The 72,089-nt window shown below is 37.8% G+C and overlaps 3 protein-coding genes and 1 long non-coding RNA gene across 12 annotated transcripts in view; 1 reads left to right on the top strand and 3 right to left on the bottom strand.

Moving 5' to 3' along the window:
* The window catches only part of rbms2a (RNA binding motif, single stranded interacting protein 2a), a 57,863-nt gene extending 40,397 nt beyond the window's left edge, over positions 1-17,466 (bottom strand). The window contains exon 1 of the mRNA XM_084100467.1: positions 16,746-17,466. Within this exon, the coding sequence (XP_083956593.1) occupies positions 16,746-16,817 (72 nt within the window). The 5' untranslated portion in view covers positions 16,818-17,466. The remainder of the gene's footprint in view (positions 1-16,745) is intronic.
* Positions 17,467-20,922: 3,456 nt separating this feature from the next.
* On the top strand, positions 20,923-23,800 carry LOC311074393. The gene is made up of 5 exons (XR_014604291.1): positions 20,923-20,997; positions 21,704-21,850; positions 22,674-22,836; positions 22,927-23,131; positions 23,496-23,800. It is a non-coding gene; the product is annotated as an uncharacterized lncRNA (long non-coding RNA).
* Positions 23,801-28,111: 4,311 nt separating this feature from the next.
* Positions 28,112-55,071, bottom strand: LOC311074314 (uncharacterized protein). 2 transcript variants are annotated; one of them, XM_084100813.1, is made up of 7 exons: positions 54,683-55,071; positions 54,158-54,331; positions 53,970-54,008; positions 42,712-42,780; positions 34,011-36,003; positions 32,005-32,073; positions 28,112-30,243 (listed from the first exon to the last, which is right to left on the bottom strand). In XM_084100813.1, exons 2-7 carry the CDS (start codon positions 54,188-54,190, stop codon positions 30,020-30,022), a joined length of 2,427 nt encoding a protein of 808 aa, XP_083956939.1. In that variant the 5' UTR covers positions 54,191-54,331; positions 54,683-55,071; the 3' UTR covers positions 28,112-30,019. The 2 variants fall into 2 exon arrangements, with proteins under 2 accessions (XP_083956939.1, XP_083956940.1); XM_084100814.1 differs by having other exon boundaries at positions 54,962-55,071.
* A 7,880-nt stretch (positions 55,072-62,951) lies between these two features.
* lrp1aa (low density lipoprotein receptor-related protein 1Aa) overlaps positions 62,952-72,089 on the bottom strand; it is a 192,347-nt gene continuing 183,209 nt past the window's right edge. For 4 of the 8 annotated variants that reach the window (XM_084101218.1, XM_084101219.1, XM_084101220.1 and 1 more), the window contains exons 83-90: positions 71,784-71,945; positions 70,205-70,388; positions 69,653-69,751; positions 68,280-68,350; positions 68,036-68,129; positions 67,851-67,880; positions 66,221-66,365; positions 62,952-63,857 (exon numbers count right to left, since the gene is read on the bottom strand). In XM_084101218.1, the coding sequence (XP_083957344.1) occupies positions 63,717-63,857; positions 66,221-66,365; positions 67,851-67,880; positions 68,036-68,129; positions 68,280-68,350; positions 69,653-69,751; positions 70,205-70,388; positions 71,784-71,945 (926 nt within the window). In that variant the 3' untranslated portion in view covers positions 62,952-63,716. The remainder of the gene's footprint in view (positions 63,858-66,220; positions 66,366-67,850; positions 67,881-68,035; positions 68,130-68,279; positions 68,351-69,652; positions 69,752-70,204; positions 70,389-71,783; positions 71,946-72,089) is intronic. The other 4 variants (XM_084101222.1, XM_084101223.1, XM_084101224.1 and 1 more) reach the window with 1 other exon arrangement.

Below are 72,089 nucleotides of genomic sequence, written 5' to 3'. Positions count from 1 at the left end.
AGCATTAATCTGTATTTCATCTTTAAAATTAAGACTATCCAGTGATATTTTACATTTGATTACTGTTATTTCTGTAGTGTTTCTTACCGGAATACTAACTTACTGTCAGACCCAGCTGAAAAACATAAAGCCATGTTTATTTCATAGCTCGCTTTATTCAAATGCATTTATTTATGCTGTTGTTTGCAATTATAGTTTATTTGTTCTTATTTTATTAGAGACTTTTTACTTCTGTTTTTTTTAATGAAAATTAAATTTTGCATTGAAGAAAAGTAGATTTTTGTTTGTATTTGCTGTCAATTATAGTTCTCAGAAAATCAAAATCGGTAAAAATGGCAGGTCCTGGCAGGTCCACACGGAAAAAAGTGGAAATTGTCAGGTTAGATATTTCAAAAATAAAAAAATATATAGCCTATTTTTTCAAGTCAAAAAAAGAAAAGAAATATATTCATATTTATTACTAAGATTCAACTACAAGCTTGATGCAAAATCCATAATATTATGGAAGTCGTGATCCACTTATCTCTCTTTTGCGGCTTGGTCTGAGAGTCTCGTGGGAATCATTACGACACACTCGATGAGCCGTTCTGCACTACAAAAGAAATGAATGTGCTTTCCCTCTGAAAACAAAAGACATTTGCAGGAAGATTGCATGAAAATAGTAGAGAAAGAACATCACATTAAGCAAACTGTTCATCTCTCACAGCTTTACCATGTGACGCTCCACACTCCCTGTGTGTTATCACTCTGGGAAACGCTCCGGCTGCCTTATTTGCTCTTGACGGGGTTCAAAGAAGGATAAAGCGTCCAATTACAGACATCTGACTGCGAGAGGGGTTATAGATCACGGCCTGCTAGTTTAAGGATCCAGCAGCACAAATCAAGCGTTCAGGGGCCCGGCGGGGACCCGCTTCAGTCCTGCTAATTATCAGCCGTCCTGCCTTTGTGAGCCCGTCTCGCTTGCGCTTTAAAAGTTTCTAGAGAACCTCAAGCCGATCCATGTCTGTTGATTCATTAAAAATACTTCAAGGGTGATGAATACTTTAAGCAATTTCAGAGCGGTTCAAATCCATTATCTGAATCAAACTCGCACCACGACGTCTCCAACATCCACAATGACTCACAGAGAACACGGATGCCAAAAAACACAGATCAATGAACAAATACTACAATAATTAGACACGGGGAACGGCTTCAAAGTACTTTTAGTGTGGCCTTGCCAACAGTTAGAGCCCAAAGATCAGAGAAAACCATAGTCATATGAGTCAGTTCAATTACAGGGTTTCTGCAGGTTTCATAAAGCTGAATTGAAGACCTTTGTAGGGAGTCGTAAACCGAACGGTAACACTCTCAGAAATGCGTCATCATGCGTATTGTTATCATTAAGCATAAATGGCTAGGAAGCATGGTGACATGTAAAAGCTTATAAACATTTATTGTCCATGTTACAAAAGTAACATAAGAAGTACTGTATACAACCCCTAACCAACAACCAGAATGTGACTCTATATGTCCTGTGTTTGCTATGGCACCTGAGTGCTGTTTCAAAACAACGAATTAGGGCTGGGCGGTATGACGGTATATATCGTTACCACGGTAGAAAATGTCAACCGTAACAGATTTTTTTATTCCGTGATACCGCGACATGTAAATAAGTGGGCGTGGTTACCTCGCATGCATGAGACACTGAGATTTGTCAAAGAAACATGGAGAAAGCAGATCAAGAGGATCCACAAAGGAATTCCGTTTTCTAAAGGGTTGTTGTTAACGTGATATTTTCGGGGGGAAAGGCGCAGCAGTCAACTAGAGCAGTGCGGCACCCGTAGGCTAACGTTACAGTTTAGAGGAGTGCACAATCGCAACGGGGAAAGCATGAAGCTACTTGACAACAACAGTTTATATATCAATATCGTAACGAATAGAAATAACCTTAAACAATGTATAGTTATCTGCATTTCTGTCTCTTTATGTATAGTTACTTTTTAAACACGAAACTCGCATTCAGCATGACACGCGAGCGGTTGCCGTGGTAATGAACAACCTGCTTGAAGCAAATGTATAACATGTTAATCCTGTATCTGAGGCAAAATTACTAAATATGCAGCGCGAGTTATATATTTCTAACTCCAAACAATTGGCCACTGAAACAGCTGATAAAATCTTGCTTCGATTCAATGCGAAGCTATATATATAGCTATAAAAAATAGTTTACCAAAGAAATAATTTACCAAATAAAAGAAAAAGAAAATTCAAACAGTGAAGTAGAACTTTTCATTTCTAAAGTTTTTGGGTTTGTTTATTATACAAAGCCCTTTTTGTCGATTTTTCGAGAATAACTATAAATAACTATAATATCGTGAAATATATCGTTACTGTGAAATAAAATTAGTCATACCGTGAAACAGAATTTTGGTCATACCGCCCACCCCTACAACGAATATAACTAAAGTAGATAGTTGTGTATCCATCAGAATGCTGTTTTAAAGCGATGTGGAGGAGAAACGGTTAGAGATCAGGAAGAAACTGCAGCTTTACCAAGCTCAACGGCTCAAACTAAAACTCTATTGGCTGTTTTAAAAAAGGGGAGGAGCTGATCGATATGCCCCGCCCTGTCTTCCTGTTTCAGTGGGAATTACGTCAACACACTGAATAATTCTGCGCATTTCAAGGCACTTCAGTGGGACTTTAATAAGAGATAATACGATGGGTGATGTTACTGTAAAACTGGTGTCAATACTTCGATAACTTATAGGTAACACAACTAGGGTTACAAAAGGGGAGAAACATTTTCGGAAAACTTTCTATGGGAAGTTAAGCTGCATCATATACAGTATTTATCAATATAAACATTTTGTTTTGTCTTAAGCCAATATGCATGGCAACTAATAATAAATAAAAAAAAATGAAATTTTTGACTTAAAAATGTATGTGTGAGTAGAACTTTAATCGATTCTTTCATCAAAAAAGCATGAATAAAGCTGAATAAAATAAACTTATTCCCTATGATTCCCATTCCAGATGTAAAATGAAAGCAGATTGAGGGGTGTGTCCTCAATAGCCCTGCAGTCAGTAGTGTGTGTGTGTGTGTGTGTGCGTGTGTGTGTGCGTGTGTGCAGGGTAGAAACTCAACTGAATTTGCATTATTCTGCCAAGATTATTCTGCAAGATGAACATTTAAGTTCCCTGTTACAGGTTAACCTGCAATTGTGCAAATTTCCAGTTTATTCCCATTAATTCCAATGGAAAGTTTCCAACTTTTCCCCAAAAATCCTAGAATTTTGCAACTCTATGCACACACACAAACATATGGTGTTCTTCCACTGTACTTTTCCAGAAAGCCTGGTCAACTGGACAACCTAGTCCATGCAAGAATATATATACATACATATATATACATACATATAAAAATCAATGTCTTTGAAATGAATGCCTTTAATTTCTGAAGGAACTCCTGCCGTATTCTGAGAACGTGCATGTGTAATAATGTCCTCTGAAACCCAGTGACGTTAACACGCTCTGACATTCACCTGAAGTAAACTCACTGGAGTCGCTTTGGTGACTGACACACCACAACATTTACCATGGTTTTCAGAATCAAAGGTTTATCTGAGTTAAGTTTGATAAACCTGCATGGTTCCTGTTGTGCACAATTCACCAATGCACAATCTGCATGATATTTCATTAAAATGCATTTTTATGAAACTATTACCTCTGAAAACATGTGGCAGGGCAAAGTATATCAATGAACATCTAAATGCATACAGTATATAAATTAATAAATAAAAAAAGAAGAGAAAAAATAACTCAGCTATTGGACTGAATAAGAACCAGTCCAGTGACTTCTGGTTCTGGATTCACAGAACATTCTTAACTTTTAACTGTTCTTATTTTTATCTTCTACTAAAGTCCCCCTGTGGTGAAAATCAAGTTTTTAATGTTGTTAATGTTTAATATGCTTTAAGACAAACCATGTGTAAATTCATAAGTCGACAGCATTGCTGAGTATTTTCTCCTTAAAACTGCAGTGAACCAAAGACAGTCTCAAAAACACGCTTTGAAATCGCTGGTGTTTCTGACGTCACAAACTACCTTGTAACCAATCAGATCAACGTGTGATCGTCAACCAGTGGATCTCTGAGCTGAGTGAGTGAGTGGAGGCGGGGCTCATTTGCATATTCATAGAGACATGTATACTAAATGAGGCAAGAGTGTCGAGTTACATTCAAGATATTTTAAGGCATTAAGAATTTATTTTCAAGGAAAAAACATTTAAAAATGTCATTTTGAGTTTTAAGGGATACAATTATTGTCTACAGGGGGACTTTAACAGAATGGGATTCTAGAGGTTTGAGATCAGGTCAACGTGTGGGCTTTAGCATATCATTATCACATCATATCATTAACTGAAGTTTCAAGAGAAGCCAGGTTATCCCAGTATACTTTTCTGTTGATATGAAAAATCAGTTACATTTAGCAATATAGCGGGTGAATTATGTATATGATGTAGCCTATATTATGATGTTATGTTGAAGTATATGTTTTTCTCCACTGACCCTCTGAGTTGTTCAAAGCGTTTCTAAGGATATTGATTGTTAAACGGCTGCTGTCTGACTCTGAGATGCGAACGGGAACATGGTTTTGTAACATTAGCAACACATTATTAGCCGTTTGATAGTCAAGCAAAAGACTAATCATATTAATTACAGCTATGTGTCTGACGTTGTAGAGAGTGATACATAAAACGCATTCCCGTTCTGATACATCGGCTTGTACAGCTGGTGTGAGTGAGTGGAGGCGGGACTAATTTGCATATTCATGGTTTTGAGTATATTAAATGAGGCAAGGGTGCAGAGTTGCATTAAAGCTATTTTAAGGCAAGAATAAAATTAAAAAAAATCACAGGAATTTTTTTTTTTTTTTGAATATGTCATTTTGATGATCAAAGATGAGTTTTAAGGGATACAATTATTGACTACAGTCAAGAATACTTTTTCTAATAATAATACTCTTTTAAGAGTTTTTCTTAAGACTGTTTTAAAGATATAACAGGAATTTGAATTCCTGAAAAGAAAGTTCTTTAAAATCATTGTAAATAACCTCTTAAAGTTAGGATAAGCTCCAACTAGTCATAAATACCCAACGGTGAGATGTTCAATTAATTTATTGGCTTGTTTAAAAAATATTACGTAAGTTTTGGCAGCATTCAACAAATTTAAGAGGGCCAATACACATTAATCATAAACCCCACGTTGATGCATGATTATAACGATTATAGTGTTGTTATAGTGACTTTTGAGGTGTTTTTCTCAGGGTTGATGATCAGCGAGTCTTCTGCAAGAATCACTGTAAAATTAGATCAACAAAGCTTGAAAGAAAGAACAGATGTAGAGAAGACTGAACTGCACTTCTGCAAGCTTCCTCTCAAGCAGATTTGAAGCTCCCGTTCTCTTAATTTAGCCTTAATTTTCTTATTTTTAGTTAACTGAACTGTTCGCCTAACTCCATATTAGGTGTGAGAAGAGGAAACACACTTCCGATCGGATGGCTCAGAGAGGAACTCAGATCCCATGTCCCAGTCTAGCCCGACACAATGAGGGCTGACACAGAAACGTGTGTGTTTTATCGGCTCCTCTGGTCTTAATTAAGACTCCGGATATCCTCAAGCCCAGCGTCCCGATTTAAGCCTGTTCCTTAAACATCTCGCAGAATTCACCTCCTTTTCTTTTCCTGCCTGTTTGTTCTCTACGTGTGTGTGTGTGTGTGTGTCCTGTGGGCCCCTGAGCTCAATTACATTCCAAGGATTTTTGGGATGTTCCTAAAAGACGCATGACTTTCCTTCTCTTCCATGAACTATATGCCAGTCAACACACCTGCTCCTCCACCTCATCCGCAACAGAGAAAACATAGCAGATTAGAAGCATATTGCTGTAACATGCTCGTTTGCCTGTTTTCCCGTGTTTGCCTGTGTTTTCCCGTGTTTGCCTGTGTTTTCCTGTGCTCGTTTGCCTGTGTTTTCCCGTGTTTGCCTGTGTTTTCCCGTGTTCGTTTGCCTGTTTTCCTGTGTTTGCCTGTGTTTTCCTGTGCTCGTTTGCCTGTGTTTTCCCGTGTTCGTTTGCCTGTTTTCCTGTGTTTGCCTGTGTTTTCCTGTGCTCGTTTGCCTGTGTTTTCCCGTGTTTTGCCTGTGCTCATTTGCCTGTGTTTTCCCATGTTTTCCTGTGCTCATTTGCCTGTGTTTTCCCATGTTTTCCTGTGCTCATTTGCCTGTGTTTTCCCGCGCTCGTTTGCCTGTGTTTTCCCGTGCTTGTTTGGACTGTTTTCCCATGCTCGTTTGCCTGTGTTTTCCTGCGCTCGTTTGCCTGTGTTTTCCCGTGTTTTGCCTGTGCTCGTTTGCCTGTGTTTTCCCATGGTTTCCTGTGCTCATCTGCCTGTGTTTTCCCGCGCTCGTTTGCCTGTGTTTTCCCGTGCTCGTTTGGACTGTTTTCCCGTGGTCGTTTGGACTGTGTTTTCCTGCGCTCGTTTGCCTGTGTTTTCCTGCGCTCGTTTGCCTGTGTTTTCCTGTGCTCGTTTGCCTGTGTTTGCCTGTGTTTTCCTGCGCTCGTTTGCCTGTTTTCCTGCGCTCGTTTGCCTGTGTTTTCCTGTGCTCGTTTGCCTGTGTTTTCCCGTGTTTTCCTGTGCTCGTTTGCCTGTGTTTTCCCGTGTTTTCCCGTGCTCGTTTGCCTGTGTTTTCCCATGGTTTCCTGTGCTCATTTGCCTGTGTTTTCCCGCGCTCGTTTGCCTGTGTTTTCCCGTGCTCGTTTGGACTGTGTTTTCCTGTGCTCGTTTGGACTGTGTTTTCATGCGCTCGTTTGCCTTTGTTTTCCTGTGTTTTCCTGTGCTCGTTTGCCTGTGTTTTCCTGCGCTCGTTTGCCTGTTTTCCTGCGCTCGTTTGCCTGTGTTTGCCTGTGTTTTCCTGTGCTCGTTTGCCTGTGTTTTCCTGTGCTCGTTTGCCTGTGTTTTCCCGTGCTCGTTTGCCAGTGTTGTGTGTCCCTATAGTTTGGTTGTAAATTAACCCCACACCTGTTCCTGTTCTGTTAATGATCTCTCCCTGTGTATTTAATCCCTGACTTCTGTCTGTTCTTTATTCCCTGTCGTTTTTGTGATTAAAGTGGTTGTGTTGCTCCCTGTGATTCCACTGTGGATTATTGGATTGAAGACTATTCTTTGTTTGAGTTCTTCGTTTTGCGCTTTATTAACACTACCATCCGTGACAATTGTAAGCAGACAAACACCTGACTGAACTTACGGCATGATGAGATTCAACAGTCACACAACAGCGACCAGTAATACTCCAACAAATATTACACAATTAATAATAACATTGGTCATTTCGTTACACTTGAAAAATTACAATCAAAAAAGGAATTCTTTGTTTGAACTTTGATAATTCCTCACATTGGAAATACATTTTCTTAAAATTAAACCAGACTGTAAACTGAACTGAATCGCTGTGTGTAGTGAAAACACGACAGTAACCCTATACATGCTAACATGCCAAACTAAAGCTGCAATCTAGAATTTTATGTGAAATTACACATAATAATTATGTTTTGATTATAATTAACAGCAATACATCTAATATAATAGTATGTTTTTTATAGTACATATACAGGTGACACTCGAAAAATTAGAATATCGTGCAAAAGTTCATGTATTTCAGTCATTCAAATTAAAAGGTGAAACTAATATATTTAGTATATATAACTATATACATATGCATGATTATACTTTTCAGAGGGCTGACAATTCTGCATTTAAAATCCTTTTTTTTATTGATTTCATGTAATATTCTAATTTTCTGAGATTTTGAATTTGGGGTTTTCATAAACTATAAGCCATAATCATCAAAATTATAACTTTTGCACAATATTCAAATTTTTTGAGTTTCACCAGTATTTACTACTATATTATTCCACATAGAAAATATATATTAATTGGGTTGGGTTGCTCATTATTTTGTATTTTGTCTAATTGAAAACAATATTGTTTACTGCACATGGTTATCAATCGTTTTTATTCAGTGTTGATGTTCTACTGCATCTTTGTAAACCACTAAAGAGCAGCAAATTCTCATGAAATCCATGCTTAAAAATACTAATTATATCAGATTGGATTTAACTTATTAACTGCTTAATTTTAAAGTGATTACTGCTCAGCCAGTTTTGTCACCAGAAAAAATAGCATATTTCAGGGGCTTCTCAAACACCAGTTTTAATGTGTATACAGTGGAAATATCAACACACACTTCAACAATTTCTCTCAAGCTTTCTGTCTTTTTGTCACATTTCAAAATAAAAATGTAATAATATGGCTATTGCACATAGACACATATTCTGTATTTAAATAAAGTTAAATTGTGCACTGTAGTTCTGCAATGAACAAAAATGACAATTATCAAACTTAATTGCTTCAGTTTACAGACAATTTGTTTATATGCTTTGCATTGCTATAAAAAAAGAGCCATTTTAACACACACACTCATTCTCATACACATTCCTCCAGCCGGGGAGACATCAGACTCGTCTCACTCTCGCTGTCTGTCTCGCATCTTCATTACCGTGTGTAACGTAAAACAGCGTTCAGCGGAGGAAACCTGACGCCGATCCGTTAACCTGATTCTGCTCGCCATGCGTCTCTTATCTTCTCTTGGTCTACATTTTCAGCTCTTCCAAAAATAATACATTTTCGGTCTCAATCACTTTACAATATTGGTCTCAATTAATAACATTAGCTAATAATATGCAATATATTTGGTAACACGACAGTCCACTTTAGACATTCAATAACTATAATTATACCATGGTCTGGGTGAATACTCGATTCTGATTGGCTGCAGGGTGTCCGTTAAAAAGTGATAATGTACACCTAAATAAACCGTCAGGCGTAACCAAGGAAACCAATTTAACCCGTCCATTAAAACCTGATAATGGACACCTCGTCGGGCATTAACCCTTACGTAACTCCATGTCAACTAGACTAGAGTATGTTAACAGAAACTGTAAATGTAATGGTAAAGTGTTAACATATTTTAAATTATATCACAATTTTTAACGCGTTACAATAATGTTTCGTTAGTTGGTATTAGTTAACTACTGTAGTCAACGTGAACTAAGAATGAACAATACTTTCACAGTATCTATTAGTTAATTTCAACATTTACTAATATGAAATATATTAAAAAGGCTATTTGTTAACATTAGTTAATGCACTGTGAACTAACATAAACTATGAACAGCGGTATTTTTATTACCTAACATTAACAAAGATTAATACTGTAACAAATGTATTGCTCATTGTTATTTTAGTTCATGTTAATTAATACATTAACTAATGTGAACTATAATGAACCTTATTGTAAAGTGTTACTGAATCATTTTTCCTGTAGTCCACTTGCGATGCTTGTCAAAGTCATTTTATTTTTCATGCAGAATTGTTTCATATTTCATCAATTTAAATGTTGTCTCTAAATTAATCGAAACAGACAGGGAAATAAAATAAATAAATGCATACAACAGCCAATACTAAATTCAAATCTACCAAAATCTACCGGTTGACGCATTTCCCCCGTCAGACTGATACTCAGCTAAAGTGAACTCGCTTTAAATCTTTATTCAATTAGATTTTAATGGAATAAAACACACACACACACACACTTCAGTCCTGAAACCCATTAGTCTCAGCTATCCGATTTCTTTGTGACTCTCATCCTGATATCCCATGATAGGCCGGAGGTCGTTCTCGACACTTTGGATTTCCCGCATCCCAACGCACAACAACTTTTTGCTCATTTTAACACACATAAAAACACTTGGTGAGCCGATGGCACAGACCTGAACCAGATTTAACCATGTTCCTGGATCAACATCTTTATTGATCCCGCAACAACATTTCAATCAACCAATCAGATCTGAGGGACACGTTTAGGCTTACGGTCAGGGTTAGGTGCTTCTACATCAGTGTTATTCGCACACATCATTTCCCTCGAGTTTAAGGGATAACTTATTATGTGTAGTTAGGTTTAGTGGTAGGGATAGGGATAGGGTTAGGATTGTTTAAAAGCGGACAAACTTCTTGTGTTGTTGCTGTCCTTTTTAGGTAAACTTTGGACTTTCTTAATTTTTGAGACCTAAAGTTAGTGGGACCTTTATAGTTTTAGCTCTAATGTTTAAAGATTTATTTCATGGAAATGATGCAGATGTAACATTTTACAGTATATCATATTTCAATATCTAATCAAATGATGTCTCAGGTCTAATATCCCCTTACCCTAAAACCAACAGATCCATCCAGAATTAAACTCAATTAAACGACACAACAATATCACATTCATCAATCCTTTTCATTCATCTGTCAGTCCTTTTCAACCACAATACATATTTAGCATGTGTTTACATTTGTTGTTGTGTTCACAATTTAAACGTATAGAGTAGACTGGAGAATCTTCCAGTCCCTCGTGGTGAAAATCCAGCTTTTAATGTTGTTTATGTGTCTATGTGGTGTTTTTAATGTGCTTTAAGACAAACCATGTGTAAATTCATAAGTCGACAGCATTGCTGAGTATTTTCTCCTTAAAACTGCAGTGAACCAAAGACAGTCTCAAAAACACGCTTTGAAATCGCTGGTGTTTCTGACGTCACAAACTACCTTGTAACCAATCAGATCAACGTGTGATCGTCAACCAGTGGATCTCTGAGCTGAGTGAGTGAGTGGAGGCGGGGCTCATTTGCATATTCATAGAACCGCGCATACTAAATGAGGCAAGGGTGTCGAGTTACATTCAAGATATTTTAAGGCATTAAGAATTTTTTTCAAGGAAAAAAAACTTTTAAATATGTAATTTTGGTGATCAAAGATGAGTTTTAAGGGATAAAATGATTGACAACAAGGGGACTTTTTTCCTTCAATGTGCTCACTCTCTCAAGCAATGAATGCTTTACAGGTAAAACAATAGCAAATTGTTGCTTAGAATGATTCAATGTATACAGCAACAGCAACATTTCTTACAATTTACAATCACCTGACATATCTGAGGCCGAAATGCATCAGTGTGCAGTTTTCCTGCAAAAAAACTTGGAAAACAAAACGCTTGGAAAACTGCCGCCATTCAAGAATTCAATAGCACAGCAAGAGCCCCAGCAGAAATAGGATTTCTGGGAAATGTAGTTTTGAGGAGCGTCATTTTAAAGGCAATGTGGTAATTCAAAACCTTCTGCCATCTGGATCTATTATCGCCTCCCACTCACAAAGAGCCTTTTCTCGTCCCTCGGCTCGTGTTTATTTTGTGTTCTCTCTTTTGTTTACTCTTATGGCACAGGTACAGGAACGAGAGATCGGGTCAGAGAGACAGATGAAGAGAGATGGTCGAGATATGTCTGGAATTCTCCACATCTGCACTTAACCTGCACATGAACTCTGGGATACGGCCAAATGTTTTCAGCTAGTCATGGGAGTAGCGTTCTCTTCTCACCACTAACATCACAGTTCACTTCAGCCATAGTGTTGTGAAATGTGTCTCGGGAATATAGCTATGGTGAGAGATCTGTATAAAGCTTACATAGAATTTTACAATTTACATAAGATATATTTGTTTACCAGTTTAAAATGTATCTGAATATACCAAAAGTATATGGAAATGTTAGTAAGGTTATTTAGCTGTCACTTGTTTTATTGTGAAATACAACAGACAGAAACCATGAGAGAAATGTTTCACAGCAAATGCTTGTTTTACTGTTATATTTTGCAGCCAATCAAATGTTCCATTTTCGAGTTATTTGAGTGTGTTTCTGCTTTAAAGGTCATTATGAAACACTGCTATTTGAGAAGCCCTTCAAAGAGACTATGTTTACTAGAATATGGTGATGAAACTGGCTGATATTGATAAGAACTTTAGAATTAATAAACCCAATTCAACATGATATGATCTATTTTCTTGGTATTTAATATCAATAATGTGTATTTCATAAGTATCTGTGAGTGCAGGACACTAATAATTCTATGTCTGTAATTATAATCATTAAATAAATAAATAAAACTTTATAGAGATAACCTAAGACAAACACAACAAAACACATTGGTTGATATTGCTGAAATACTAAACTTACAACTAAAATGTCAAATACTCAAACTGTAATTCATATGCAAATTAATCTTAAAAACTTAAGTGTTTAATAAAATGAGAAACAATTACAATATAAAGCATAAGATATAAGAATGTTAGAAATATATTAAAGGTGCCATAGAATGGATTATTTTATTATTTTATAATGTTTCCTGGGGTGCCCTTATAATGTTAGTATGTTTTTTAGATCAAAATTTGTTATAATTTAGAAATAAAAGGCATATTTCCTAGCCTGATTTCATCCATTGATTTGAACACTCTGTTTGAAGGGGCGTGTCTGCTGTGAGACTTCAGTGTTGTTGCCCACTGCTGTGATTGGCTGACATGCTTGCATATGAAATATCTGGCATTACATGTAGAGCTATCTGGAAAACTTTTACTATTACAGCTTTTATATGTTTTTACTATTACAGCTATCGGGATTAACGAATCATGAGAAGTTTTTTTTTAAGTATTTAGATCTATTCCCATCACATAAAAGGTTTCAGTGATGAGCACTGAGCAGATGACAGCCTGTTGATCGCGTGAATGAAGATCTTATCACTGCAACGCGATATACTGATGCATAAACAGTGTTGAACGACTTTGAAAGAAAGATTATCTGTCTGAATTTGAACAATTACACATCAGAAATTCACATAACCCACTGGTTCTCCAGAGGCTCGGATGAAGGAGCAAAAAAATATTTTTGTGTTCATTTGTACAACCAAACACTGAGCAACTGCCATGCTTCGTTCGCTCGTTTGCAAGCCATGATGTCTCTCGAGGAAAAAACAATATCGCGCTGGATCTAGATAACACAATGTAAATTATCGTTAATAAAATCCCTACTTGCCGCTTGCGGGAATATAACGTTAGTTGAAATTGCCCCCTTCGTCCGTTTGAGACGCCGAGAGAAGCCTGGCTGCTTGATATTGTTGTAACAGTCCGTGGTGAAATGGGCAGAGCAACTAAACAACTTCGAATTAAACTGTAGCGGTATCCGATTATAGATAGATAGATTATAGATAGATCTGCCATTTTCCCTATGATCCTCCTCCTGCTTGTTTCTTCACCTGCAGAACTTCTGATGATTCGGCTGTGCAGTTTCGCCTGGCACTGAGCATGGGCTGGCATATGCAAATTTTTAGAGGCGTACATATTAATGATCCCATCGGTTTCGTCACAGTTGGTGTTATGTGGAGATTCGCCCGTTTTTCAGGGGTGTTTTTCAAAAACGAGATTTAAATAAGAAAGAGAAAACTATGGTGTTTGAGACTCACTGTATGTCATGTCCATGTACTGAACTCTTGTTATTTAACTATGCCAAGATAAATTCAATTTCACATTCTATGGCACCTTTAAATGTTCTCCGGCATATAAGCCCACACTGGACTTGCCATGTTACAATTTTAAAAAACGTTATGCCAATTTTAAGTTAAGTTCTAGTTTATGCCAAAACATAAAACTATTCAAATAGGAGATACATTTATACATTTTCATTTTAATATGCACTTTATTGTGGGGCTTTTCAGATATCTGTGAGACCATAAACATATCTGGGTTTGATCTCTCTCTATCCCTATTTTTTCCTCTTTTGGAAAGTTATGGAAATGCAATAGTGAATTTTCGTATTTTGTTGTTGGAGCAAGTGGGAATGCAAAAATGATATTTGCTTTTGTCTCCCATGTACCTCTTTTAACCTAGCTATAGTTTACTTCCACTTTCCAAACCTGGAGATGTGAAAAGGCCGAATCCACTCACGCACATTGTGTGTTATAATGTAGTGTAACCTGAGCGCTTTACATTCAAAAGTTCACAACAGTTGCACTCAAAAAGTTGTGGGAATGAAATGTTTAGTTCATGGCATTCAACCATTCATATACAGAATTAATGCACAATGATATCATTGAGAAGAAAGGCATACTCTTTCTGCACTGCCAGTAAAGGCACTGGGTTATACTGGTCCACGACACCACTGAGGCTTCAGTTCTCCAGTCCTCTTGGAGAAAACTAATGCCGTGCCACTTCTTACGTCAGACAGCTGGCAATTTGTTTGCAGTGAGTAACCTGATTAAATATAAAAAGTTCAATTTTATTGGGAAAATTGTGATTACTGAGATTATTCTCTCCTTCGTGCGCTCCTGATGAGATACGCTGATCATTTGCACAAAAATAAACTTTTCTAAACTTTGTCGCACATGGTGTCATCCAATGGCCACAAAAAACACAGAAAATGAGATCATGTTGCGGTGTAAACTCGGCTTAACTGATATTTGAATGATTAGCATGCATGTAAAGTCCAGTATTAACTTTCCCTGCCATTGCCGAAAATTTTCGTCATTTGTGAGAAAACACTTCACCGCCATTTACGTTTTTTCCGGCTTTCCGCGTTTTCACTGTTATACGGTAGGGGGCGCTATTACACATCTCCTGAAAGAGCACTGAATCTCCTGATCAAAACACAGGTGAAGACGCAGAAACAAGTGATAGCATATGTAATCATATGCATATGTAAAATAATGCAATCATCAACATTACAGGACTGAAGCTTTAGGGGTGTTGATGGTCTCGATCTACTCCATCTGTGCTCCATCATCGGTCTGAATGCAAACTGGATGTAGTTTTGACAATGTAGTTTTTTTGCTCAAAATGTTGCTTTTTTATGAATCTCTTGTGTTGAAAAAAAAAATGCATGAAGCTACAATAGAACTAGGTTTATATGTTTAAAAGCAGAGGGTCTGTTCTTTCTTTTGATATATTGCATGTTCAGATATTCATACCACAAAAAATATTTAGGGCCATTAAACCTTTAAAATAATACTGGCAGAGAAAGAGTTAAGAAAGCTTAAATAAGTTTTTGTGGACAAGAGTCAAGCTGCTGTAACTTAATGCATTTCTTGGAAAAAGAAAGCAGAATTTCATTTCACTTTCATTTTTCAAATTACAATCAGTTTCCCAAGTCTTTATCAGTGACGTTATGTTGGGTGTGACTGAGCGACACACACACTCGCTGCGTCATGAGCCGTGCACACATTAGATTTACTGACTGTAAACATTCCAGACACATGCACACCTATCATCAACAGTTTTCAGAAATCAATCATGCCACTTCTCAAGCGATCGACTGCTCGACGCACAGCAACACCAATGTCTCGGGTTCAACTCCCAGACAACTCTTGGACTGATGCATGTATTGCCTGAACGCTATACATGTATGAATCACAGCAGCTGCCAAATGTAACGCAAAACTCTTAGCATTATTAAAACTGTGAATGTGAAATACATTCACAACAATTATACCTTATTACTTAATTTAATATAAATTAACATAAACAGACAATTATAGGTTCATTATATATTAAATCATAATTTCTATCTGCTTACATGATGTAAACTAAATAGCCTACATATAACTTTATAAAGTTGTTCTTGCGTTAATAAATAAATAAAATACCGGTGTGTTGACATAAAGAAATAGGTAACACTTTTTTTTTTCAGATACACGTTACATGTATAGTTACTATAGTAATAACTATAAATTATGCACAATTACACGCAACTAACTCCAAACCAAACCCTAATCCTAACCCTACAGTAAATACATGTAGTTACTTAATATTTCTCAGTAGCCTAATTAAATGTATAATTAGTGTAGCAAAGACACCTTAGAATAAAGTGTTCCAAGAAATATCGAAAGGAGAGCATTGATTTTTATCGTCTTAAGAATGAGTGACATTCAGAAAATGTCGCATTTGATAAGCCCAAAAAATTCTTAAGTTCAGGGAAACAATGGAACATTCACATCCTGAATTATGTAATGTTTAACCCCATCTACAGCTCGGCTACTAAGCGACGCTACAATAACGCGCACATTAAAAACAACGAAGCTGGCAACACTGCAAGCGCGCGCTTCGTTTATTAAAAATGTAACTATGTTGCGTCGCGCGCTTGAAGGCTTGCTTTGCTGATCGCGATTTAGCTGGGTCGCGTCGCGTTGCTCGTCGAAGTTTCTTCGGTCCTTTAACAAACATGGACGGTCACAAGAGGCGTAAACATAATGAGTTTGCTGAACTGAAACTTATTCCCATTTTATTAGCCTACTCTCCAACGCAACAGTCGCGCGCGTCACGGTGGGTTGTTTTTCGAGGGGTGGGGCGTTGTATTTTCCCACCGATGAAAACTTGCAAACATCAAAGCATCCGCATCCCTCTTTTCATACAGAACATGTCGATCCCTCGCCGATACAGCTCACATTTGAACGGTTCATATCTATCGATATCTATAAGACCTTCTTCGCGGTGGGAAAGTAAATTTTCCCATAATTTAGGCTACTTTCAAAGTTCGATAATCCTGAAACTTCCCGATGTATCCTAATGTATGTGGTTTTATAACGACTTGAATGATGGCGAATGTAGATATTATTGCCAGAAACTTATGAAAGCCGCCATTCCCAACAAAACCAAGCATATCCCGAGGCGTGTGTATCCACAGCTCGAGACAATGATCCCACAGAAAGCTGAAGTTGATTTGTCAAGGACACTGCAGCTCACATTTGTCACTGGATTTGGAAAGCAACAGTCAAATACACGTAAAAGTCGGATTGCGTTACCTTTTTGCTGTTTCTGCTGTTGTACCCGTTGTAGGGGTTGAATCCCGTCCTCGGAGGAACGGAGAGCAGCATTTTCTCCTCCGCGGTGTCCGGAGCGGCGAGCCTGACGTCAGTGAGAGGAAGTTCAGGCGGGATCGAGATCGAGTCCCGCGTCGCGTCGCGTCAATAGTATCGCGTCGCCGAGACTCTCCGAAGCCGCTGCCGTTCACACTGTCGCTAGTCTCTGTACTGCGAGTCGTAAAGTGCTATCGCTATAATGTTATTGCTAGACTGCACGTCTGGACATATCTATAGAAAATACCATCACAAGTGATATTTACAACTAAGATATCATTCTAATTTGACTAGGAATTAGGCTTGAAATAATTCAAAGTAACATCATGCTGTTGGAGAATGTTGTTATATTACCACAGCAGTGTTCAGTGGATTAAATAATTTACTAGACTCACTCATATACTGTCATAAATTAAAATTGGACAAATAATCAATTTTATTGTCCCTAATAGTCAAGATAATGCAGGGGAAACTGTTAAATGAACTGCAACAGTGCTAAACTTGCATCATCAAATTACTACACACGAACTAGGCTATCATTGTATGAATCAAACTCACTAAGACTGTCGATAGTTTCTTTTCCATGCCTCTGTTTTATTATATCCATGTGTGTGTGGTTGCAGACTACAGTCAAATCACATAGAACAGTGAATCGCTCCGGATCTCTGTCTTGCCTGCACTCGAGACGGTGACGTGAGCTCCACTGACAGCTCCTCCTATTGGTTGCCGCTCGCGAAATTCGCTTCTAATTTGCATAAAGTCGAAATTTCTGAACTTTTGTCCACATTCTGTTGCTAACGGTCACTGTCGCCGGAAGTCAACCTGCAGGAAACATAAACATGTGAACGTGTTAAAATCACTTAAAAAGTCCAAATGTGCCGGTATTCCTTTATCCAGTTAACAGGGAACGTAACCTTTGGCTAACATTCTGGCAGGATTATGAACAAATGTTCTTCCAGTAACAATAATACAATGTTTGTTCAATATATAATTTTGTTATAAGTGTTTGAAGCAAAATTTGGTGATTAACTTAATAATTATGTATGGAAAATATCATATACACAAACAGAAGTGGACTAATAATAACCTAACATATTATTTAAAACTGAACTTAAGCATTATATTGAGGCCTTAAAAGATGAAGAAATTAGAAGAAAATTTAGAAGAAATAAAAAGGCAAAACAGATTGTATTTGTATTTTTGAATCCTTTTCTTTTTTGAATTTTTGGTAAGTTAGTTGTTTTTTATTGTTTTTCTGTTTCCTTTTATGCTATTATGAATGTAATAGATAATATTTACATTTTGATCATCTGTATACATGTTGTTATTGTTCTGTTATGCAATAATTCATTTATTAATTTTAAAAACCTGCAAACGCTGTAGAACATTTGGAAAAAGTGCATCTATAGGCTGCTTGGCATTGTATAAAGCCTTGTTGGTGAATAATTTATCTAAAGAGAAAAATTTGTTTTGGGAAAGTTATACTTTATTTTTTTTATTCGTCATTTTTAATTCAACTTTTATGTGTTACTCGTTTTTTTAATGAAAGCATTTTGAAGTATAGGGGTGTAACGATACCCTCATGTCACGATTCGATACATATCACGATAGTGAACTCACATGATATTATATTTTCGATACTCCAAGACATGATAAAAGGTTAACAAAAAATGAACTGTTGATTAAAATGCTGAATTTGGTGTTACATTGTGTGTGTAAATGAATAGACTTGGACTTGGTGCTGAAGCCCAAAGCAGGACAATAGAGACACCAGAATAACAATATTCATGATTCTGAAGCTGAAAATATAGAATTAGTTTAGATGAATATGCTTGCACTGTCACCGACTAGATATATTTAAAATAATGTAGGACTTTTTACTGGTAACATCAGACATTTGGCATTATCAGGACACACAAATATTCCACCATTGCATTATTATACATTATTCAACAGTAGTTTAATGTAGTACTGACGCTAAAACTCTGAAAACTTGAATCTTTTCTCACACAGTAATTTTTATTTTGGGTGAACTATCCACGATACATATTGTTGCATTTTTGTATTGCGATATACTGTATTGTGACACGATATATTGTTACACCCCTATAAATTACTATTGTGTAAGAAACATGCTATACAAATAAGCCAGAATTGCATTTCAAAATGTCAAATAATCAATTAAATAACCATTTTAAACTAAAACCTTCCAGCTACACATATTCCAGAGTTATGCCTGATAGGGACAACCTTCGGGAATCATAAACATGTGTTAAAATCACTTTAAAAGTCCAAATGTGCAGATATTCTTTTATCCAGCGAACAGGGAAAGTTTTCAAACCTTTGACTAACATTCTGGCAGGGTTACGAACAAATGTTCTTCCAGTAACATTTATACAATGTTTGTTCAAAGTTATCTGGTCTATAATAATGTTCTCAAAACATTAACATAACATATACATCATTCGTGGAACATTATTTTCTGAAATGTTTTAGCAGTAACATTTTTTAATTGTTACTATTTATTTTATAACATTCAGAAAGTATTCAAAACATTCCCATAACGTTTGCAAAACTATCGCATAACCAAGAAAAATCTTTTTAAAAACTTTTTAAAACTGGTTGTATTGAACGTTCAGAGAACAGTCAGAAATAATGCTTTCATAACTTAACGGGAAACATTATATTATGTATATTTTCTGCTGGATCTGTCAGCTGCTTTTGACAGTTTTGACACGGATAACCACCAGATTCTCCTGTCGACCCACATGACTCAGGGCATCTCAGGAACCGCACAGCAATAGTGCCCGTCTTTCCTCTCAGGTACTGTAGGTCCTTTAGGGTGTCTGGAGTGCCTCAGGGCTCAGTGCTGGGACCACTTCTCTTCTCCGTCTACACGACATCATTAGGATCTGTCATTCAGAAACATGGCTTTTCCTATCACTGCTACGCTGATGACACACAACTCTACCTCTCATTCCATCCGGATGATCCGATGGTACATGCTCGCATCTCAGCCTGCCTGACAGACGTTTCTGGCGGGATGAAGAACCACCATCATCAACTCAGCCTTGCAAAGACAGAGCTCCTCGTGGTCTCGGCCAACCCAACACTACACCACAACTTCTCCACTCAGCTTGGCTTGTCATCCAGAACTCCATCCAGGAACCTTGGAGTTGTGATTGATGATCAGTTGAACTTCACAGACCACATTGTTCGAAATGCCTGGTCCTGCAGGTTTGCCTCATACAACATTAGGAAGATCAAGCCCTTCCTATCGAATATCGAGTATTACTTCATCAGAATGGTGCGAAACTTGATAAAGGTTTTGGCACTTGTTGTGTGAACACACACACACACACACACGCACGCACACACACACACACAGACAAATCATGGACATGATTCAAAAATGGCTCTGAAAAAAAAGCATTCAAAGCATTCAAGATCTGACAGATTAAATTGGAAATTAAATTTTCAGGTCTGTGCTCCAAAAGTGAATAAATGTTTTATAACTAGTGCATAGATATATTTTAGTACCATAAAGTTTGGACTGCCACACCAGGAGCACCAAATCTGCAAAGGAATTATCAATGTAGTGATTATTTTTCGCATCCAGTTTCTCTTAATTTGTTTTTAATATGCTTATCTATAGTGATGTAATACAATATAGATAACATACAACATAAAAGTAAACGTCAACATAAAAGTCACAGCTCATGTTCAGCATAATTTCTCAATGATTTACAGTTGCATGATGACAATGTAAGAGTTGACAGCTCTCATAGTTTGATTTGTTTCTTGTATTGCTAGTTTAGTAACTCATGCTGCATAAATTGTGATCATGAATTACAGTCAATGTTGATCATTGTTACATTATGAACTGCAGTAATATACAATAATGCCCATTTGCTTCTCTTTGATCACTTTAGGTCTAGTGTTCATTATTCTATAATTTGTTCTAAATACACTGTAATGAATTGCTGTAAAAATTACAGCATTATTTTACAGCAGCTGGCTGTTTTCTAATAATACAGCATATTGCTGCAAACTGCAATGCATTCTGGGGTCGCTAGGCGGTTTAATTAAAAATACAGAATATTGCTGTAAATTTCAAATCTTCAGAGGCATTTGTGATCTTCAACGGTCGTGTCGTCGACTTTCGGGTAGCGCAAGAGGAGTGCTTCACAACTCTGTGGTAAGTGACTTATTATTTCAGTTTCTTATTTTCAATGTTTGGTAACTCGTAGACTATGAAGGTAACGTTATATTCGCGGTTCATATTGGTAACCCCGGATCACACATCCTCCGACCGCGGGGCGCGAAGGAGACTTGCGCCGGGCTTCAGCAGCGCGGACACGGTAGTATTTTACACATCTCACCCCGGCGCTACAGCGGCTATGGGCAGAAAATCTATGGGCTCCTGTGTTAAGAATTACATGCTTTAATGACAACTGTCGGTATTCACACGAGCTTCGTGTTGATTAGCACACTTCGTCGTGACTATTTTATGGTGTAAATCAAATCAAAATCAAGTCATCTGTTAAAATGGGCGCCGAAATGAAAACGCCGTTGCTAAAGCCTTGCGTCAGACTCACGGAGGATGCGTGTCATATAAATTATAAATGATGCTGTAATAAGTTACCAGGTTTGTTGCACGTTTAATATGCCGGTGTAAAAATCCATAGTTGGCTTACATTTCAGTACGAAATGTGTTTTTTTTAGCTGTAGCCTACTCTGTGTGTGAAATTTGCTTATTGTTTGTTTGTAATGCCGTTTTTAACTTTATTTAAAAGAAAGAGTTCCTGCACTCTGAATACTTAATTATAGTTTAAATGTAAAAAACCGAAAAATAAAAATGGTATAGTTAAAAATAACTATTGTCACATGTTGTATTGTTTTAGGAGACACAGACAAGTGGGCACTGGAAGGCCAAGTTGTGTGTGTGAGGATGGGCTTTCAGCACAGCTTCCTGTCTGGCCTTCCGATACTGTTCACAGCATATTACATATTCAATCAGGAGGAGGCAGTACCTTGGAGTTCATTCAAAGGTAATGATTGAATTCTTAACAACCTCAGAACCTGCATTTTACACATTTATTCAATATCAGAACTTGCCTTTTCTGTTGAGGTCTTTAAAGGGATAGTTCGGCCAAAAATGATATTAAACCCATGATTTACTCACCCTCAAGCCGTTTGAGATGCATTATGTCAATCATTTTTCAGACGAACACATTTTCAGTTATTTTAGAAAATGTGTTAGATCTTTCAGTGGTTATAATGTGAAGTTATGGGGTCCACTCCTTCAAGCCAGTTATTTTCATTTATAAAGTTTTAAATATGTATATTTTTACGACAAAACCGCATGGATTACCCTCAGAAGGCCTTCGTTTATCCCCCTGGAGCCGGATGGGTTACTTTTGTGAAGGATGCATACACATTTTTGGGACTTGAAGGAGGTGGATCCCATAACTTGACATTATAACCACTGAAAGATCTAAGACATTTTCTAAAATAACTGAAAATGTGTTAGTCTGAAAAATATTGACATGCATCTCGAACGGCTTGAGGGTGAGTAAATCATGGGTTTAATATCAATTTTGGCCGAACTATCCCTTTAACACAATGTTTCTCAACTCGAGAAGAGAATTTTTAGGGCGAATGATTTAGATGTCTTCATCTTTAACACTAGCAAGCTAATGAGTTAAATCAGGTGTTTTAATTAGTGGACATATAAAACTTCCTGGGAGGTCCTCATGACTGGAGTTGAGAAACACTGCTCTAATATATGGTCCAATTTCAAAAACATGATTACAAGCCTCAAAAACTTAAAACCAATCTTAATTACAAATTGTCTGTTTCCTGACCCTTTAGGCGCTTTGTATGTATTAATCCGGAAAGAGGAACAAAGAAATCAAGAGAAAAATTGCCATCTAAAACAACAGGGCAAATGGTACAGAAGAAACAGGTTGCAGTGAACCCACATGTTGCCACTCTGCCCAGCAAAGTGATGGATTAACAGTGGAATTTCTGAAATGTAAGTAGTACACACACACACAGATCTATTTTCCCTTTAATTGTAACCTTTTAATATTCTCTATCTGTCTCTAAAACCCTTTTCACACAGCGCAATGTTCCCGGGAAATTGCCAGAATGCCTTCTGTGTGAACGCAAACACGACCTGGGACTGATGCCGGGATCGATGCCGGGTTGGGGACCTAGTAACATTGCCGTGTTCAGTCCCGGAACGTGCGCTATGTGAACAAAAGCCGTAATAATTCCGTGTTGCAGTGATGACGCTGAAGCCGGGATTGTTCGCCAGCTGTGAAACGGTACGTAATGCACAAGTTTATGATTGAATCAGAGAAAAAAATGCACAAGCGTGGTTTCTTGAGAGAGAGAGATCGCAGCTCATAAGCAAACTTAAGATGCTGCTGAGACATTACAAGTCACATCGATGTCACGTGTCTTTACGTGTTGTGTGTCAATGCACTCTCTGATTCCGGAAAATCACTGGCAGTGTGAATGAACCAAATCAAATGAACCTGGATCAAATCCCGGGTCACTTTTCCGGAATCTCTGTGTGAAAGGGGCTTAACTGTATCTGTCATCCCTGTATCTGTCTTTGACTGTATCATTATGTTTTGTAATATATCTAATATATATTGTCCTCTTTTTTCTTTTCAATGTTTCTAGCCACTCTTTGCATCCTGTGATGGAACAGCATTCTGGAGCTGAATTGTTCTCCATTTTTGATCAGAAGTTTGTTGGACTGACTTGGGGCCTTGTTGTTTGGACATGTTTGTCTGGTAATGAAGTGGTGAAAATTCACCCGTCTCTTTTTGTTTTATTATTATGATCATGTTGGTCAACTTGTGGTTTTAAATGTATGTTGTTTGCGTATTTCTTCTTTGTGTAAAGGGCCATGACGGCTAATTTGTTTCAAGTAATTTAAAAATATTTAATTTCATGTCCATTTAAAAAAAAAAATACAATTTTGTAAATAAAAATGAAATCAAAATAATACAAAATACACTGTTTATGACTTTTTTTCATGCAGATTTTAAAGTTATACATTTTTACCTGTTTTTCAAGATAAGTATGTTGAATTATTTTTTGTTTTGTGAAGTAATAGGGGAATTAAGTTGTGCATTATACAACACTTCATGTATTTAAAAACAGTTGTTTAAAGTTTATGCAGTTGATAAATAATTTACATTTAAAATTCAGCTGCCAGTCATTAATACTCAAAAATCAGGAAAATATATTGTATACTCCATTTTACATACACTGTTAAAAATTACCTGTAAATTTTACAGTAAAATACTGGCAGCAGGGTTGCCAGCCAATTACTGTATTTTTTACAGTAGCGTTTCTGTAATTTAATTTACAGAATTTTACTGTAATCAGAGAATACAGTAAAATTCTGTAAATTAAATTACAGAACCGCTACTGTAAAAAATACAGTAATTGGCTGGCAACCCTGCTGCCAGTATTTTACTGTAAAATTTACAGGTAATTTTTAACAGTGTACGTCACTTTGACAATTCCTTTTATTCACAAAATCTGACATATAAAGAATGCTGTCTGGACTACGGACAGAATGACCCTCAGCCAGAGAAGCTGAATGATAGTGAATGAGAGCTACTCTCTCGATACGCATGTCACTGTGGAGAGTCATACGGTTTGGGTATAAACAGGTCTGTTGCCAAGCAACATAGCCCCCAGTTATGGACATTTTGTCTCATAAAATCCACACAAATGAGCTATTGAGCGCCTAAGCAATATACATGTGAGATTCTGTTCGTTTACATGGTTACAAGCAGTTTAAGTGTTGCTTTGACCCTTCAACAGAATGATAATATGATTAGAAAAAGTGAGTTTTACATTGCATTACTGTAAAAAGTGCTTTTTCACACTGGCGAGACTGAGACAGTTCATGTTTTATTAGTTCATGTTTTCCCCTGAAACCGAGATTAATGGCACTCAGTCTTAAACAACTCTCTTAAATAGGCATACGTGAAAAAGAGCCCCTATGTGTTTTACATGTTTTACATCAGCAAAAAATAGTGAAGAATAGATCATTTATCAACTGTCTTTATTGAACTGGAGTGATTTCTGTAGCTATTACTTTACTTAATCTGTCTAACAATGCCCAACAAGAGAATTATACTTGACGCTTGTTTTTTTGTTGTTGTTTTTTATTCACCTTTATCCATTAATGTATAATTGTATTTTTCTTTATTCATAATTGCATGGTGGAGATAGATCACAACTGTGGGACAGTCAATCAATTTCAACAAATATTGATATGGTTTATGTTTATTTCCATCTTTGTTTAGATTATCAGTGTAATAATCATTTTATGATGGATATCTCTATTTTAAGGGTCTTTCAACAAAGATAAAATGATAAAATCTGGTAAATAAAAATGTTCCTAAGATTGATGACATAATATGAAAAAGAAAATGAGGGCCCAAAGGGTTTGGAGCATCTGTTGTTGACAAAGACAACTGTGTAATATAGTTTAACATGATGCATATTTATGTGTTGTTCTTTACTTTGAAAATGTTGCCATATCACAATAAAACATTTATAGTACAGACAATACACAGTTAAGTTTTTCCATATATGTTTCAAAATATATAAAAACTTTTTTTTTTTTTAAACAATGAATAAAAAGTAACATTTTTGAAGTTATATATTTAATAAAGTTCTGCACACCTGATTATATTGCCTGTGATTAATATTTAACAAGTTTTGTACAGTGTGTCTTTTTGGTGTCGTTGTTCAGAAACCTGAACCAACAGAGACTATGGACTCATTTCAAGGCTGTAGTTACTCCAGTGAACTGCCTCAGTAATGTGGTGCAGTTGCAGAATGTAGTTGAAGAAACATGGTAAAATGAGTAGATGGCGACATCTTGAGTTCAGTGTTGAAAATCAAAATTGAGTTTGTGTGCTCCTCCCTTTCACACCGCTTCCATTAGCACTAGCCTAGCGAGTTGAAAACGTTGAAAAGCATGTTTGGTCTCTTTGTCTGCCTTGTGTACTACTTTCATTAACCAAGGGTACAAGGTTTTGCTGGTTAGCATGATCCCATTAGCCCTGCTTGTAGGTAGTAGGATGGATTCTGATTGGCTGTCAATGTTTTTATCGTTCATTAGCAGGATAAATCGTTCTGAAAGCGATTCCAACGATACCATTTCTCTGTGCCGTTATCGTTATTGCTGTAGTGTTTACTATACTTCAATATTGAGAACGATGTTGAGCGCTATATGGGCTATTTATCATCATCATATAGTTATAGTCCTTGGTGTGAACGGGCCATTAGCTTCAAAGAGCATTTTTGTCCATGCAGTAATGGCCATTTAAAAATATCAGATTTTTAAAATTAGTTTTGCACACAATATTTAAATAAAAAATATTTCATCATATTATATTATGTGGTTAGTATGCGGCTGTACAGTCATCATTAGACTGAAAAATGCCAACTGTGTGGTAACTACTTAGCACACACACTAAATCCATACTTACATAACACTGTTTTAGAGCAGTATGTGGGTATTAGTGTATCCCAAAATTAATTTTCGGGAGCAAGCCAATAAAATAAAAACATTTCCATTCAGTTTATCAGAGAAGTCATATACATTCAAAATCCTTCAAATTTCTGTGCCAGTTTTGAATTCAAAACTACTGAATTTGAATTTTAAACCCTGTGGCAGATATACAGTACATACTCTCAGCTCACACTACATTATGCAGTGATGTACAGGATCTGCCGGGTATTTCAGAGTTAACGATGCCATAATGTCTGCTGAGCAAACTCAAAGTGTCTTTTGAGTGGTGTCTCTCAAACTCAAAATGTCTCCTTGCAGACTTTCGTTGAGCCAAGAGTGCTAACAGATGCTTATTTCTGGTCCCAAAAAAATATGGCGGGCTCTGCCCCATCTTAGACCTGAGACTTGATTGATCACACTATCAAATCCTCTTTCGTGTTTGGCTGGGAGACTAGTGAAAAAAGTTATTGTATTAGAAATATATTCCCTTTTTCAATAGTACATTGCAAATATACTAACAAAAGTATTTAAATATATTAAAAGTGTATTAGCATCATGCTTTTACCTATTTTCACAATACAACTTTTAACACACTTTAAAATAATTGCACTTTAGTATATTTTCTAAAAATATATATTTTCTAAAAATATACTTGGAAGTGAAAATTCAGTTTATTTTTTAAAAGTGTATTTATTTGCACTTTATTAAAATATATTTTAGGTATATTTTAACTGTGCGCTGGAAATGATCATTGTTATGCATTGAAAGTATACTTTCAAAATACATCATAGTATAGAATAGTGTTTTGTACAAATTATAGCTGAGTTTTATTTGTCTAATAATGTACATTTGTTATTGAAGACAAAGTATGCAATTTGTAGTATTTGGAATAAGCCAAGCTCATTGTAGTTCCTACCAGCTGTTTGTTGTAGTCCTTAAAAAACGATTTCTTTAAAAGAAAATATCTTCCTTTGCTCTGAACTTTAGCGTCGTAACTTTGCAGATGTTGTTTATGCTCAAACAGCAACATTACACACTAACTAAAGTTAGAAAAGTGAAATCATAATCAACCACCCCTTTAAATAAGATGTGGTTGGATGTGGAGAAGGTGTGGCATATGTCTGGTTCATCTAGTCCTCAAGTGCTTTCTCATCCTATCCAATTCTGTAGTCCAGGGAGTAAGAGTCGAGATTGAGGCTCAGGACCGAGCTCCTCCAAGGACAGCAAGACAAATTCGTTCACCACCATCTATCAAGACTGGATGTGCAGATGAACTCATGAAAAAATGTATAATTGGAAAAAAGACAATGATTTAACTAAAAAACAGTCTGTGCTTGCAAAGATAATATGTCTGTACAAGTTTATTTTTTGTGTTTAGCCATTTTTCTTCCACATGTGTAGTAAGGTGAAATGTGTGATGGAGACACACCCATCCCTGATGTTTTGGGACCAACTTTATGATTCTTCCTTTCTAATGGTTCTAGAGGTCTGAAAAACATTGGGATACTAACCATAGCTTAGTTAGCTTACACATGACTTCAGATAATCTGAATCGGTGACTTGACCATGCTAAATGCGGACTTCTGAAAAAATCATGTGATCGTGCCTGATCGGGACCTCATTTGCATGTTATTTGCATAAATTGCACAATTTCCCATTTGATTTGTGGGGACCTTGCAACAATAATAAGTATATTGCTAATAACAAATGATATGCATTCATATTAAGTAAATCCTCAGATTTCATTTGTCCATTTGCCCTTAAAAAGAGTTTAATCTACAACTAAGCAGAATTAAAAGATACAGTAGCAGTACAAAACATCAGAATAGTTGTTCATACTGTAGATAATGTAGAGATGTAGTGAGGGCTGCAAATGGTGCTAGTGATGCAAAGTCTCACTCTTGCATAGCACACCCAGGCCCGGTTTCACAGACAGGGTTTAGATTAAGCCAGGATTAGGCCTTAGTTCAATTAGGACATTTAAGTAGGGCTGGGTATCGAGTTCGATACTTTTTAGACACTGAACGAAATGCCTCGATACCATTGAGTATCAAAAAACGCTGTCGTCCGATACCAAATTTCGATACCTAAGGGGTTAATCTCGCCAACGGCAGTGAGCCAATAAGTATGCAGCATGATTGGCTGTGCCGAGGCATCAAGGAGAAACAGTAGTTTGTGCCGTTTACGCCCAGAGACATGGCTCACAAACATGACAAATAGGCATATAGAAAGCTTGAGATGTCTACTTTTAAACGAACCAATTCGAATTGAAAACAAATACTCTCTATGTAATCCAAATGAAAGGGGCATTTCTCTCATAAGCACGCACACGTTCACGACACTGCAGAGATGACGAGTCAGCAACGTCAACTTCATCTTTGCAGCCAACACTGACTCAGAAAACACTAGTTTATTAATAAGCAATTAAAATGTCTCCTGGCTATTTTTTCCCCACACATTCACAATGATTAGACTACTTTTGCCAGTGCTTTGAAGCTAGCTTTATGTGCTTGAGCGTGAGGCATATATTACGCCCCCAGTGGCCAATATAAGACATTGAATCTGTAAAAAAAAAAGTCAACAAACTGAAAAAAACATTTATTTATTTTTTACTTTTTTGTAGGTAATATGTAATGTTAAAACAGGTTTAATAAAATTGCTATTGAAAAAAGTATCGTCCAGGAACCGGTATCAAAGTCAAGGAATTGGTATCGATATCGAAAAACTGTTAACGATACCCAGCCCTACATTCATGTAATATTTATAAACATGCCTTAGAAAAAAATATTACTGAAGTGCATCTTGAGACGGATATATATTTTAAAACATGTCAATGCATTGTAGTCTGGGACTAGCTTAAGCCTCGTCTGTGAAACCTAGTGTGGGCTAGTGTTGTCCATGTATCAACTTCACAACACAGAATATTTGGTTAGATTGACTGATGCTCCTATATTTGATAGGAATATCAGTGTGATTGAAGTGAATGAAGCAGTAAAAAAGTCATCTATTCTCTATTATATACAAACATAACTGTCTGGATATTGTCAAAACCATATCAAACCATCAAGTCTAACCTTTAAACCTTTCCACTTCAAACTAATCTTTCCTTAATTTGAATGATTCTTTAATAGTTTTTAACCACAACCAACCCTCTGCTACTAATTCACCTGGTATACTACCATGATGATAAATCTACTACTTACTAGTAATTGAACCTCAAAACATCAACTCACATTTAAATAGCTGAATTTAACTTTTAAGGAGTTCAATTTTACAAACGAACTCAGCAAATGAAGTTGCATGAACCTCAAAACAAACTATCGTTATACTAAAAAGTATAAAAAATTTCAGGTAGAGACATAAAAATACAAACAAAAACTAGGTCAAAACTCCAGCAAAACTTGAATTTTTGTATTACAATATGTGTTTTTTTGCCTCACACGTACCCTATTTGAAATGATGTTTACAGTATGTTTATGACTGATAAAGGCCACAAGCTGAAAATTACTGGTCTAACAATAAAGTTGTTCAATATCCTACAAGTTTGGCTGGAGTTTTGACCCGTTTAGAAGAAGAGTGTGTATCTCTGGAACAACTTGGAACATGGAAAAAGGCAAATTATACAAAAACTGCCATGCTACCAGAGTTGGTAATCTTCATATTATTTGCACTGCAAACTCTTTTTATAAGCTGTAATGCGGTTATATATGAAGAATTTGAGGTTCTTCCAGTCCCGGTTCTTCAGAGCTTCTGGTTCAGCCTTTAAACACTTCTCACAGTCACTCTTTGCTGGTACAGTACAAGATGTGATGAAATGCATCATGTGCCTTTGCACCGCCTGCACCTCTGTCTGCTGCCAGGGTTTCTTCCTCTGGGTAGTTTTACCTGAAAGTGGTCAGAAAAAATAACATAAATAAAAGGACAAAGAATAGCGTGTGCTGAAGGTCTGAATCCTACATCAGTATTTCGCAAAACTGCAATGGAAACAGTTTACAGGTCACCTGGCGTAGATGGCGCGGTATGTTTGGTCAGAAGACGAGACATTAAACTCATAAAAGACAAAAGAATTATGGGAATACTGGATTCTAAGCAACAAAGAAATGCCACAATCAAGACCTCGAAGCAGAAATGAGGGAGAAACACCCAGAAACTCCTCATATGTGCCGCTCACAAGTATAAGGGGATTTCCTCTCCATTAATGCTGGGATAACACGCCTACGTCTCCTTCCATTAATAATAATGGCTAGTGCAGTGACTGGGATATATGTAAACCTAGCGACACCATTGCCATAGGAATGACTTATCACCAGAGGTGGACGAAGTACACAACTTCCTTACTTGAGGGAAAGTATAGATACTACTGGTCAAATATTACTCCGTTACAAGTAAAAGTTGTAAAGACCTATTTTTACTCAAGTAAAAGTACAGAAGTACTTGATTTTAAAAGTACTTAAGTATCAAAAGTAAAAAGTAAATGTCAATGCATTGTTTTGTTGCATTGTTGTATGTAAGTAGGCTACCGTATGCCTCTGAATCTATGCCTGCATACCCTCATATCAATATCAAATTTATTTCTAGAACACAGTTCCAGTAGTGGGATTGAATGTGAGATTGAATAAGTCACTCAATAACGTCCACAATGGTTTCGGACACCCAAATGGCTGTTCCCTCAAATATTGCCCTATTTAAAGTTTTTTGGCTTTTAGTATGAATATGTTAGCTTTACTGTTATCTATAAGCTAGTGTGCTCCAAAAAAGTGACAAAATTCGCATTTAGAAGACCAAACCCAACGTTGAAAATAAAAATCAGGTTTATGTCAGAATCCAATGTCAGATTGACGTTGATCTCCAACGTTGGACAGACGTTGTATTGTGGTTGAAAATGAAAATCGGGTTGACGTCAGAAACCAACATCAGTCGGGTTCTGACGTCAACCCGACTTTTATTTTCAATCAATATCCAACGTCAATCTGACGTCGGGTTCTGATGTCAATCAGATGCAGGGTTCTGACGTCAACCCGACTTTCATTTCCAACCAAAATGCAACCCCTGCAACCAAAATCATGCCCTGACTGATGTTACTTTCTACTCAAGGACCTTGACAGAATTGTAGTGGAGTAAAAAGTACGATATTTATCTTTCAAATGTAGTGAAGTTAAAGTACAAAGTTTCCAGAAAAAATAATACTCAAGTAAAGTACAGATACTCAAAAAGTGTACTTAAGTACAGTACTCAAGTAAATGTACTTTGTTACTGTCCACCTCTGCTTATCACAAGAGGAAAAAAATGACGTTTTAGTCGCATAACATCAGTTAATGGAAACGTCATTTAGCTTCTTTTTTTTTACATTTAGAAATTAATCGCAAAAGTTTTGCGCAAATCTGTAATGGAAAAACGGCTAGGAAACACTGATTTCTAGATTCTGTCCATTGGACTGAATGGATAATTGGGGAAATGATCATTTGCTATAAGCATACTGTACTGTCTTCAAAAAGAAATGGTTAAATCTGCTAACTTTTTATACATTCATTCATTTCCCAACATTTTTGGATTAATTACATCAATCCATCAACGAATTATATAAGACATAGCTATAGTAATCATTTCAAATGACAGTAAAGCTACTTGAAGATGAGAAATACAAACCATAAACAGTAGATGAACAGTGTCCCTCCTGTATGTGCCCGTCTTCCTCATCACAGTTCACCACTTTTTCTGTGGAGATCATATAAAGCACAGCTTCACAACGGGATTGAGCAGAAAGTGGTGAACACAATAAAACTAACAACAATAAAACAAATGGTAACACTTTACAATAAGGTTCACAAGTTAACAACCTTAGTTAACATGAAGTAAGAATGAACAGTACTTCTACACCATAATATTAATTTCATCATTTACTAATTAGTCCAGTCATTTTATGAAAAAAGGTTGAACAAATTGCAACAGAAGCAAACTCAACTGATTTTGTATCCTCAATATGTCCTGAGTAAGGAAAAAAAAGTCCCGAAGAATCCCATTAGGGGAAAGTTTCGAAAAAGACCCAAATAAAGCCTATTCATATGCCTATTACTTCTGTTTCTTACGTGAATAGGGTAAACATTTTAACCTTTAGATATCACCATGAAAATGACTGAGTTGATTACTTACATCAAGACAAACAAAAAATGTATTACAAGTTTTTTTAAACTGTTTGTTAACATGGACAAACGGTGCATAATCTAATTACGTATGTGCTAATTTGCATAAATACCACAACAGATCTAAACATTGGGTATAGCCAGGAGAAAATGTCTTGTTGAATCTTGTTGACACAGAACAGTAAAAGACTTAATGTTAAGGTCTGAATGGGACCCATTTAGGCTACCCATGAGCATTAATACATAAAGGCAGGAAGAAGTACTTTAGAAACCAGCCTTTATTAATTATTACTGCATATAGACAGGGTTTGGGTCTGGGTCCGTGGGACTGTTTCTGGGGATTCACTTTTTATTTTACTTACCTTTAGTCTTCTGCATTCTCCTTACCATTGTCTCCTGTTCTTCCCTCAGACTCGTCCCCCAGAAACAGTCCCACAGACCCAGCCCCAAACCCCATCTCTGCAATAATAATTAATAAAGGCTGGTTTAAAGTACTTCTTCCTGTTTAGACCTGTTGTGGTATTCTTTTTTTTCAGATACACGTTACATGTATAGTTACTATAGTAATAACTATAAATTATGCACAATTACACGCAACTAACTCCAAACCAAACCCTAATCCTAACCCTACAGTAAATACATGTAGTTACTTAATATTTCTCAGTAGCCTAATTAAATGTATAATTAGTGTAGCAAAGACACCTTAGAATAAAGTGTTCCAAGAAATATCGAAAGGAGAGCATTGATTTTTATCGTCTTAAGAATGAGTGACATTCAGAAAATGTCGCATTTGATAAGCCCAAAAAATTCTTAAGTTCAGGGAAACAATGGAACATTCACATCCTGAATTATGTAATGTTTAACCCCATCTACAGCTCGGCTACTAAGCGACGCTACAATAACGCGCACATTAAAAACAACGAAGCTGGCAACACTGCAAGCGCGCGCTTGTGGACCTGTTGTGGTGTTTATGCAAATTAGCACATACGTAATTAGATTATGCACCGTTTGTCCATGTTAACAAACCATTTAAAAAAACTTGTAATAAATTTTTTGTTTGTCTTGATGCAAGTAATCAACTCAGTCATTTTCATGGTGATATCTAAAGGTTAAAATTTTTACCCTATTCACTTAAGAAACAGAAGTAATAGGCGTATGAATAGGCTATATTTGGGTCTTTTTCGAAACTTTCCCCTAATGGGATTCTTCGGGACTTTTTTTTCCTTACTCAGGACATATTGAGGATACAAAATCAGTTGAGTTTGCTTCTGTTGCAATTTGTTCAAGGTTGACCCCCATTTTGGCTTAAAATGACTGGACTAAATACGTTATTAAAATCAAAAACATTAGTTAATACACCGTGAATTAAAGTGAACAAACATTGGACAGCTGTATTTTTATTAACTAACATGAACAAATGTATTTCCCATTGTTAGTTCATGTTAGTTAATACATTAACTAATGTTAACTAATGAACCTTATTATAAAGTTTTACCAAACAAATGAACACACCGTCAGGATCGATCCCAATTTCGTCCCAGTTCTTGCCATGGAACTCAGCTAATCGTCCTTGCTCGAGAGCCATTAAAATTTTGCTGATCTTGGCCAGATGCAGGGTCTTCTCAGGGAGTCGGCAGAACTCACGATGGATTATTATGTAATGTCCAAGAAAGTTGGCGAGCTGCTCCATCTCTGTGTCGGTCATATTCAGCACCGTTGAAAGGGTTGCGGCTTGCTTTCGCAGTCTGGTAGATGTCAGTGACTTGGGAAACTTTGCACCACACGCTTTCGCAAAGCCACGGAGGCAGTCTGACCCTTGGAGATGCGTCACGGCTTCTGGCCTTGCAAACAAAAACCCGTTGTCTTTCAGAACCCCACAAGCCTCTCTCTGCTGAACCAGAAGTTCTAAGGCACTCAACATTTTTGGAGTCAGAAGGATTGGAACGGGCCAACCATGCGTTCCTCTGGTGACGATCATTGAGAAGTTTCTGCAGAGGATTTTCTCCACTTCGGAGAGCGCCCAGCCCACATCCACGTGCGGATCAAAAGTGTCTCTTGATAAAAATGCAGACAAAGGCACGTTCGCCACCTCTCCTTCCCTGCGCCGGTTGAAGAGGATCACCTGTGCCAGACACACCTTCGCCAGCTCCACCCAGGCTTTAGTAGAGGGACTTTCAGAGAGGCAGCTGTTCCACTTCTCTTGCACTTGATTGAGATATGCATGCATTTTCTGGACGTCTTCAGTGAAGGGCATGATAGTGGGCACATTACTCTTTGCTTCCCTGATGTTCCTCAACGCAGTCGCCGAGATCATCTCGTTCCACTTCTCCTCATGGATCTCTTGAAACTCACTGGCATTCTTCACAAGCTCTTTGTTGTTCGAGAGCAAACCCTGAGCTTTCAAGACTTTGTTTACTTTAACTAGGGAATTCCCAAGCTTGGTGGCGAGCGTTGGAATCAAGAACTTGTCAGATTCAATGTCATACCCACATGTGTACTTGACAGCTTTGACAGTCTCCATGTACCTCTTTGGATTCACACAGTCTTTAATTGTTTTTAAGGTGGTGACTCTCCTAGCGTTGTCAAGCAGCCTTCCCAACTCTCGCATCTTCTCTCGCACGCCCTGTTTATTCTTGGCTGATATCCCACCTTTGTTTAACAAGTGCTGTCCAAAATCAACAATTACTTTGTCATTTTTGATTATATCCGTGATCGGGTCTGGAGTCATGGTAGTGATTACTCCCCACAGTTGTTTAGTTATGTTTGAAGGCACAGGCCCTGTGTATCTACACAAAGACTGAACGCGGTATTTTCCTGGTTTGGGGGCGACTGAGCGAGGTTTGAGTCTACAATAACGCATATGTCGCCAAAGGACCTTTCTTATAAAAAGCCCTTGACAGTACACACAGTGCATGAAGTCATCAGCCTGCGCTTCTTTAGGCGGCCGTTTAAATGGCACCAGTTCCCCCTTTCCTGATTTCACAACAGCAGCATTGTGAGCATAGTTTCCTCTGTTGCGAATATAATCTAGCAGTTTTCTTCTCTCTTTGGATCCCTTCGGAAAGCTTAGAGCTTTAGCCACATCAGATTTTTTTTTATGTGAACCTTCTAGATGCCTTGCCATCTTAGCATAAGGCTTACGGCAATACAAGCAGTAATGTCTCTTGTCGTACACTCTGCTGCCTCCTCTTTTCTGGTACGCACTGACAACTATGCCGTCTTTAGAGTTCTGACTGGAGCAGGGCTCTTCTGCTGTCCCAGACGCTTCAGACGTCAGACTGTGCCTATCAAAGGTCATGTTGTCAGACGCTGTGTCGCAGACGGGGGAACTCGCTGAGCCAGATTCATCAACATCCATTTCATCAAGAAGCTGAAGTTTCGTCTGGTCTGGGATGAGGTTATCATCACTGTCAGTTTCGGAAAAGATATCGGAGATGTCGGAATCTGAACTCTCTGATGTGGAATCATAGAGATCATAAGAATCTTGAAGATCCATGTCTTTCATCTAAAAAATAAATATATAAATAAATAAATTAGAAACATATAGATCTGTCACAATTATTTAATTAATTGATCAGCAAATTAATAGAAATAAATTTGCAACTATTTTGATCATCTCTTAATCTTTCAAGTAATTTTTCAATATTTTGGACAGTTGTAGTATTATATCTCTTCTTTACAGGAAGTATTATTGACAGCATTTACAAACAAAAATCTACTTTTCTTCGATGCAATTTTTTTCCCAAAAAACAAAAGTAAAAAGTCAGTAATAGAATAAGAAACTAATTGCAAACAACAGCATAAATAAATGCATTTGAATAAAGCGAGATATGAAATAAACATGGCTTTATGTTTTTCAGCTGGGTCTGACAGTAAGTTAGTATTCCGGTAAGAAACACTACAGAAATAACAGTAATCAAATGTAAAATATCACTGAATAGTCTTAATTTTAAAGATGAAATACAGATTAATGCTTACAATTAAAGTTACAAAAGTTATTCAGTCAAGAGCAGCGAGTGATTTTCTTTGTCTTTTGTTCTTTGATTAACATGACAGACAGCAGCAGGAATATTAGGCTGCTGTCACTTTAAGACTTTATGCACGGATCCAATACACTGTTACACAACAGGCGTTTTCATTCTCAACTATTAATGTTTCAAGTTAATGAATGTTTAACTGAATATTTGCCAAGACGGGCATTTTGGTACTTGCGACTCTCGAGCTGTTTGAGAGGCGACTTGTATAGATCACTAATGCACACGCTTTTGGTACGAGTGCGAAACCTGCAGGAATTAGTCAAATTATGTGCAATACAAGCACTGTGTGACTTGAGCGAATGAGACGAGTGAGTGAGAGGCAGCTGGTGTGTGTCACTGCGAGATCCAGCAAATGACGCTATTCCGAGCATCTCTATATCTGATAAAATCATTTCGGCCTTAAACTAAAGGTGACGCAAATTTGAAGGATCCTCCGATATTTTATAGTCCAAATGATTTATCACTTAAAGGGTCCATGAAACCCCAAAACACATTTCATGAATCTCTTCATGAGATGTGAAGAGATTTGTACAGGCTGCACATCACTGAAAACACTAAAAGCACTCATAAATTTAATGAACAAGTGGAAATTAGTTATTTTTGTGTTTTCTGAGCAATTTTGTTCTTCTGGGTTGAAAACCAAAGTTGAAGCAACTTCAATGCGTAATCCAGCGCAGTGATTGCATCAGCCGGTTCTGAGTGTTTCTCTGAGAATGAACTCTTTTAACCCAATCACTGCGCTGGATTACGCATGAGATCACATTACACCGGAGAATTCAAACAACATGTAACAACAACGCGCATGAGAGCGGTTTCTGCGCGGAACGCCGCGATGAGTTTAACAACACTCGCCATGCGGATCATATAGATCATATCCGGACCGGATCAAGCACGTTTCAAGCTTTTATGGACATATTTCATATACTCTAGTGCTCTAAACATCAACTAGCAGAAATGTGTGCAAATAAGGACACTGATACAGCCGTACGTCTGCAATGACACGAGAGTTATTCTGATACACACAAGACAATGATGTAGACCGAAAAATTCAAAGAAAAATGGACAAAAAAGTAACTATGCCTTTATTTTTTGTTTAACTGACGCGTGTCGTTTGTTCAGAGAGTGAAGTGCTCGTGAATGTAATGAAAATATCATTAGACCTTTTAAATGTTCTTCCGCGTCTCTCCCTCTTTCTTTAAAGTTTGTTATCATATAGATTAGGGCTGTAATCTCCCAGTCGATTAGTCGATTATTTGGTCGATACGTTCTTGCTCGACCAAAATTCTGATTGGTCGATTTTTTGCCGCATTCATTTCATCAGTTTTTACCTATTTTTTTACAGTCTATGGTTTTGCCGCGTTCATTTCATCAAGTGGAAAGCACTAATTACTAATGGGGGTGTTTTCAGAGCACCCCTGTTTCATAGGTAACAGTCTGTCTTCAGAACACCCCCCTTGTTTTCACTTCTTTTGGATTAGCCCAACTCACCAGAGAAGACAGACAGATTGAAGAAAGTAGGCTACTAGAATGTTTGCTGAATATTATTACTTGATCTGGTTTGTTTAATAAACATTCTTTTTTTATTAAAGTGGACGTGCCTTTTGTGTTTAGGAGTAAAAGCTTTAAGTTAATAGTCTATTCGTGTCTCAGCCGCGAAGCTGAGCTCCTATGTTGCGCGAGCTGCACAGAGCGGTTGAAATGACAGTGTCTGTCAGTTATTATGACCGCCGCTAGCGTAGCTAGCGAAAGCGGTCATATAGGGATTGTCAAAGTTTTTTTTTTTTTTTTTTTCCGTCATCTTACTGAATTTTCCGTCAACGATACCAGGGACACCGAAGCACCGGGGAACATGAAATTTGGTGGGCATGTAGCCCCACTAGACTTCTAAGGAAAAATTTCGTTTGGTCCCCGGGGGCCACTCCCCCCCCGCGCTGGGCCCCCCCAAACCCCAAAAAATGCAGTTTTTCCTAAATAACTACCTGAACCGTGGCACCGAGGATGAAGAAATTTTTATGGTATGTTGGTCTACTAGACTTTTACGGAAAAATTTCGTTTGGTCCCCGGGGGCCACTTCCCCCCCCGCGCTGGGGCCCCCGTAAATTTTTCGTCAACGATACCAGGGACACCGAAACACCGGGGAACATGAAATTTGGTGGGCATGTAGCCCCACTAGACTTCTAAGGAAAAATTTCGTTTGGTCACCGGGGGCCACTTCCCCCCCCGCGCTGGGGCCCCCGTAAATTTTTCGTCAACGATACCAGGGACACCGAAACACCGGGGAACATGAAATTTGGTGGGCATGTAGCCCCACTACACTTCTAAGGAAAAATTTCGTTTGGTCCCCGGGGGCCACTCCCCCCCCGCGCTGGGCCCCCCCAAACCCAAAAAAATGCAGTTTTTCCTAAATAACTACCTGAACCGTGGCACCGAGGATGAAGACATTTTTATGGTATGTTGGTCTACTAGACTTTTACGGAAAAATTTCGTTTGGTCCCCGGGGGCCACTTCCCCCCCCCGCGCTGGGGCCCCCGTGAATTTTTCGTCAACGATACCAGGGACACCGAAACACCGGGGAACATGAAATTTGGTGGGCATGTAGCCCCACTACACTTCTAAGGAAAAATTTTGTTTGGTCCCCGGGGGCCACTCCCCCCCCGCGCTGGGCCCCCCCAAACCCAAAAAAATGCAGTTTTTCCTAAATAACTACCTGAACCGTGGCACCGAGGATGAAGAAATTTTTATGGTATGTTGGTCTACTAGACTTTTACGGAAAAATTTCGTTTGGTCCCCGGGGGCCACTTCCCCCCCCGTGCTGGGGCCCCCGTAAATTTTTCGTCAACGATACCAGGGACACCGAAGCACCGGGGAACATGAAATTTGGTGGGCATGTAGCCCCACTAGACTTCTACGGAAAAATTTCGTTTGGTCCCCGGGAGCCACTCCCCCCCCGCGCTGGGCCCCCCCAAACCCAAAAAATGCAGTTTTTCCTAAATAACTACCTGAACCGTGGTACTGAGGATGAAGAAATTTTTATGGTATGTTGGTCTTAAGGGCCCACATCAACCTAGCCCATAATCGATTGTCAAAGTTTTTTTGTTTTTTTTTCCCCGTCATCTACTGAATTTTTCCGTCAACGATACCAGGGACACCGAAGCACCGGGGAACATGAAATTTGGTGGGCATGTAGCCCCACTAGACTTTTACGGAAAAATTTCGTTTGGTCCCCGGGGGCCCCTCCCCCCCCGCGCTGGGCCCCCCCAAACCCAAAAAATGCAGTTTTTCCTAAATAACTACCTGAACCGTGGCACCAAGGATGAAGAATTTTTTATGGTATGTTGGTCTAGTAGACTTTTACGGAAAAATTTCGTTTGGTCACCGGGGGCCACTTCCCCCCCTGCGCTGGGGCCCCCGTGAATTTTTCGTCAACGATACCAGGGACACCGAAACACCGGGGAACATGAAATTTGGTGGGCATGTAGCCCCACTAGACTTTTACGGAAAAATTTCGTTTGGTCCCCGGGGGCCACTCCCCCCCCCGCGCTGGGCCCCCCCAAACCCCAAAAAATGCAGTTTTTCCTAAATAACTACCTGAACCGTGGCACCGAGGATGAAGAAATTTTTATGGTATGTTGGTCTACTAGACTTTTACAGAAAAAATTCGTTTGGTCCCCGGGGGCCACTCCCCCCCCGCGCTGGGCACCCCGTGAATTTTTCGCCAACGATACCAGGGACACCGAAACACCGGGGAACATGAAATTTGGTGGGCATGTAGCCCCACTATAGATTTTACGGAAAAATTTTGTTTGGTCCCCGGGGGCCACTCCCCCCCTGCGCTGGGCCCCCTGTGAATTTTTCGTCAACGATACCAGGGACACCGAAACACCGGGGAACATGAAATTTGGTGGGCATGTAGCCCCACTAGACTTTTACGGAAAAATTTCGTTTGGTCCCCGGGGGCCACTCCCCCCCCCCGCGCTGGGCCCCCCGTGAATTTTTCGTCAACGATACCAGGGACACCGAAACACCGGGGAACATGACATTTGGTGGGCATGTAGCCCCACTAGACTTTTACGGAAAAATTTCGTTTGGTCCCCGGGGGCCACTCCCCCCCCGCGCTGGGCCCCCCGTGAATTTTTCGTCAACGATACCAGGGACACCGAAACACCGGGGAACATGAAATTTGGTGGGCATGTAGCCCCACTAGACTTTTACGGAAAAATTTCGTTTGGTCCCCGGGGGCCACTCCCCCCCTGCGCTGGGCCCCCCGTGAATTTTTCGTCAACGATACCAGGGACACCGAAACACCGGGGAACATGAAATTTGGTGGGCATGTAGCCCCACTAGACTTTTACGGAAAAATTTCGTTTGGTCCCCGGGGGCCACTCCCCCCCCACGCTGGGCCCCCCCAAACCCAAAAAATGCAGTTTTTCCTAAATAACTACCTGAACCGTGGTACTGAGGATGAAGAAATTTTTATGGTATGTTGGTCTTAAGGGCCCACATCAACCTAGCCCATAATCGATTGTCAAAGTTTTTTTGTTTTTTTTCCCCGTCATCTTACTGAATTTTTCGTCAACGATACCAGGGACACCGAAACACCGGGGAACATGAAATTTGGTGGGCATGTAGCCCCACTAGACTTTTACGGAAAAATTTCGTTTGGTCCCCGGGGGCCACTCCCCCCCCGCGCTGGGCCCCCCAAACCCCAAAAATGCAGTTTTTCCTAAATAACTACCTGAACCGTGGCACCGAGGATGAAGAAATTTTTATGGTATGTTGGTCTTAAGGGCCCACATCAACCTAGCCCATAATCACTCATTTGTGATTTGCGCCCCTCCCATAAAAAATGAAAATGCAATATTATTCTGCTTTAATCGCCCCTATCTTCAGTTGAGATGTTCAGAACTGCACCATATTTCATGTGTATGATTAACTTGACATCCTCTGGGGGTATCCTCTGCTAAGTTTCGTAGAATTTCATCCATGGGGGGGTATAAAATAAATTCATTTATGTGCACATTTAGTGACTGTACACTCATCGGCCTGTAGATGGTGGTGTTGAGCGAAGGGTTGCTGGTTTAGGATGATACTGTCACACACACACATGCAGGAATACAAACAAATGCAAGCATGCACACACACTGACATCCACACGCACAGACACACACCCATACACACACATACAAATCCACATGCACAGACATACACACACAAACACACACGCGCACACACATGTACTGTACGCACGCATACATACACGCACAGACACACAAACACATACACACACACACAGACAGACATGCACATACTACTACTTTTTTTAGGTATATATATAAACACGCAATACAGCCAAATTGCTCCACGTCATTTATTTTTGTGGAAAGCCAGTGCAGGCCTGAGCGGCGGTCATATTTTGTACCGCCATGCGGTACATCTAGTTATAATACATATGACAAAAACAATTGTCTAAATTATGTTGCATATTCCTCAAAAGTTCTTGTGATGATATCACTATTTGACAACATAGTAACGTTACTATTTTCGGAAATCATAGGCTCTGATATTGCGCAGGTGCACGTGATGCAACGCTGCAGAGCCGACAGACTCGTGTGTCAGACTCTTTCAGTGCAAAATAATAAGGTCAAAAACGATTTAATATACTGCAAATAGCCTACTAGTTTTTTATGTTTATTTATAATTAATTTAGGCGGACAACAAGGCTACCAAGTACTGCGCACAGTGCGCAGCTAATTAATTTAATGTTTTTTTTCCCTAACGTCATTTTTAGTCGATTTTTAGTCGAAATTTTCAGGACTTTAGTCGACCAAGATTTTCTTTGGTTGATTACAGCCCTAATATAGATGCCCTCAACTCTGTGCTCATATTTTAATATCCATGAATATTCATGTGTCTGTATAAGGAGTGTGTTGGAGGTCTGTGTTTTATTGGTTGTTGTCTCTCCTTTTCCCACTTTTCCACAGCTTTACACGCCCATTTCTTGAGACTTTTTCAACTCATAGATGTGAACGACCAGGCTAAAACGGCGGGGGTTTCCTGACACTTTAAGAATACAATTCACAGAGTAATTGATAATGAGAATAAATGCTGTTTGCAGCTCTAAGCACAATCCCAGTTCAGAACAAAATGGCATTTTTGAGTTTGACTTGAGAACTTACCACGCTATTTCCAGTCAACCTCATTCTTGGTACAAAAATCTCATTTTCATTTCGGAACTGCGACACAATCTGTAAACAAAAATCAAAAGTATAAACAACATTTTGCATTAGTATAGTATTAGAAGTCGAAAAAGACTTAAAAAAAAGAAAAAAAATCAACCTCTGTCTGGACACACATTTGAATAAAACAGACTCTACTGGGGGTTTATGTAATAGTTCTTTGACCAGTTTCGTCCAATTCTTTACAGTTGGTACTCAGACACTATGAGCTGCATGATTACTCATTAAAAGATCTCGATTCAAACACCCTTATTCATAAATGATTCTGCCATGTCTATTAAACATTTTGCCGCACAATTCTGAATAAATTGAGATTTCTTTTGTTTTGAGATCATGATTCTCCCACGATTCTGAATAGACAACTAAACTAAATACACGTCATTAAGCTTTTGACAAAAGTATATAGCACAATCTATATTTGACAAAGAATATATATCAGAACACATTTTCAATGACCACACACTGTACACATTTATATTACACACAGGCTGTTCGGGTCCACTGGACCCGGGGCTAATAAAAGTGTGGAAATTGTAGGTCCTGTGTACCTTTACTCTGTCCTCCTCCTGTCAGGGCCTGCTGTTAGTGTGAGTGTGTGTGTGTGTGTATGTTCTTGTATATGGTTTATGAGGACACAAATGTGTATAATGACATGGGTATTACAACGTAAACATGGTTTATGAGGACATCTGTGTCCTCATAAACTAAACGGCTTAAAAAAACAAAAAACATACTAAATGGTGTTTTTTGAAATAAAAAAAATGGCAAAAGTTCTCTGTGATTGGTAGGTTTAGGGGTCGGGTTAGTGTAGGGGGATAGATTATACAGTTTGTACTTTTTTTTTTTTTACGCCTATGGAGAGTCCCCGTAAACATATCCAAGAGAGTGTGTGTGTGTGTGCGTGAGTGTGTGTGTGCGTGTGAGAGAGAGAGTGGCCCTCATTTATCATTCTTGCGTAGAAACGGGCGTATATGTTGGCGTAAGATTATGCTTGCACTCCTCTCACCGCCTGATTTATGAAGCTGTGTGTACCTTTGAAATCCAGGTGTACGCAATACCTGCCCTTGATAAATGCCGTGGCTGAAAACGATCGTCATTAGAATAACACGCCCCTATATATTCAAGTCTCCGCTTCCCCCACGCCCTCATTTTACGCCATGGACACACGGAAGACGGCAAAGAAGAGAAACGTGGATGAGCAAATGACCTATCACAATGCATTATTTTACAGCATGTGTTTTGAAACAATTAGCATTTCATTTCGTATCACGTCACATGTATTGGGGTGTACAATAGTGATGATGATGTGATGTGGAGTACCATTCATTCACATTAATAATTGCATGACCATTTGTAATATTCTTCTTCTTCTTATTATTATTAAAGGGTTAGTTCACCCAAAAATGAAAATTCTGTCAGTAATTACTCACCCTCATGTTGTTCCAACCATGTAAGTCTTTCGTTCATCTTCGGATCACACATTAAGATATTTTTGATGAAATCTGACAGAATTCTCACTCCTCCATAGGCTTTCAGAGGGACCCAAACTCGCCGGCCCAGAATAGTTATTAAAAACATCGTTAAAATAGTCCAAGTGACTACAGTGGCACTACATTAAGTTTATCATGCGACGACAATACTTTTTGTGCGGAAAAACAACAAAAATAACGACTTCATCCAACTATTAGTGTTCCTCAATGTGGGCCTCTGACGAGAGTTCACGGGAGCGCCAGGACGCATGCGCGAGAACTGAGATTACGGCGTTCTTCTTCTTCTTCTACTTGTTACTGGCTGCTCACTCCTTGGGAGTATTACCGCCATCTACTGTACAGGATGACGTCCCGACATTGCCGGGTGCGCAAAACGGTCTGTTCATAAGCCGAGGAAGACGCGCACTGTATCCTGTACAGTAGATGGCGGTAATACTCCCAAGGAGTGAGCAGCCAGTAACAAGTAGAAGAAGAAGAAGAACGCCGTAATCTCAGTTCTCGCGCATGCGTCCTGGCGCTCCCGTGAACTCTCGTCAGAGGCCCACATTGAGGAACACTAATAGTTGGATAAAGTCGTTATTTTTGTTGCTTTTCCGCACAAAAAGTATTGTCGTCGCATGATAAACTTAATGTAGTGCCACTGTAGTCACTTGGACTATTTTAACGATGTTTTTAATAACTATTCTGGGCCGGCGAGTTTGGGTCCCTCTGAAAGCCTATGGAGGAGTCAGAATTCTGTCAGATTTCATCAAAAATATCTTAATGTGTGATCCGAAGATGAACGAAAGACTTACATGGTTGGAACAACATGAGGGTGAGTAATTACTGACAGAATTTTCATTTTTGGGTGAACTAACCCTTTAATGACGCTTATTGTTATTTAGAAGAAGAATGTCGTTATTATTATTATTTGTATTATTATTATTCTTATTATTTAAAAGAAGAAGAATGTCATTTTTATTATTTTGTCAGTCTGAATTATTTTTTGGTCATTGAAAGCCTTTCATTACTGAACCCAGTCCGTGCGCAAACGATGGCCTAACCCTGGCCTAACCATCGTTTCAAAGAATAGTACGACGGCGAGCGCGTCGAGTATAAACGCCTCGTCCGTTTGGGGAGGTGCGCAGTCTGCGGAGCCAGGCGAAAGTATAAACAAGGCTTGAAACGTCAGGTAAAGCGCACAGGCTCGCAACTGAAGGAATACATATGCCTACAAATCAAATGCTTTGGTAAAGTCACACAAATTAAACATTGAAGTCCATGTTGCACAAAAATAAACACTGAAGTTTATAATTACTATGCTGTTGTTTTTTACAGTGGGTCATAATATATCATATCTTTTAGTTTGTCAGTGCGTTTTGTGGTGTGTTAGGAATTGTTTTTCTGCGCATTTCCGCACTAACTCAAAACATGCGTACATGTACACCACCTCCTGAGCTGGCGTAGGATTTGAGCGTGCCGTACTCCAGCGTCCATATTGATAAATCTCAAAGTCACCGTGGTTTTGGGTGTACGCTGGAAATTTGGTGTACACACTTTTGATAAATGAGGGCCATTGTGTGTAAGTGTGAGAGAGTGTGAGTGCAAGAGTGAGTTTTGTGTTTCTACCCCTGCCGTTCCCACACAGGGTTGCAATTCTTAAATGTGATCTAACAAAGCTAAAGAGAAAATATTAACCATATATGCTGTTTGTATTGATTGTAATTGGGATGAAATCTGTCGAGTATTTTAACATAAAATTATTTGATTGTGTTGAATTAAAAACCCCAAACTGCAGCGGGTCCACCAGACCCACGAACACGAACCCACTGGCTGAATAACAAAACTATGAACACCACACAAGGGTTAAAAACATTTAACCATTTTTACTGATTTATCCAGTAATGAAGCAACTGAAGTCTTAATGAGTGAGTCATTGAATCATTCATTCAAATTGAATTGTGAAGAATAACAATTCAAATAATTAAATGTTTTAAATAGACTGCAGCAAATAGCATTTTGTCAGAACCTCTAGTAAATTACATGTCATTTTGTTTAGTTGTCTATTCAGAATCAAGTAAAAAATAAAAGTAATAAATTAACGAAATTTCTCCAGAATCGTGCAGCTCTATCAGACACTCGCTACGTTTACACAGACACTTTTTGTTTCATTCAAAATTAAATCATTCTGATTGATGAATCCGAACATAGTGTTTACATGGGAGCAGAGGTGGACAGTAACAAAGTACATTTACTTGAGTACTGTACTTAAGTACACTTTTTGAGTATCTGTACTTTACTTGAGTATTATTTTTTCTGGACACTTTGTACTTTAACTTCACTACATTTGAAAGATAAATATCATACTTTTTACTCCACTACAATTCTGTCAAGGTCCTTGAGTAGAACACAATAAAATAATACAACAATAAAACAATGCATTGACATTTACTTTTTACTTTTGATACTTAAGTACTTTTAAAAACGAGTACTTCTGTACTTTTACTTAAGTCAAAATAGGTCTTTACAACTTTTACTTGTAACGGAGTAATATTTGACCAGTAGTATCTGTACTTTCACTCAAGTAAGGAAGTTGTGTACTTCGTCCACCTCTGCATGGGAGCTAAATAAAGCGATCGATTTTATGTGCGTTTATATGTGACAAGCTTCAAATCAGATTTGATCTTTTGACATGCGCACACTGCACAAATATACAGAGGTTCTCGCTGTTGGCGCATGCTAACCATCGCTTCTTTTTCTGTTTTAAAAGCAGACTTAACCTAGTTAACCCGATTAGGACAGGTCCTGATCTGCGCTGCTTATATTTATCAAGCAAACGGCCCGTCCCGCGCCCAAAACAAGCCGTCTGCGTGAGAGGAACGAGAAGTTTTGAATGACACGAGTCATTTATTACACTATATTCAACAACAGCAACTTTCATCGTCACTGTAGTTAAAGTGTTATTGTTTAAATGGCTCATATGGGAAAATGACATTAATTAAGTGCTTTAATTGCATTATTATTAAGAGTTCATAAGAATGCCTACAAATTAGGGCTGCACAATTAATCGAATTCCTAATCGCGATTACGATTATGGATGCCACGATTACGTAATCGTCCAAAGCCGCGATTACAAAACAAAAAAAATCCACTCTGCGTGCATTTAGAGCATGTAATGAGAGGCAAATCACAACTACTTCAGAAAACCCAGCACAATAGGAAGGAACTACCAGGCAGCGACGTATGTGTACGCTGAAATAAAAAGTCTTTCACCTCAGACACTCTTCAATTGCACGCGCAAATGCGGCGACGCGCGCTGTGTATATAGTGCAAAGGAAACTACGAGCATGCAATGTTGTTACTAGGGGTGGGAAAAAAAATCGATTCTTAGATGAATCGCGATTCGGGACGTGGACGATTCTGAATCGATTCACAAATGTCAAAAATCGATTTTCTAAAAAAAAAAAAATATCTAATAACGTAACATTGAAGGAACGCAAAAGGCGGAACTCTGAAGCGGACGTGCAGTGCGCGGACAGTCTGGGACGCGCACATAACAGACACGCATGATGGCTGAGCGCCAAATTCGAACGGCACCAGAGAATGTCTTCGTTAAAAGCTAACGAATGGAACATTGGCAATTTCATTGTGATCTATTTAGTATTTTTTTGTATGAGAGCTAATTTCTGTATTGTTTAGTTTTCACATCAATATGCTGTGTAAACCGATCTGATCTGTATGCAATATGTGCAATGCCAGTCACAAAAAGTTACATTTTGACTAAGTTACTCTCTGCAGAATGTTCATTCACTTTCTTTGCTATTTTTGATTGTGGTATACAGCAAACATTTCAAGTCATAACTCTTTATTATTTAGTTGTGTATAAGTCAAGAGCGACTTTGTATGTTACTAATTATTCAGAATATGCATAAGTCCACAAGCATTATACGTTATGATAGCTTCTGGTACATAATTCTATATTTTTGAACGAAAACTGTTTGTGAATTTGCTACAGCAAAATGTTTTTTTTTTGTCTGAAGGATTATATTGCTCATTGGAAATAACAAGAGGATGTTGGTTAGAAGTCTATTATTAAATGCTAGAGATTCAGAATATGCTGAAGTTTGTATTAATTTACTACAAGTATGCTGCTAGTACAGGCACACATTTATTTTCCTGTTGGTTCTCAGCAATGTTGGGACATATGCTGGCAAATGTAACCTTACAGTTGACTTGCCAAATCACTTCCATTTGTTTTATTAATACAATTAATATAGGAAGTATTGGAAGTAAGTTCGTTATGGGTCATCATAAATACTTTGCTTTAAAAGTACCAAGTAAAAATATTTTTTCAATGTTTTTGATAAAAGGCACTTCCCTGAGAATTGAACTTAAAGACACTTTAATGTCTCCGTTTGTCATTCTGTATTGCAAAGCAGATGAGAGTAGATCATGATCAGAAACCTGATTAGAAATCATTATGAATAAAATCGAATTGTTTTGAATCGAAAATCTTTTTGAATCGAAAATCGATTTTGAATCGAATCGTGGCCTCAAGAATCGGAATCGAATCGAATCGTGAGATGGTAAAAGATTCCCACCCCTAGTTGTTACGTTGTAAATTGGTAAGTCACAAAATAAAAGTAAAATACCAATAAATCACGTTACTGGTACGTCGTGTGTTAGCTGAGAAGGATTTGCATGCAGGGATGATTTTCATTCTATTCACCAGGAGCTAGAGATGCACCGATTACAATTTTCTAGGCCGATTCCGATTTCCGATTTTTCATTGAGTTTGACCTGCCGATACCGATTTTAGCCGATTCCGATTAAATTTTTTTCTAACCACTTTACAGCACACACACATATTTATTTTCAATCTTTTCTTTAACCCTTTCACGCGTAAGTTTAAAATATTCTAACTGACACCCCCTCCCCCACCCCCACCCCCACCCCCAGAGTGAGTTTTTTCAAGGCGAACGTTCCCTTTAATGTTTCCATGGCGACGCGTCACGCGATACACCGCAGCCGCAATAATACTGTATGACAGAATGTGTCGCTTTTATTCCGCTTTTCCTTTTTTATTCAAAATTTTATTCACAAACTTGCTTACCATGTCATCAACTAGCCTATCTGATATTACGATTCTCAAATACATGTAAGTTAGTGCGTTTGGTCGTTTAAAAACCTTTATAAATAATCTTGATCTATAATGAGATGCCGCAATGTTGTCCTGTCAGTCGGATTTACAGCACGTGAATGAATCAGTTTCTCCCGAAATAAATGCAAGAAAGTGGCCGGTGAACTGAGAAGAATAGAGTAAACTTTATAGTTACTTCCAATGTTTGTCTGATATGAATAACACATGTCGGCAAATTATATTTGAATAGATTGTTATTGCTGCTTCCACAGACTTCAGTGTGGATTTTACAAACTCCAAATGTATTGTTTTACTCGTGCTTATGTGTATTTAAATATCTGAAACCTAAAATAAACATTATGAGGTTGAAAACACTGCTTAGTAGTGATATATGACAGCGCTGAACGCGTCCGACTCTGGCTCAGCGCCAGCCAACGCGCGAAAGCACAGTTTGAATCTGGCAGTTATGCGACGTCACTGAACATTCTAAATGTGCCGCCGTAACGTTACTCTCAAGGGCACAGAAATAAAAATCCCATATATGAGACCGTACCGCTCTAAAGGTTAATCAAGTGCATTTGACCGGCATAAAATCGGCATATATGTCGGACTGACCGGCCGGTCGCCGGTCATGGCCGATCACGTGAAAATCGGCCAATTCCGGTCACCAGCCGATCAATCGGTGCATCTCTACCAGGAGCAGTTTTCATGTTTCATTAACAGTTCTTGTTAGTATTGTGTATCACCATGGTAACTGTCGTTTTAATATTAACCCCCAAATGCCACTTTATTTTCACAAAAAAAAGAAGTTATTTTTTATATAAATGACTGTGGTGGCTCATACCAACATTGTATTTACAAAAGCTAGTTTGGGACTGCTATTTAATATGCTAATGTTTATTTCTTAGTAGTCTTTACTATTAGTCATATTCTTACAATTTATGTGTATGTTAAGTAAAGGGGGACAGTGTGTGTGTTCACAATTTTTAAGTAAACATATATAATAATATGCCTATATATATATATATATATATATATATATATATATATATATATATATATATATATTATATATTCAATGTAAATTGTGATAATCGTAATTAATAATCGCAATTACAATTTCAAGGGAATAATCGACAATTATGATTTTTGTCATAATTGTGCAGCCCTACTACAAATACATTAAACCTATCTCTGAAGCTAAACATAACCACTTAAAAATAAATAAATAAATAATGCTGTCCGTATGAATTACATACAAATGCTCACGATCACGTTGTTAAAATACATCAGTACGGTTTAGGGGAAAAATATAGTTTGTACAGAATAAAACTCCCTATAAAACATGCAAACCAAATGTGTGTGTGTGTGCATGTGAGAGTGTGCATGCGTGTGTGTGTGAGAGTATGGTTGTTTTTGTGATTTATGAGCATAGCAATTTGTATAATGGCATTGGTATTACACTGGTATTACAACATGAACGTGATTTATGAGGATATTTCCTGAGTCCTCGTATTTCAAAGGGCTTTAAAAGCATACTAAACAGTGTTTTATTAAAAATGTAAAAATGCATAAAGTTTTCTGTGATGGGTAGGTTTAGGGGTCGGGTTAGTGTATGTGTGTGTGTGTGTGTGTGTGTAGGTTTAGGGGTTGGGTTAGTGTAGGGGAGAGAATATACAGTTTGTACAGTATAAACACCATTACGCCTATGGAATGTCCTCACAAGTATAGCTAATATACTTTGTGTGTGTGTTCATGTTTTTCTATCCCGCTGGGGACTTCAACCTGAATGCACACAGACTCATGTGGACCCGTGGCACTCTGGAGACCTGAGGTCCCCATGAGGAAACAAGCTTATAAATCATACAGAATGAGTCTATTTGGAAAATGTAAAAATGCAGAATGTTTTCTGTGATGGGAAGGTTTAGGGGTCGGGTTAGTGTGTGTGTGTGTGTGTGAGTGTGTGTAGGTTTAGGGGTCGGGTTAGTGTGTGTGTGTGTGTGTGAGTGTGTGTAGGTTTAGGGGTTGGGTTAGTGTAAGGGCAGAGAATATAGTTTGTACAGTATAAACACCATTATGATTATGGAGAGTCCGCGTTAACCACATATTCAAGAATGTGTGTGTGTGTGTGTGTGTGTGAGTGAGTGAGTGTGTGTGATGGGAAGGTTTAGGGGTTGGGTTAGTGTAAGGGCAGAGAATATACAGTTTGTACAGTATAAACACCATTATGATTATGGAGAGTCCGCGTTAACCACATATTCAAGAATGTGTGAGTGTGTGTGTGTGTGTGTGTGAGAGTGAGTGAGTGTGTGTGATGGGAAGGTTTAGGGGTTGGGTTAGTGTAAGGGCAGAGAATATACAGTTTGTACAGTATAAACACCATTATGACTATGGAGAGTCCACGTTAACCACATATTCAAGAATGTGTGTGTGTGTGTGTGTGTGTGTGTGTGTGAGTGAGTGTGTGTGATGGGAAGGTTTAGGGGTCGGGTTAGTGTAAGCAGAGAAAATACACAGTTTGTACAGTATAAACACCATTACATCTATGGAGAGTCCCCATTAACCACATTTTCAAGAATGTGTGTGTGTGTGTGTGTGTGCGCTTAATGTATTTGTAAACATTTTAATGAACACTGAATATGAATGGAATTAATGTCTAATAAAGGTTGGTTTAAAGCACTTAATGTCATTTTCCCGTTTCCCATGACCTAATCTAAAGTGAGAAATATTTACTGTTAATAAGTTGTTAAAGCATTATCTAACTCTTTACATATGAGCTAATTAAACAACAATAATTTAATTACAGTGACAATGAATGGAGTACTCACTATTTGTATATAGTCTATTTATGTATTAGCTACAGTTTATAAACTATTAATTAACTTTGCAAAAGATTTGTAAGTACTTTATTACACTATACTCATTATAAAGTGATTTACACTTCTGCGTCGGACCTCCGCCGTATCTCTACGCTGTAGGCTAAGCATCGGTTTCATTTATACTAGGGGTGTGCCGGTTTCAGAATTGGAGATGGCGGTTATGACGTGAGTCAAATGTGACGGTTCGTAACATAACCGTCTGGGGGGGGGGGGGGGGGGTTGCGACGTTCGTCTGTTATAGGACAACTTAGTTTGAATAAAATTAATATTTGTGTAGTGTTCAATGTTGTTATCAATAGAGATACGCGGATGGGGTATTAGTTCTTCCGCAACCGCATCACAAAACTCATCATCCGCACCAACGTTTTTTAACCACGATGGATGGACGATGCAGTGCTCTGCTGATGCGAGCCGCAAGAAAGCCCTTGTCTGTTCTAGAAAGGATGCAGCAAAGATATTTAATGCTAATGTATGAGGCATAGGCATACGCTGAGTTTCATTCATTTACGATGAGATGTGCTCTAGTTCAACTTCACAATGCAATGCAAGTGAACGCGGCGCATCGGAGCCTCAATGTCACGGTTATTATATTGTCTCCTATATTTGCTTTTTATTTATTAAATACATGCAATTGCTTGATGAAACATTTATTAAAATTAAGATACAATTTGTACAAAACGAAATTCGCTTTAAAGAAAGGCTGCAAAACTTAATGAAGTGGTAAAAATCATGTCTGACGATTTACAAAACAAAACTTCATTAAGTGGTAAAAACCATGTCTCCCGATTGTTCATTGCTAATGTTTATTATTGCAAATGTTTTTCATTTGTTTAATAAATCTCATAATGATGGCACATCACTATATCATAGCTTTTATTTCTATCTCAAATGATTGGCGGTCGGTCGGTCAGGGGGTACTTGGCAAATAATCAAATACAGTTGGAAACGACGTAGACCATTAATAAAACAGACTGTCAACAATTGTTTTTAATTAGTATTTAAACATTCTCTATGATAAAAAATGTTTGTAAAAAATATTTTAATAACACGGTTTTGGCGGTTATAGAGTTGTAATGACGGTGTTCAACTATAACCGTCGGTCTCACGGTTATATACTAACCGTCACACCCCTAATTTATACTTCTGCAACGTTGTCCGCGTCGACATGCAATTACACACGCAGACAGATCACAGCACTTCTTCTTTGGTGATTGGTTCACTTCTAGCAGACCAATCACAGCGCTTGCGGTCCGTGTGGAATTGACACCTTGTTACATTTTTGGAGAGGTGAACGTCAGGCTTTGGAGAGGTGCACGTCAGGCTACGCCACAGCGTAGGTTCAACGCATACGCTTAAATCAGCCTTTACCCTTACAATCCAAATTAAATTTAATTCGGATTTGACCAGTTTATTCTAATTGACGTGGTTACATGTGACTTTTTCCGATTGTGCTACTAGTTCGATTACAAATGGATTATTAGGGTCCATATATACGCAGCTACTGACTGAAAGTGTTATGAGTGTCCAGAATACAGGAACAATTAACCAAAAAACAAATCCCTGTGAAGGTTAAAATCAGCCCTAAATATTCCTCTACCACTAACCTTCCGGATACATAACTTTAAACTGTTACATGAACTAATTCTCACTCCATTACCATCAAAACAAACACAACGAAGAGAGACTGTAGAATGATTTTCATGAATGTACCTGGTGAGGAGAGCTGTTTGGACCAGTAGCATCATCCATCTGTAAAAATGAAATAAAATAAAAGTTTATTATGACAACATACATTAAAATAGTTATTTTTATATGTCTGTCTATTATATGTCTGTTTATAGAGCTGTCTATATAAACTGTATATTTGTTTATTGGACGCCTGGTTGGGCACGATGTACCTGCTGGTGAGTTTTTCTGTTGTGCACATCCATCTGAGCCTTTAGATTGCAGGACTTCCTTGAATTATTAACATTTAGATCACAAATATGAAATCCTCCTCCGTATGTTAGACCGTCTCATTTATCAACGCTCGGTTCGACCTTCGAAGGGATGCAGCTACACACACACACACACTGAAAGCAAAATGACGAGAAAAAGGAAACACTTGAGAAACATATTAACACAGGGATGCAAACTTAGGAAGATTAAAACAAATGACACGCGAGGGCAGACACAAAAATCCCCCAGAAATCATAGATATGGACGGCCAAATTTGGTTAAAACATGACCAGAGCTTGCATGACAACACAACAAAGATAAACAGTATCTATCTATCTATCTATCTATCTATCTATCTATCTATCTAGATATCTATCTATCTATCTATCGTCTTGTTGCTGTGGTTTTTGTATGGGTGAGGGCTAATTTAACTGTAACCATCAGGACAAGATTGTTTATGGAGATTTAACGGGTTGTTGTCTTACCTTCAAGCCAGTGTGGCCGAATGTCTGTCCCGGTGAATAATTCTCAAGTTTCACCTCAGTTTAATAAATTGAGCAGTCTTGCTCCCTCAGAAAACACGGCGAAATGCTCTAGCATAGTAACGTTAACGCTCCAGTTTTGCCCCACAGCCCCGAACAACAGCAGCGGCTCAGCGAACTTAACGGATTGTTTAAACGGTATTTTTAGCTTTTTAAAACGACGCTTGGTTTTTTAACATTTGTATCGCTGGCTATTTGAGTAAGTTAAAACACAATACTTACATTTAAACGTGTAATTAGTGATGGGCGCTTTAAATCGACTTGAAGAAGCTTCGAAACCTTTGCGAATCATTTGTTTCGAAACAGAGATTCGGAGTGCGTACCACGTGATTACAGTAAACGAGGCTTCGTTGCGTCATTGCCTTTTCGACATTTCAGTGGTTCGCCGCTAGGGGTCGATCATATTTTTTTACAGTCTATCCTTTGAACCCATTAACCAGTGTCTGTAGGGTTTACCTGATCTCAGATAAAAAAACTTTTTTTTTTTTTAAATTTGTAGACATTTTAATGAAATATTTGTATAATAAAAGGGAAGAGTTTTTGTTCATTGTATTTTATTGGTCTGATTAACCAAGCTCTCCATAAAACAAACAAGAACAAGCCCTGCAATTTAATGAAATAGCACATATTATAAAAGACATGGTATCAGATGATTTGTTAATTCCATTTCAATACAATTTCAATAAAACATTTGCAATTGGTTTGTGAAAGTTGTTTTATTGTGCAAGTTTTCGCTGCATTTGCACTGTTCTGAACAGCAGGGGGCGCCAGCGTGTGGCGTTTCGAGCGATTCGAACCAGTGAATCATTTTGAAGCAATTGGTTCAATTGATTCAAAGATTTGAAAAGCTTTGTTTCTCCAATCACTAGACGGGCACTGGGCGGAGTAAACACGAATTTTCAAGAGTTTCTTGTTCTGCTTTAAAGCGCCACTGAGAATAGTGCGTCTTCTCCTGATCACATAATTACACGTCAGTCTAGAAATAAGTTGAATTTAGAAAATAAATGTTCATCAATATACAACGGTTTACATATTGTGTTGTGTTTATGACTGATATAATGATTTACAGAGAATTTGCCAGAGGTATCGTTGATAGCCTAAGCTCCAAGTAAACGAGCCAACACTGAACAGTATTTTTATTATACAACTAGACAAATAATAATAATAAAAAAAAAATAATCAAAATTAGCAGTTTCTCCGGATTAATTATTTTTATGTAGCCTATCTGTTTGCGTAAATGTAATTTTTTACAATTATTCTACAAACTACTGACAACATTTCTTCCAAATAAAAATAATGTCATTTAGAGCATTTGCATTATTTGCTGAAATCTCTCAGATTTAACCTAAAAGATTGTGTTCCAAAGATGAACAAAAGTCTTTTTTTTACAGTCTATGGTTTGGAACGACATCGGGGTGAGGGATTAATGACAGAATATTCATTTTTGAGTGAACTATCTATTTAATTTGGGATAATTTTATTGTGTACATACAATTTTTTTTTTTTTAAATAAATAAAAATAAAAATCCTGCATGTAATTAATTTCTGTACATCACTGTTGACCCTTCCCTTAACCCTTAACCAACCCATACCACCAAACCTGTCTTAACCTACAGGTATCCACCTCAATGACAGCGCAAGTGTTATAATACAACATCAACATTTTTTCATGTAAGCTGTTAATACACCTAATATAAAGTGTGACCTCTTTTTCCTCTGAAACCTCTGTTGTTGTTTGAGATTCTGGCTCAGGACCGTTTGGACCTGCTGGGACACAAAGCCTCTGGGATAGCTTAAGTTGAAAGAGGTAAAAATTGCACACATTGACTTAATGCAGTGTGGTGCATTCCATTAGTGCGTTCCTCGGAAGTGGGAAATTCCAAGTTCCCAGTTACAGTTTTTCTCCATTGGTTTGGCTCATTTCTTGAAACAGAAATGACATTCTCAAAACAACATGGACAAACCTCCAAACCACTTGGCAATTGTTCACAACATAATTGAATTTCTCATTCATTTCATCAAATTGCAAATGTCTAAGTACATGTCTCAATGTCTCAGTACATCTTTGCAAATGATTAAGTACAGGTAGCCTACATTTAGCACAATGTCCAAGTGAATAGATCTTGTTGATCTAAACTGATTGTTGATTCTCAGTCTAATGGTTGTTCGCTCCAAAACGTGTCAGCGTCATTTCATTGTATAAGTCATCACATGCACAATAGTCTGTTCAATTGTCAAAATTAGTCAAGAACATAATACCATGAATACCATATGTGTGTGTGTGTGTGTGTGTGTATATATATATATATATATATATATATATATATATATATTATACCATATAATATTATTGGCCTATTGGCCACCAGGCCATGGTGGATGTCAGGCCAGCGAGGGGGCAATATAACTATGTGTGCTGCCATATCTGAGAATGGTGTGGCCACTCACATCCCCAGTCTTGGCCCATACAATACACAGAAGCTCCTCATCTTCTTGGACCGCCTTCATTTTGATTTGATCCCTGAAAATGAGAGAGGTCTCGTAGGGCTACCACAATATGCCATTGTATGGGACAATGTGAATTTCCACCGTGGCCCGCTCATCAGGGCCTTGTTCACTACTCATCCAAGGATGGTCATGGTGTTCCTACCACCTTACTCTCCTTTCCTCAATCCTATTGAGGAGTATTTCTCTGCTTGGAGGTGGAGAGTGTATGAGCATCGGGCTCAAGATCAGAGGTCCCTGCTCCATGCAATGGACGCTGCGTGTGAGGATATTACAGGAGATCAGTGTAGGGGATGGTTGCGACATGCACGCCGTTTCTTCCCTCGTTGCATCGCAAGGGAGAATATACGCTGTGATGTGGACGAGAATCTGTGGCCAGACAGACAGCAGCGTGTGGATGGCCAGGAGGGTGAGGACGGTGGCCAGGAGAGGGAGGGCGAGGACAGCGACCAGTGAAGAACTGTTAGTTGTGAAACTCCAGCTTTATTTACAGCACTGTAGGCTGCATATCATTTTCATTGTTTTTTGTTTGTGTTTATATTACAGTATATTATGCTGTATACATTTTCTTTTTACTCTGATGTATGGAAGTTACTTTATGTGTGTGAATGATAATGGTTACAATTTCCTTGGCAGTATGAGTGCAATGTGTGATGTCAAATCTTGGAGGCTACTCTTACCCTAAAATCCTATTTCTTTTTTTCAGTTTTATACACAATTGTATTCTGTTAGCTAGACAGAAAACAGTACAGTAACCACTGTCAATGAAGGACTGGGCTAAGACTGAAAGGTGGACACGAGGGATATTTCAATGGTCCTCTGCCATAGTGACAAAACATCTAAACATTTTGACTTGAAGTGCTTACACAATGCCAAAGGGACGAAGCATTTTGGGGGCACTGACTGTTTAAATGAGAAGGAAATTTAGTTTTGACACATGAGTGAACTGTTTTGGGAGAGGTATGAACTTTTGCAGGTGAACCATGGTGTTCTGCCGAACCATCCACGTTATTTTGGCAAAAGCACCAAGAGTGTTGAGAACGTCCGGTCTCTTTCAAGAAATGAGCCAAAGCAATTGAGAAGGATCTTTGTCATTTTCGTGGCACTGACTCTTTATATGGGAAACAAATTTAGTTTTGAAGCATGAGTGAACAGTTTTAGGAGAGATATGAGCTTTTGCAAGTGAGCTATAGTGTTGTGCTGAACTGTAAGACTGTTTTGCCAAATGATCTTAGAGTTTTGAGAATGTAATTTCTGTTTCAAGAAATGAGCCAAACCAATGGAGAAAAACTGTAACTGACGCTCCTCAATTCGGAGTTGTGATTGGGAAACTCAGGGGAAGCACAACAACCCCAACTTCAGAATCCAATATGGCTGCATGAACCGCAGTGATATTAGTAATCATTATATTAGTAGCCTATAATTAGTGATAATTAGTAAACAGTGGTAATATTGGCTGCATCTGAAATCGCATGCTCTCTTGAGTAGGTACTTATTTTGAATAAAAAAGTATGTCTTATATAGTATTAATGTGTGCAGTATGAATGTAATCCAGACGTATAATCGCCACGTTGTCATTATCGTGTAGTTGTGTTGCATCGCTGTTCAGTGGGGTCCATTGACAGCTATTAACTACCACTTTGATGCTTCAAAAAGTTCATAAAAAGATTGTAAAACTATTCCATATGAATCGAGCGGTTTAGTCCAGATTTTCTGAAGAGACTCGATTGCTTTATATGATGAACAGATTTAATTTGAGCTTTTAATGAACCTCATTGGTTCTCACTGAAGCTCAAACGTGATGCGTAACATGAGAATGAACCTCATTGGTTCTCGCATGTCAAGCAAACAAATTAAATCTGTTCATCATATAAAGCGATTATGTCTCTTCAGAAAATTGGACTAAACCGCTCATTTCAAATGGATTAGTTTATGGATTAGACGATCTCTTTATGAACTTTTTGAAGCATCAAAGTGGTAGTTGCGTAGTTGTCAATGGAGGGACAGATTTCATTAAAAAGATCTTCATTTGTTTTTCAAAGATGAATGAAAGTCTTACGGGTTTGATGAGGGTGAGTAATAAATGACAGAATTTTCATTTTTGGGAGAAATAACATTTTAAATGTTTGTACATAGTTAAGACAGTTAATATAAAGTGGGACAGAAGAAGAATATTATGGGATGAATATAGTATCAAAATGATTAACACGTGCAAGCACACTTATCAATGAACTTGATACATGTTGCAGAAATGTTTTATTCATGCTTTTCAACTTGCGTGTGCAAAATTCAAAATTGAATGAATGTGAAGCAATTTGTACAAATAGAGACATTTTTGTGAATACAAATGTTTTATTTTGCATTAGTGTATCATAATTTGCACATGCAACAAAGAAGATGTGCATGTGTGGATCAGGTGACATGCGTGCATTCATTGACGTCTTTTCTGAGTCGATCTCATTTGATTCATTTAGATTTTGAGACTTTCTTTTCGCGGTTTTTAAGCATTATTATTGTTAATTGTTTATTGTTAATTAACTTGAAACGCCGCGCGTCGCGTTCATTGGCTCTTGTATATAGGCTATATAGTTTTCCTCCCATAGATAGAGCATATTATAAAGAAAAAGCTTAACGTCAATGCAGTAAGACAGTGATATTTAAACTCAGTAGCCAATACACCTTATTGAACATGCAACGCGCGATTGCACGTTAAGCGTTTTCTAATGGTTTTCTATGGGTGTTGTTCATAATCTGATGTAATCTGTTTGCCTCTATAAAGTATGCTTTATTAATAAGGTAGGCCTATATTGTGTACTAAATTTGGTGCTTCAATATCACTCTCATTAAGCGTCTTAAATGGGGAACGCTTGATTACGCTTGATTACGCTGCCATCTAGTGGTAGCAGGTTTTCTCAGACATCTGTGTGTGGATCTACAAGGACAAGTGAAATGAAAACAATGAAAGTCTCAAAATCCAAATGAATCAAATAGGATCGACTCAGAAACGAGTCAATGAATGCACGCGTCACCTGATCCACAAATGCACATCTTACTTGTTGCATGCACAAATTCTGGCCTACATTAATACAAAATCGAGATTTTGTATTAACAACTATGTCTCTATTTGTACAAAATGCTGCACATTCATGTGATTTTGGATTATGCACACACAAGTTGTATTGTATTAGTTTAAATGTAGTGACGCACATTTATGAATTTGTCAAATAGATGGGTAGTTGTGCACACATTAATAATTAGCACCAGGCCTATTCATTTGTAGTTGTTTGTGTGTGGGTTGTGAAATGTTTAAAAACCGCGAAAAGAAAGTCTCAAAATCTAAATGAATCAAATGAGATCGACTCAGAAAAGACGTCAATGAATGCACGCATGTCACCTGATCCACACATGCACATCTCTCCAAATTATGATACACTAATACAAAATAAAACATTTGTATTCACAAAAATGTCTCTATTTGTACAAATTGCTTCACATTCATTCAATTTTGAATTTTGCACACGCAAGTTGAAAGGCATGGATAAAACATTTCTGCAACATGTATCAAGTTCATTGATAAGTGTGCTTGCACCACCTGTTAATCATTTTGATACTATATTCATCCCATAGAATATGACCCTTTAAATCCGTTCCAGATCTCTTACTGTGGCATCAGGCAGACGAGGCGCAGCTGCAGGAGTCTTCACCCCGCGTCTGAGTAACCCAGATGACACACACTGACACACATACACCATTTCTTCTGTCATTAGTTCTGTAAGTTTTATTTGTTTGTAAGTCTTTCTGTTTGTAGCCTATTTATCCAGATAAGATGCTTGTTCACTGAACACACAGTCGCTATTTACGCTTTGCTTAACCTGTACCCTTCACCCCCTTTAAAGCATTAATCCGAATGTGAATGAACTGACTCTGAATTTTAGTATTGCTTCTTATATGAGGATCCTTTTTCAAATACAAAGTCAGTATTGATTTTCACTAACGACAAAACAACAAATTATCCGTGAATTTATATGGAACTAAGCTTTAGGAGCTTTCCATCTTTACTCTCCTCCCTGTTACGCTGCATTCGGAGATCGACTATTTTTGACTGTCAAAACACCGGTGGACACAGAGACAGTGAGTTGTTCAAAATCTTTCTTTTTAGCAAACTCTGTGTACACAAACAATGTTCTCAATGCTGGAGTTCATGTGTAGAGCCGCTGATGATATTCGAGCAAAGTTTCATGTTGTGTCGAGCCTTCTTAGTGTTTTAAAAATAGCGCTTTTTATGCTATCGTAGTCGTGCCCCATTCACTCCCATTCAAAAGGCAATTTGACCGAAAACGAAAATACGGTCAAACTTAAAAGTGGCGTTTTCATCCTAATTATGCTTTTAAACGAAAGTTTGCCTCGGGTAGATTAACAAAAAGACCCTAGGTTGCATTTTGGCAACAGTTATCCTTTAAATAGTTGCTACAAATAGTACAGTGTAAAAAATAGTTTGTTTATTGTAAAGCAAATGTACTGAACTAAAGTTTTATTTTATACACAATATATATTTTACACAATAATCTGGACTCTGAAATTGCTAGAAAATCAAAGTCATAAGTCTAACAAAGTTGTGTTCCAAATATGAAGTTGATACCATTATTCAGTACTAGTGTCAACTGAGTATAAATGAATGCGAATAAATGGGTCTGTCTTTCACCGTGTCCATATTAACAATATTAGATGGATATTTTCATTCATACAGCTCCTATCTACCAAAAGAATCTAATATAACTTTTTACATTCATCTCATCTCAAAACACAACACCTGCCATGCTGACTCTGGCAGTTCTGGGTACAATCACCCATCTTGTAAATGTCATGTGATTAATTACTCCAAAGGAAATTTTACTATCATTATTACTATCCTTTTTAGTATTACTATCCTTAAAAATATATAATAAAACTTAAACCTTCATGCATTATGTACTAAAAGTTGTCCTCTCTCAACACGAGTTCAGCTGAAGAAGATCTGGTATTAGTCAGAGATCCGAGATGATGATTGCACTTTGGTTTGCTGTAGATGTTGTTATTGTTCTTTGTAATTTTTGGAATATGTTTTACAATATGGCTGATAAGCATTCTGACAAAAGCAGCGTGTCAGCAATCAGCTGAGCAGGAAAATATGGATTTACTGAGAAAAAAAGGCATACATTTTAAAAGTATAAGCAACATGATGGATGGTATATTTCGGAGGCAGATTACAAAAGACAAGATGAAAGCGTGTCAATATCAGAACACATCAGTTTTTCATCTTTAACTGTGACATTTTAAAAACAAGTATAAACAAGTGTAAAAATTCACTTTCTTCTGTCATAAACCCTCATCGGGGTTAAAGGTGCTCAAAACACGCGTCACTACAACCAATGCACAGATGTGCCTTCTACTGTTTTGGGATTTACTTTAAGCAGCTTTCTCTTTCAGTTACCCACACTTCATTCATCTGAAAATAAATACAGTACCAGTCAAAAGTTAGGACACACTAACTCATTCTTTACTAGTAATCTAAAATGTGTCATGAAAACTATCCAATTGAAATATGGCAATTATGTAGTGACCAAAACATTTCCATGTGTGCTGCTTTTCCTTCACTATCCGTGTTACAACTCACCCATTTCATTTTATTTTTTACATTTGAACAAAGATGTTTAGGTTTGCAGAGAGATTCATACATAGGCACAATTTATTGTTGTCTATAAAACTAATTTCAAGCAGTTAAGCAGAAGCCTTTCAATCAAAAGGTTTTAAGATCACGAGAAACATTTCAGTCAAGTGTGTCCAAATCTACAACACTGACATTCTCACTTAAAAAATCGGCTCTGTAAAAGTTTGTAATAAGCATAAGTAATATTGCAATGGTTTGGATCTGTGCACGGGAAACTGATTATCCTCATAAATAATTATAATTATGAACCTACAATGAGAGTAGTAAAACTGGCACATAAAATTGATAACATCTGCTTGATATTGTAGTAAGTTTAAAGCAAACACTGGTTCCATGTCAAAGTTGCCCTCTCCACACAGTCAAACATACAACAACTGATGGAACAACATTTTTCTCTATACATCTCATACAAAAATAAAAAATGTCATTGTTCCAATCTTTTTCTTTTTGACTCCATATTGCACAGAGGTAGTGGCTATTAAGGTAAAAGGGAGTGACCTAAAAATTGAAACCAAAAACTACATCTTTTTTTTTTAGAAAATGTATCCTTTGCTCTTGTGATGTTTAGTTGTGACCAGAAGAATTGTAAAAGAACAAAATATAATACTGCAATCACATACAAAAGTAGTCCTTCATTTTGTACATTTTATACAGTGTTAACACTTAATCATTGATTTTCTTCATGTTTTTTTTTTTTTTTCTTCTTTTTCTTTTTTTCTAAAAGGCAAATGGTATTTCCATGTCTGGCCCAAACGGATGGCCGGTCTAAGCCAGCGGGTCCACCAGCGGCTCCTCGTCGCCCCGGCACAGCAGCTCCTTCTTCTCATCTGTGCTGGCCAGGGAGTTGCGGCTGTTGTGCGCTCCCATGTAAAGAGTGGCATACACGGGATTCGTGAAGTTGGTCGGCTACAAAAGACACAAGTTGGAAACATGGGATTATCTAGTTCGGTCGTGAAACTCTAGAGGGCGCAGGCTGATTGGTCCTTTACAGTCACATTGTTACGACATGACAAAAGCTGATTGGCTTGTACTCATTCTGCAGCCAATGAGATTGCTTGCTCAAAATTTAAATAGTCTTCCCCAGCTCCACCTGCCTAAATCTGCTACAGGATTTGTGTAATGAGCATGAGCTGCCTACGTAGACACCATTTAAGGCATTGTACACATGCTCCTGACACAGAGATTGTTCCAAATCATAGTTGTGCCCTCTGGAAAATGAACTTTGTAATACTGTAAAACAATTATTACAACTGTTTTCTATGTGAATATATAGTAAAGTGTCATTTATTCCTGTGATCAAAGCTGAATTTCCAGCATCATTACTCCAGTCTTCAGTGTCACATGATCCTTCAGAAATCCTTTTAAATTGATGATTTGCTTCTCAAGAAACATATATTTTCATATTTTTGTGGAAACCGTGCTACATTTTATTTTCCAAGATTCTTCGATGAATAGGAAGTTCAAAAGAACAGCATTTATTTAAAATAGGATCTTATGTGAAACTATTAATGTCTTTATTGTGACTTTAAATCAATTTAATGCATCCTTGCTAAATAAAAGTATTCAGTTGAGTGCATGAAGTGTGTGAAGAGTAAGTGCATCATCCGGGTATTTCAAGTGCACTTTTTCTATTTGGAATTTTCAGTGTAAACACTGCTCACACTATTAATACTACAAATCGGCATAGAATAGTACACAAGTACGCAAATTGGGACGCACATACAGACTTGTGGCTTCAACAGAAGCATACAGCATAAATCAGTTTCTCTATAGAGAACATTTATTGGGATTCTTGTTACAAAGACTGTGGCTGTGAGGAAATCAAAAATTATGAAACGCATCAATATCATTTTAAATATAATTCTGTCATGACAACTCTCGGAGTGTTTGGCATAGTAATGGATATGACAATGTTGATATGTTTGGTCTTAGCTTGTGCTGCTGCAGAGCAGGTACAGGATTTGCTACTGCTAATACACACACGACACACTGCTGTGAGCAAGAAAGACATGCTGATGCTGTACAATATAGAGTACACGAATTACCCGTAGCAGATCTATACAGGTGGAGCTGGGGAAGATGGAGGGTTTCTGAAAGCACACTGTAAACTGCTATAGAAAATACTGACCAGTTTCTGAGTGTTGAGCAGCGATCTCATTGGCTGTTTTTCAGGAAACAAAACTATGGGCCCTATTTTAACGATCTAAGCGCATGGTCTAAAGCGCAGGGCTCAAGTTCACTTAGTGCGAGTCCGAATCCAGTTTTGCTAGTTTAACGACGGGGAAAATGGTCGGTGCTCCCGGCGCATGGTCTAAAAGGGTTGTCTCTATTCTCTTAATGAGTAATAGGTGTGTTTTGTCTCTATTCTCTTAATGAGTAATGAGTGTGTTTTGGGATTTACGTGCGTTAAACCAATCAGAGTCTCATCTCCCATTCCCTTTAAATGCCAGTTGCGCTCGTGCCATGGCAGATTCGCTATTTACATGACGGAATTTGATAGTGGAAAGACCGAAGCCGTCTCCAGAGCGCAAACGGATCTGCTCGTGCGCGAGGTAAAAGCTGTGTGTGTGTGTGAGGTTAAAGTGCGCAAGCAGAACATCTACGGGACAAGCCGGATTCCACCATATCTTTATGTACACAATAATAATCTTTTACAATGTAATCCTTTTATTTAAAATATTTGGCATGTTTGTGTGCTGCTGTTGTGCCCTGTGTGTTTAATAAGCAGAGTGTGTGTGTAATAAGTAGAGTGTGTGTGTGAGTGTGTGTGTAATAAGCAGAATGTGTGTGTAATAAGCAGAGTGTACGTGCGTTGTGGACCCGCCTATAGGCGCACATTACTAACACACTCTTTAAATAACAAAAATAATATTGCGCCATTGACTTTAGAGCAGGTTTCAGTTGGTCAATGGCTCAGTCTATTTCTGATTCCTCAAAATAGCAACTCTCCAACAATGCGCCATAACACACCTCGTTTTCAGACCAGTAGCCCACGGGCGCACAAATGGACGCAAATGCATTTGCTATTTAAACAGCGCGGCGCAGGACGTGAAAATGAAAATTGCGTCGGGCTGAAACTAGCAAAAAACACTTGAGGCTGCATTGCACCGGTGTAAGATAGGGCCCTAAATATCTTATGTAATTTTGCTTCTCAAGTACATGTACCTTGATTTAAGAATGTTTTGATATTTGAACTGGAAAACAAGACAAAATGACCTCAATAGAGTAGTGCAATAAAGTATGAAAATCTGTAGTTTGCTCTATCTTACTTTGTCGGGATCCAGTGTGAAGTCGGCGTCCAGCAGTTCTCCAACATCGTCATCTTGCTCTCCTTCATAAATTTTATAGGCTGGATTCCCAATCTCAACATTCATAGCGCCATTTGTCATTCTCTGATGTTGAAAGCCTTTGGCTCTGCAGATATACAATATACAGTTTAAGTCACAGAAATAAGTGTGTGAGGTCATTATCACACTGTACAGAGCAGCACAAGGAGAAATACAACCACAACACGGAGGGACGCCACTAACAGTCACTGGAACAACCTACAACACCATCAGAAACCCAGCGCTTACCAACATCAACTGTTCATCTGGACAATTTGAGTGAATTATTAATAATATTTATTATGGTACAAGTATAATGCATCTATAAAAAAGGGCTGGGCTGTATGACCGTTTATAACATGTCAGCCGCTGGAGATTTCACTCTTTACCTTTTATACAGCAGTTGTTTTTGTTACATGCAATACAAAGCGGGTTAACTATATCAACTTGCTGCATTGATATAGCTCAGTGAAATTCAACAGATGTGCCTGTTTATCGATACATCTAATTTGCAACAACTTTGAATAAGTTTCTTTCAATAAGAATTTAGACAAATATAGTTTTTTTGTTATACAATGTCAAGCCAAGTGTATTTAGATAATGCTTTACACATTACAGATGACTTAAAAGCTGCTTTCGAATAATAAACAGGAAAAACAACGTCGCAAAATACTTCAATTATTTATTACAACTAATTACAACTTCAATTAAAACTATTAAAACTATAAAGCGACTACAGAGGACAAAATAGTGTCTTAATTCAGTTCAATTATTCAGTGAGCTCACTTAATAGTGTCAGCTAAATCAATACTACTTTTTAAATAATTTGTTATATTTTGTTATATTTGAATAATATTAATTTGCATCCATCAAGTTGCAATAAAATGAGTAATTTATCAAATGCAAAGTATCTGCGTGAGTATTAAGCGTGAATAATAAATTCACTACATCATACAATAAGGCATTACCAAATTGTTTAATAACCAATGTTATGTAAATGAAATGTTGAAATAAAAAATATATATTATAAACCATGTTTTTTTCCCCCTTGAATTTTAAGCAAAAACAATAATATGATGATAAAAGATTAAGGTCTTACTGCCCAGCCCTAGTAAAAACCATTAAATATGCAAATGGGAAGCTGTGATAAGACATTTTCTTCAAGTCAAGGACATCGAATGCCCACGTTATCTTGATAAACACTGGGTTTTGAACATGGCACATGTTCAACAGATCTGTTTCGACTAATGCAGTCCTGCTGAGAACCAATCTTAGAGAAACATTCTGTACTGTATTACAGCGGGACGGTTACGACTGTCGAAAACAATACGATTGGTTCTCACAGTCTAAAACAACTGATCTATTTCTTTATTCTCGGTAACAGATTACCACCTTCTCCTCTGAACAAGGGACAAACCACATGTAAGGTTTAGTCAGGTGGTTTGACAGAGGAATGACAGAAAGAGATCGGGTGAGACCATGAAGACAACAAGAACACCACAATTCTCCAGCAAGAAAGATGGACAGAATGGCAGAGAGACAAAATAAAGACATAATGGACAAAGACCGTTACCGCGGTCGTTTGGAGTGGGATTTGCCAAGCCTACGGAAAAGAGCAGATGCGGTTTACCAAGAAAGAAGGAGAGAAAAGAGGTGTTTTTGGGATGGGAAGTTTCTTATATTTCAAATTCTCAACAGTATGACACTTTAGAGAGGTGAAAATCTTTTGAAAAAAGCAGTTCACTGTAATATACTCACCCTCTCATTCGCTTTCTGTACCATAACACTGCTCCTCCGATCAGCAACACCAGCAGTAACAGTAAAATCAATGGAATAACAATTGAAGCTGTTCCTAAAATAAATACACATTTCTATTAATATTAAGTATTTTTTTAATTACACCAGCATCAAAAATCGATATATTTGACAAAACCCTTACCAGTATTCCCACCTATTGGCCTAACCGGTTTCTACAAGCTGTCAAATTCAAAAATGAACTTACGGCTTCCGGATTCAGCATTTCCACTGAGCGCAGGATTCTCACAGCGATGACCCTCCCATCCAAGAGGACACCTACATGAGGCAGAGAAATGTAACATTTATATTTATATATATAGATATATTATATGTGACCCTGGACCACAAAACCAGTCACAAGTCACACGGGTATATTTGTGGCAATAGCCAATAAAACATTGTATGGGTCAAAATTATCGATTTTTATTTTATGCCAAAAATCATTATGATATTAAAGGACAAATCCAGTGAAAAATGAACCTAGGGGTAATTAACACATGGTTACCGAGTCGATCGTTCCCTGGGATGCGTTTTCATGAAAATCGAATGTAAAGAGTTTTATCTTTAAAAACAGATTAGCTCATAACACTAGTATATGGGGCACAGAGTAAGTAAAAGTAAATCGCTAGTTAATACCACTAACAAGGCTCAAAATAGCCTCACACTAACACGGTAGCATAATGAAGGTCCCTACATGCAAACCGAAGCATTGAGAACTTTGTTAGTGTACAGACAGTTTAATAAGAAGATACTTTATAAAGACAGAACATTACGCGTTTACAGACAGGATCCATCTTGGAAAACAGTCTCGACTAATCGAGCCACGAACGCCGTGCTACGTTAGATTTCACAAACGTAATTCCTATCAACCAGCTCACTTAGCACGCCGTTCGTGACTCGATTAGTTGAGACTGTTTTCCAAGATGGATCCTGTCTGTAAACGCGTAATGTACTGTCTTTATAAAGTATCTTCTTATTAAACTGTCTGTACACTTACAAAGTTCTCAATGCTTCGGTTTGCATGTAGGGACCTTCATTATGCTACCGTGTTAGTGTGAGGCTATTTTAAGCCTTGTTAGTGGTATTAACTAGCGATTTACTTTTACTTACTCTGTGCCCCATATACTAGTGTTATGAGCTAATCTGTTTTTAAAGATAAAACTCTTTACATTCGATTTTCATGAAAACGCATCGCAGGGAACGATCGACTCGGTAACCATGTGTTAATTACCCCTAGGTTCATTTTTCACTGGAGTTGTCCTTTAAGTACAGATCATGTTCTGTGAAGATATTTTGTAAATTTCCTACCTTAAATATATCAAAAATGTATTTTTGTGAGTGAATGTGCAAAATCGCGAACATAAATGCACAACTTTAAAGGCAATTTTCTCAATGTTTCGATTTTTTTCAATAGTTGTATCTCGGCCAAATATTGTCATATCATAACATACATCAGTGGAAAGCTTATTTATTCAGCTTTCAGATGATGTATACATCTCAATTTAAAAAAAAAAGTACCCATTAGACTGGTTTTGTGGTCCAGGGTCACATATAAACAATAGTAAAATGACAGCTTACTTGCACTGCGGGAGGTTTGTGGCGCTGAGAGAGCACTGGCCATTAGCACAGTATCCTTCACACGTATAACAGCTTGGCTGGATCCTGCCACTGGTGCACCTACAACACACACAGTACAACACATTACATAGCTTCACTTAAGTGCTGTAATATTTAGTAGAAAAACAAAAACATATTGCTGGAAAAAACAAGGCAAGTTTCAGGAAAGAAAAATACAATTCACAACTCATTTTACTCAAATAAAACTGAACATTTAAGGGAGGTTGATTGAATCCAATGGGAAATGTCCAATGATATGAACAATAGACCAAACTGAACAGGAAAGTCTCGTTGCAGTTGACGGGAGTGAAGAGAGATGCTCTTTTAGGCCTGCGCTGTGTATTATACGGGCGGTGTGATTATAAAAGGCTTTATGAATGACCACACAAAGGGATTTCCCATAGTGAAGTCAACTGAAAGAATGTACAGGGCCAGTTTTAATGCGATGGAGACCCAACATATGGAGGTTTTAATTGTATATGTGTCCTAAAGTATGAGATTGTGTTTGTGTACCTGCATGTAACGTCTCCATGAGGCTGGTAGATGTTGGTGGGAATACACTTGCCATCACGGCAATAGTGACATTTGTCCACTTCACAGATGTTTCCAATGAAGCGTGGAGGGCAATGGCATTGTCTCGACCCGTCTCTGGACTGCATGCATGTCCCTCCATGATCACAGAATCCATCACACGTCCCTGGTTAGGGATAGAGAAGACTGTTTAATATCCCTCTTCAACTCTATTAATGTCTTGAGGATCACCTTCAGACTAATGCATCAATCCCGCAGTGTATTCACCTGTCAATTAACCAATGCGCACTGTTGAAAGCTGTAATGCTTTATTCCATGGAATAAACCTAAACCCCAATCCTAACCCTAACTCTATACTAAGTGCATGTTGTTAATAAATATTGCTCAGTAATGTGTAATTTATAGAAGCTTGTTTCCGCCACAGAATAAAACATTTCAAAAGATAATTGCGACTTTTTATCTCACAATTGCGAGTTTACATCTCGCATTTCTGAATTTATTTCTCCGAAATGTGAGATTTAAACTCACAATTGCGAGTTATAAAGTCCAATTCTAAGGAAAAAATAAATTTTCCCTCAGAATTGCGAGTTTATATCTCACAATTCTGCCTTTATAACACACAGTTGCAACTTTATATCATGCAATTCTGATATGTAAACTCACAATTGTGAGATAAAAAGTCGCAACTACTTTTTTTTATTTTTTTATTCTGTGATGGAAACAAGCTTCCATAGTAATTACACTGTAACAAGGACACCTTAAAATAAAATGCACCAAAAAACCTGTAAAAAAAAAAAAAAAAATTTGAAAAAGGGACTGGTAATATTCCACTAAGACATTATCCCTTGTGTTTACAGACATTTCCCTTAACCCTAAACCACAATTCAATGCATGATTCTAAATGCGTTTAAAACACCTTTACACAAATTAATCCACTCTTAAAAATAAAGGTTTCCTAAAGGGGGTTTGCAATAGAGGAACTATTTTTGGCTCCCTAAAGAACCTTTCAGTGAATGATTCTGAAAACAAACACAAATCTTAGTGTGAAGAACATTTTAATAATCCGAAGAACCTTTTGTGGAATGGAAAGTTTCCATAGATGTTAAAGGTTCTTCATGAGACCATCAATGCCAATAAAGAACCTTTAGTTTCAAGAGTGTCCAGAGTGTCCTTCATATTAACACAGTACATTTGGCCCATTTTTACAGACTTTTTTTTAAGAGTGTGTGGCTTTAAAATGTCTCATCTGTCCAATGTAAATGTTTGGAGAAGCCTAAACAAAAACAGTCTTCAAAAACAAACACAGTTTTCCGTATACAGTGACCGATTTAGATGAAAGCTCCTGCTGAAAGAATCATGTCAAACATGGCCAAATTCATTTAGTTACTTGACTAAAATTACTATGAACAAGATATGTTCCAGCCAGATGTACAGGGCTTGATCACTTGTGATCCGTTTACCTGAGAAGGATGTTTATCCCAGATGTTTCTATAAGACAAACGTGTTGAACACATCTCGATATCTAATGAAAACTCGTTTTATTTCCACATCCAGTACTCACGATATTGGCACTGGTCTCCCAGAAAGTCTGCTGCACATCTGCAGGTGGGCTGGTTTCCTCGGTTAACTGTGCAGTTTCCTCCGTTCTCACAGTAGTTCTCACATGTGCGCTGGTTACAGTTAGGTCCTGTGAAGCCTGCCAGACAACGGCAAGTCGGAGCTCCTGAAAACATGACAGACAAGTTACTTTTGCTATAAAAATATTATAACAACATGATATATCTTTTTATTATATAGTGTGTGGTGAGCCAGCCATGCAAGTGTTAAGGTCCTTGCACACTAAAGTCACAAAGCACACTACAGTCCG

Source organism: Abramis brama (genome assembly GCF_963993115.1).
Source record: "Abramis brama genome assembly, chromosome: 23".
NCBI lineage: Eukaryota > Metazoa > Chordata > Actinopteri > Cypriniformes > Leuciscidae > Abramis > Abramis brama.
The sequence above is the reverse complement of the archived record's forward strand: the minus strand, read 5'-3'. Positions and strand labels throughout refer to the sequence as shown.

Coding starts and splice junctions, on each gene's coding strand:
- LOC311074314 (XM_084100813.1), bottom strand. CDS start 54,190: ATGGATGTGCACAACAGAAAAACTCACCAGCAG. Junction 54,009..54,157: donor ACAGAAAAACTCACCAGCAG/GTACATCGTGCC, acceptor TCATTTTTACAG/ATGGATGATGCTACTGGTCC. Junction 30,244..32,004: donor CTGTTCATCTACTGTTTATG/GTTTGTATTTCT, acceptor GACCACTTTCAG/GTAAAACTACCCAGAGGAAG.